This window comes from Lycium ferocissimum, chromosome 4, assembly GCF_029784015.1.
Source record: "Lycium ferocissimum isolate CSIRO_LF1 chromosome 4, AGI_CSIRO_Lferr_CH_V1, whole genome shotgun sequence".
Lineage (NCBI taxonomy): Eukaryota > Viridiplantae > Streptophyta > Magnoliopsida > Solanales > Solanaceae > Lycium > Lycium ferocissimum.
Window position 1 is genome coordinate 21,435,912 of NC_081345.1, and position 72,089 is coordinate 21,508,000.

Consider the following 72,089-nt stretch of genomic DNA (forward strand, 5'->3'; position numbering starts at 1 on the left):
ATATATATTGATCAATAAATATGGTTGATTTTCATTGTTTATCACTAAATATGGGTGAATCAAGTAGTTCCCATCAATTCACTCCCATGATCACCCAGTTTGCAGATCGACTTAGTTGATCATCTATCCCACCCAAAACACCATCAAATTGCTTAAGTATATATATTGATCAATAAATATGGTTTATCTCCATTGTTTATCACTAATATGGTTGAGTTCCATTATTTATCACTAAATATGGCCGATTCCCTTTATTGATCACTAAATATGGGTGAACTAAGTAGCATTCGTTGCAACAAGTGTAGTATCGCTGCAGCTAAAGCGTAGTATCTGTTGGACAACTGTCAGATTCGTTGGAACAATCGTAGTATCCTTTGTAACAACCGTGGTATCGTCATAAAGAATCGTAATATCTGTTCTAAGAATACACTTAGAATTGCCCATCTAAATGAAATTACTATCTAATCCATTAAGGATGTTAGTAGATATGTATATATTCATCACTAAATATCGTTGATTTCATTTGTTTAACACTAGATATGGGTGAATCAAGTAGTTCACATCAATTCACTCTAATAATCACTCGATTTAGTGCATACTGACTTAGTAGATCATCTTTCCTGACTCAAAATACTATCAAATTGATTAAGTATTATATATTGATCACTAAAAATCGTTGATTTCATTTGCTTATCACTAAATATGGGTGAATCAAGTAGTTCACATCAATTCACTCTAATGATCATTGGATTTAGTGCATATTCCTGACTCAAATTACCATCAAATTGATTAAATATTATATATTGATCACTACTTATCATTGATTTTCTTTGTTTATCACTAAATGTCATTGATTCCCTTTGTTGATCACTAAATATGGGTGAATCAAGTAGTATCCGTTGCAACAACCGTAATATCTCGTTGCAACAAGTGTAGTATCCGTTGCAACAATCGTAGTATCCGTTGCAAGAAAAGACATAGTTGTTGAACAAGTCCTTACTCTTGTTGGATAAAACACAAAGAGGTTACCAACTTTCGCAACAAGTCACTCCACTTGTTGGAAAAACCTCAACATGTAACTTAGTCGTAACAAGGCTCACTCGCGCTTGTTGCAAATGCATTGCTTATTTGCGGAAAATCTTTTAGCAGCTTGGATAAAACACAATTAATAGTTGTTGCAACAAGCCTCGTTACTTGTTGGATAAAACCCAACAAGTTACGTAGTCGTTGCAACAGATTCATTGCTTTAAAACTCGTTCAAGAATTTATTAACAACACACACATTTGTGATTTGAACACGATCAACATATCATATAAACCAAGTTCACAAGCACCAAGAACAAAAATTAACATTCTAAAAAAGAATAACATTAAAATGTCATAAAGTTCCAATAAATAATCGTTATTACAACACAAAGGCAATTAACAACTATGGAGCATTTCAGCTTGGACAACAACTACAAATCATGGATATTTTCTACAAATGTAACCAAACAATCAAGCTATATCTAACATATTTGTAGTTGTTGAATAGATTGTCTACTTGTTGCCACAAGTGTAGAACTTGTTGCAACAACTATAAATGTCTGATATCTTCTATAAACATAACCAGATAAATACCAGATAAGAACAAAAAATATCTATTGGATATCTTTTCCTAAACCCTGAACCATACCAGGACAACAACAGAAAAACCATCTATTTCACTACAAACACACTACAACAACAACCTGAATTTTATCCAAACTTTTCTTAAACCAAAAAAAAAAAATCAAAACTTATTTTCAATATTCTTTTTGAGTGGGGGAGGGGGGTGATGCAAAAAAAAAAAAAAAATTCAAAACTTTTTTAAAAAAAGCAATTTAGTGGGGGGGGGGGTGGGTAGGAGAGGGTGGGTCAGAAAAAAAAAAATTAAAATTTTAAAATATTTTTGGGGGGTGGGGGGGGGGGGGGATGGGAAGAGGAGAGGAGATTGGTAAGAAAAATTAAAACTTTTTTAATTTTTTTTTTGGGGGCGTGTTAAAGCGTGGGGGGAGAGTCAGAGGAGGAGGAGGAGGGGGGGGGAGGGTGAAAAAATAAATAAAGAAAATAAAAAAAATTTAATTTTTTTTCGAGGAAAGGGATGAGGGCGGGGGGGAGGGTTGAGTGGAGGGAGGGGTGAAAAAATAAATAAAGAAAATAAAAAAAAATTGGGCTGGGGTGGGGGCGGGGGCGGGGGGGGGGAGGGTTGCGAGGGAGGAGGAGGAGGGGGTGAAAAAACAAATAAAGAAAATTTAAAAAAATTAATTTTTTTTGGGGGGGGGGGGAGTGGGGGTTGGAGGAGGAGGGGGTGAAAAAAAATAAAGAAAATAAAAAAAAAAATTGGCTGGGTGGGGTGGGGGCGGGGGAGGGGGGTGGGGGCATGGGGCCGGGGCGGGGTCCGGACGAGGGTGGGTCAAAGTGTTAAAAATAAAACTTGAGTGCAAAGTGTTAAAAATAAAGTTGAGAGTTAAAGTGTCAAAATAGAAACTTTTGGGCAACTTCAAAACCCCTTAATCACTAATACAAAATTATCACCTCTACCTAATAATTAAAACTTGAGTCACCTATCCTAAAATAAAAAACTAAAGAGTGACTAATAATTAAATGCCCCAAGCAAGAGCTTGAAGTTCTTTATTCAAGATAATAGAGAAAAGGCCATAAATAGTCCCTTATCTATGGGAGTAGGTCTAAAATGGTCCCTTAACTATACACTTACCGGTTTTAGTCCTTTAACTATCCAAAAACTTATCAAATTTGATCTCCATCTATTTTTTTATACAAACAACAGACAAACTCATAAACCTTCGTGAGATTAATCATTAAACCATTACTCGTACCATATTTCTCTCTCCCTCGCTTCTTTTTCCTCAAGTTCATTCTTTAACCTCAACTTTCTTCCTCAAGTACTCTCAAAGCCAGAACCGACGGACCGCATCGGTTAAAAACCGACCTAGTCCGTTGGTTTTGTTAAAAAAAATAAAAAAAATCGACGGTCTCACGTCGTTTTTTTTTTTTTTTTTTTTTTTTTAAATTAAAGAATGAAATGTAGGAACTTGGAATCGAACCCGATATGTTCCTTGGCATTAAAGGGCTTTACCACTAGAACACTGATATTTTTTGTTCATATACTTACATTGATTTAATTTTTACTGTTTTTCGCTCTAAAAATCGACGGAGTCCGTCTCCGTCGGTTTTTTATAAAAAAAAATAAAAAATCGACGGACTCCATTGGTTTATTTTAGAAAATAATTATATTTTTTCGCGCATTTTTGTGCAAAAAATAACAGACACAGTCCGTCGGTTTTCTTAAAAAAAAAAAAAGATTTAAAAAAATTATTGAAAAAACCGACTTAATCCGTCTTTTGCCATATCGGTTTTTACCGCTTTTTAGTAGTGTTTGAGAAGAATGGTTACGTAAATTTTGTGCCCGAGTTTGTCTTTTCGAATTTGAGACTCGAGAGCGACATCGCGCCGAACGCCGCTATTTTTTTTTTTTTTTTTTTTAAACAAGAGGAACTTCGAGGATAAAGAAGTGGGAGAGAGAAATATGGTCCGAAGAATGGTTTAACGATTAATCTTACGAAGGTTTATGAGTTTGTACGTCGTTTGTATAAAAAAATAGACGAAGACCAAATTTGATAAGTTTTTGATAGTTAAAGGACTAAAATCGGTAAAGTCAGAGATAAAGCATGTAATTATTTAGACTTACTCCCATAGATAAGGGACTATTTATGGCCTTTTCTCCAAGATAATATATCATATGAAAAGTTACTTTTTTTAAATTTTATTAAATTTAGACATGCCCAAAAACATCATTATTAAAGCAAAATTTAGATATCCCCCGGGAATATATCCTACTGAAAAAAGCAATTGGAAAAAGAAAAAAAAAACTAAAAAAAAGCAAAAGTTAGATCATCAAAGATCAAGTGAAATAATGATCAATATTCTTCTATTCTTACTAGGTCATGAACATGTGCATTGCACGTGTGTCCCATATGAATTAACATAGATTTTATAAAAGTTATATGATCAGAGATCAAGTGAGATGTATGATTAGTATTCTTATATCCTAATTAGAAACCCAGTTATCTCCAAAGTAAAGTTTCTCAATGCAAAATTAAATTAGTCAAATCTAATTTAATTGAAAAAATTAAATTAGTATCAATTTTTTTTTAAAAAAGAGCGAAAGTTAGGAAAGCAAAGTCGGAGACCACCTCAGCATTCAGCCATTTGATCAATCCTCTTGAAAAGTAAAGCGCCCAATCATAGCATTTACAAGATTAAAAAGCGAGAAAATACGAATTATCATGTAGGACATCCATCAACATGTGCAAACCACATGCGTAATTTTCCACCTTTTCGGTTTTTTCGCTAGGTGGATTGTGTGACCCCTAGAGAGGTAAACATGTAAAAGAGTTCAATTTTATTTTGTAATCTGTTTCTTAATCAGCGTGTGTATAGATATAACATTGAACATTTTGATGGTTTGCATTTTCAGTTAAAGTCCAATTCAAAGCACAAAGAAAATCAAAATTGTATATACAAATTGGGGGAAAATGGAGAATGAGAGTGAGTATAAGAAACCGTCAGTGATGGTCACAAATGACGATGGAATTGATGCTCCGGGCTTGAGATCTCTCGTTCAAGTTCTTGTCTCCTCCAATCTCTTCAATGTCCTTGTTTGTGCTCCCGATTCGTACGTTTCTCTCTCTCTCATTTATTCTTTAATCTACAGTAATTTATCCAGTATTTTAGTGAATTTGAACGTAAGGTCAGCCGCCTGTTGATGATGGTTTAACTATTATCCTTTGGTTGTGGTACAGGTTATCCCCCCATTAATTATCGGGTCCCATCCTCCCACCGAGATTAAAATAACACTACGATTCCGGGACGAATTATAACGTGATTTTATCTCTACCAAATTAGGGATAAGCTTTGATTCCGAAACTAATTATAACTTATCCCTCGTACCAAACGAGCCTTATGTATTGAAATTAGGCCACTTCTGGAATAGTATATTCTGGTTCTCTTATTTTAAACATAGTTTTTTATTTTTTCCCAGTCTATTTTGACTAACGATGTTCATTGTCGGAAGTTTTGTTTTCTTTTAATGTACCTTTGTCAGAAAAGAGAAACGCTGGTTTTTTTTTTTTTTTTTTAAACTACTTTTATTATCTTACTCATGTCCTTGATAAGTTGATCCTACGGCGAAAAACTTTTATTTACTTGGGAAATCGAGGACATAAATAGGCTTGTGGTCATTAGTTTAGTAAACTCTTGCTTTCAACTACTGTTATTTTTTTTTATTTTTTATGGGATGTCTGTGGTGGTGCCTGGTAGGAGTCTAGAGGTAGCAAGCACCTGATGACTTAGTCGATAAGTCGAGGTGCTTGCAAGTTGGACCGGGCATTACCATTATAAAAAAAGAAGAAATGAATCTCCTAGTTATCAAGTATGCTGGAATACCCACTATCATAAACTGTTAAAGCTATGGTGGTGAAAAATTAGTGCCATCAATATCGTGTAAAGTTGGACAAATACATAAATTGGGCTCTGATAAATAAGGGGTCGTTTGGTTGCTGGTTAGAGTTCTACAGGTATTAATAATGCAGGGATTAGTTATGCAAGGTTTAATTATGTAGGGTTTAGTTATTCCATCTACTGCTCTGCATAAAATAATACATTGATTCCCTTATAACTTATACATGTATTAGTTATGCCGGATTGTAAATCGTTAACCAAACACCGTACTTGGTGTGCTGAATTTTATACGTAGCAACTAAAATGCTATCAAACATGGTACTAGTTGTGCTGGTTTTAATGCATGAATAATTAACTTCCTAACCAGTAACCAAAAGAAATGTTTGCTTATATGCATGCTATACTAGTAGTAATGGTGCAAATAGATCTGTTTCTTTCTTTGCAAATAGATCTGTTTCTTTCTTTTATTTTCTTTTTGTTTATTTATTCAGATGGACGGAATCTGATACTATTATGGGTGAAAAATAATTATTTTAAGCTTGATTAGATGTTCTCTACGTGAAGATTCTTTTTATATTTGATACTTTGCTTTTAGGGAGAACTGTAAATGACAAATGTTTGCAGAAGCAGTCTTATATCTCAAAGTATGTGGAGAAAATTGGACTTACCATGTTTTGTTTTCAAAAATTCTGGCATTTGGAGATACGGGATCTATATAAGTTTCTTTGGCTTACCATCTCAGTGGAGCAGGGGCGGAGTTAGAAGCCGACGTTCGGGTTCGGCCGAACCCATTATCTTTAGTTCAAAGTTCAAACCCTGTATTCACATTAAGAAATTCACCAAATATGTACAAAATTAAAATTCAGAACCTAGATACTAACATCTGATGTTCAATAAAGGCTAAATCCAGGCTCCGCCTCTGCAGTGGAGCATGGCATGATATATAGAGTCCTTATTTATATGACAACATTAAAAGCAGCTCCGATAGTTAATTTAGCTAGAAGGTTTAGCTGTGTGGTCACATGTAGATTTATCTAAGTTCTATGGAATTCATAAGCCACTGACAAGTGAGGTTGTTCCTACGACAAGTGCACTCAATTGCAACGAGGAGGATGGGAATTCAAGGCACCAAGGGAGAAAAGTGGACAGGCCGACAGGGTAACTATTGACTCCTAGACAGTAGGGATTTGGAGGTTAGAGTTTACCATATTAAAAAAAAAAAAAAAAAAGGTCACCTCGTCGTTAACATTGTCGGGAAACAATATCTATTTGTTCAAACTTTTATCAGGTTGTTATAGTCTCTTGGTAAGCAATGGACCTTGGGCTAACTCAACCCAAAAAACTAGCTCATGAGGTGAGGATTGCCAAGACCATATAAAATACAAATTGCCACATCCACCACCGATATAGGATTCTAACATTTCTATTTAACACATTCTTATCCCACTATACAACAACAACAACCCAGTGAAATCCCACAACGTGAGGTCCGTAGGTATGTTGTACGCGCACCGACTCCTACCAAGGTAGACACTGCTTCCGAAAGACCCTCGCTCAATAAAGCATAAAAGCATAAAAGCATAACAAGAGGTCGATAAGGCCAAGAGATTCAAAGCAATATGGAAATGCAAATAACTAAAGTCGATTGGTTTTTTTATGAAGTTAGCTTTGTAAAGGAGCAATAGCTATCACGATAAAATAAGATAATCAAAGTACAGATAACAAATAGTAGTATATAAACCAAAGCACAAATGTGACTACTAATATGAAAGGATAAACGTTACTATCTACTAGTCTTCTACCCTAATCCGAGTCCTCCATACCCTCCTATCTAAGGTCATGTCCTCGGTAAGTCAGAATCGCGCTATATCCCGTCTAATCACCTCTCCCCAATACTTCTTCGCCTACCCCTACCTCTCTTCTTCCGAAACCATCCACGGCCAACCTCTCACACCTCCGCACCGGGGCATCCGTGTCTCTCCTCTTCACATGTCCAAACCATCTCGCCCCGTTTCCCGCATCTTGTCTTCCCCCGAGGCCACTCCCACCTTGTCCCGATAGCCTCATTCCTAATCCCGTCACTTTGCGTGCCCACACATCCATCTCAACATTCCATCTCGGCAACTTTCATCTTTTCGAACGTGAGAGATCTTAATCGGCCAACACTCCGCCCCATACAACATGGCCTGCCTAACCACCACTTTGTAGAACTTGCCCTTAAGTCGTGGTGGCACTTTCTTATCACATAGCACTCCGAAGCGAGCCTCCATTTCATCCACTCGCCCTAATACGACGTGTGACATCATCATCAATCTCCCCACCGTTTGTATAATACCCAAGATACTTCGAAACTACTTGTCTTCTCGAACGACTCGGGTACCAAGCCCTCACTTCCACGCCGCCTTCGAGGTGCTTCACCGAACTCGCACTCCAAGTACTCGTCTCGGTCCTACTCGCTTCGAATCCTTTAGACTCCAAAGTTTGACGCCAACCCTCCGCCTTGGCGTCGACTCCGCTACGAGTCTCGTCGATCAAGACTATGTCATCCGCGAAAAGCATACACCATGGCACCTCGCTCGAATATGCCGCGTCAATTCATCCATCGCCAAGGCAAATAAAAACGGACCAAGAGCCGATCTCGACGCAACCCCATCACAACCGGGCGTTCCGAGTCTCCTCCTACCGTCCTTACCCCCGGTCTTGGCTCCCTCTACACATGTCCCGATCACCCAATGTACGCCACATGCACACCTTTAGCCTCCAAGCATCTCCACAGATCTCCTCGAACTTTATCGTAAGCCTTTTCTGGTCGACGAATACCATACGTAAGTCTCTCTTCCTCTCCCTATATCGTCTCCACCGCCTCCTTACAAGACGGATTTTTGTAGTCGAAATCGTCCGCACGAATCCAAACCGGTTCTCCGAAATAGCTACACCTCTTCTCACTCTCATCTCCACCACCCTTTCCCACACTTTCATAGTATGGCTTAGCGGGGCTCGATACCTCTATAGTTGTCGCAACTCGGATATCGCCTTGTTCTTGACAGTAGGATCATTACACTCGACCTCCATTCTTCGGCATCATTGCCGTCTTAAAGATGACATTAAACAACCTAGTCGCCCACTCCAAACCTCGCCGAGCCCGCAAACTTCCAAAATTCTCCAGAATCTCGTCGTGTCCTCGTCGCTCTTCCTCGCGCATCCTACGAACAACACCCTTAACCTCTCAACCTTAATACTCCCCGCAATACCCAAAATCGCGACGCTCTCTCGTAAGTTCTAAATCTCCCAACACAATGTCCGTCCCCTTCTTCATTCAAGAGTTTCAGGAAAATACGACCGCCATCTCCGTCTAACGCGAGCCTCTTCTACCAATACTTTGCCGCTCGTCCTCGATGCACTTCACTTGATCCAAATCACGTGCCCTCCTCTCCCTCGCCTTGGCTAGCCCTCGAACAATTTCTTATCCCCGCCTTTTTCCTCTAGTTCCGCATAAAGGCGTTCAAAAGTCGCCGTTTTTGCCATCGAAACCGCCAACTTCGTCTCCTTCCTCGCCATCTTATAAAGTTCTCTCTCGTTCGTCCACTTCTCCACCTCATCCTCTCTTTCTATAAACTTCGCATACGCCACCTTTCTTGCTTCCACCTTCCTTCGCACTTCTCCATTCCACCACCAATCCCCTCGACGCCCACCCCGACTACCTCGTCGAGACCCCCAAAGACTTCCCTAGCTACTACCCTAATGCAACTAGCCGTTCTATCCACACATCGGTCGCATCCCCACTACTATCCCACGCCCCCACGTCCGCAATTTCTCTCCCATCTCCGTGGCACTAGTCACGGTCAAACTCCCCCATCCGATCCTAGGCCGAACACCCACGACCCTCTTCTTTCTCGTCATTCGATCCCTAAATCCATCACCGCAGCTTATGTCGGGTTGTAAGGTTGTCGCTCGGGACGACCTTACCAGCTTTGGTACGTACCTTGTCATCCTTCCCAAGGAGCAGAAAGTCTATCGAGTCTTAGCCACCGAACTACGAAGGTTACCTGCGTTCCTCCTTCGGGAAACTCAAATTGGCTATCACCAACCCAAAAGCTTTCGCGAAATCCAAAAGTGCGACTCCTCCTCCATTCCTCGTCCCCCGAAGCCAAAACCTCCATGCACATCATCATAACCCCCCGAAATAGACCTGACGTGCCCATTGAAATCACCTCCCACGAATAGCTTCTCAGTTGGTGGTATGCCTCCCACTACCTCGTCCAAATCCTCCCAAAATCGCCTCTTCTCCTCCTCGCCTAAGCCCGCTTCGCGCGCATACGCACTAATGATGTTCAAAGTAAGCCCTTCAACGACCACCTTAATCGACATCATCCTATCAGTGACCCTCCTAACCTCTACCACCTGATCCCTCAAATCACTATCTACTAAAATGCCTACCCCATTCCTATAGTTCGACCTACCAGAGAACCAAAGCTTATACCCATCTACCTCCTTAGCTTTAGGGCCTACCCATTTGGTCTCTTGAACACAAGCTATATTAATCTTCCTCTTCTTAAGAATCTTAACTAGCTCTATGGACTTCCCGTTAACGTCCCAATGTTCCAAGAACCTACTCTCAGCCTAGACGCTCCTCTAACCCACTTACCACTCCCAACCCTCCCCGGACGAGAACATGACCCTAGTCTACCATCAATAACCAAAGCCACAAAAGCTAGTATGAACTAATAAATTATTAAAAGGGCTACAGTCCGCAAAATATAACTACAGGTGTATGGACAAAGAATGGATACGAGCAGCTGGAGGTACCAACTCCAGTTGAACAGAACCTGTTCGCCGTCGAAAAACACTGTTCACCGCCGGAGTTACTGTTCACTGCCGTGGTACTGTTCACCGCCAGAGTAGTGTTCACAAAGACCTGAAAGGGGAGAAGAGAAGAGAAGAGAAGAGAAGAGAGGAGGGGGAAAAGGAAAAAGAAAAAAGAAAATGGAGGGAGAAGGAGGAGAGCGAACTGGCCTGAAAAATGACGCCGGAAAAACTCGCCGGCGTCGGATCAGCGGCGCCAGTAGCAGATAAAAAGGGAAAAAGAAGAGGTATAGAAGAAGAGAAGAAGAAGAAGAGAGAAGAGAGAAGAAAAGTAGATCTGGCCGGAAAAGTGACCGGCGTTACCTGGTGTTGTAGTGGCCGGAAAAGTGGCCGGCGTTACCTGGTCGCCGACGTTAACTGCCGGAACAGTGGCCGGAACAGTGGCCGGAACAGTGGCCGGACCGTACAGTGACCGTTATGTGAGAGAGAGTCACACGGAATTTGAAATATAGAAGTACACTTTATAGAAAACTTTCATTCTTATCCCACTATATGTATCGAATTTGACATTTAGGTTACTTTTATCGGGAAGATCCTAACTAGCCTTTTCATCTTAAGGGTCAGCTGGAGGTAGTTTTCCTTTATGATTCTTAGTAAAAAGCATTTTATGTGATTACTTCAAGAAGCAACTTCTGTATCAAATGTATCCGTTTCAATGTCTATAACATGTCTGTATAAATTCTGCCCAAGTGCTATGTAAATTCTTCAACTAATGATTGCTTACAACCATTATAGTCATCGACTAGAACATTTTGTGACTGTTTATTTATTTGATATTCTCTATTACATCTCTTGATATGAAGTCATGACTGTGTTTGAAACTAAAGATCTGATTTAAATACTTATCGAAAGAAAAAATAAAAAGTAGTAGAGATCTGATATACATCAAAGTTCTGCGCGGCTCATTCTCAGTTAATTTACTTCACTGTGCTCCCCTCATTCTCTCTGGTAGTTTGCTGACGTCTACGACCAAATCTCTTGTTTCTATAAATCTCTATTTGGATCCAAAATGATATTTATTACATTCTTATTCTCAGTGAAAAGTCAGCTGTTAGCCATAGTATCTCATGGCAACGTCCTCTTTCTGTCAAGAAGGTGGACATCAGTGGAGCGACAGCCTTTGCGGTTTCTGGTTAGTCAGGGTCTCTAACAATCTAATTGTCATAATTCGGTTGAATCTTAAATATAGTGTACGACTTTAGTTTTTCTAGGTTTATGGTTCATGCTTCACGAATTAGCTTAGTTAAAGCTTTATCTCATCTTTATCCTTTCTGGTCTTTGTTGAAATTGACTATTAAATGGTTGTTTGATGGGTTATTGCAACGCTTTAAAACAATAGATCGTTTCGTACCTTTTTGTTGTGAACTTGAACCATTGGGTATGGGACTCATGATTCACTTTCCGTCAAAGCCATACTACATAACATGTTCTTATCCGCAAATATATATGAGATTGCTTTGATTTCCTAAATTCTGATACCAAGTTAACTAATTCTGAAGTTTTTCTTCAGTTAATTCTGTTATTTGTTTAAACCCCATTTCCGGGTGGGAATCTGACAATTCTCTTGCTTTACTCTACCAAAAGATGAAAAAAGGAGAAGGGGGATTGGCATCTTTTCTTTTCAACTGGTGTTGGCGGGAGAAATTGACATCTTTCTGGTTTCAGATAAAATTGCTGATTATTCAGAATTATAATTCTTGCTCAGAATAACTTGTTTCGGGATACTTCCGTAACTAGTTGTCATAACTCTCTCTCCCTCTCTCGCTCTTTTTGTTTTTCTTTTGACAGGAACCCCAGCAGACTCCACTTCGATTGGGCTCTCCAAAGTGCTCTTCCCCTCTGTACCTGATCTGGTAGCGTTTGATACACTAATACTTGACAAGTTATTCTGCCTCCCTAGGATGTAGTCATGTAGCGCTTAGCTTCAGTCATTACATATATATGTTCATAGCAAGTTTCTATTCTGACGGAGAAAGTTCATTCAGTTTAATGTTACATTTAGATGAAAAAAAAAAAAAAAACTTTTTGCACGTAAAAAGTTTGTGCTTCCTTCTTTCCTGTAATGACAACTGAAATGTTGCAAGTTCATTGTATCTGCTTTTGTTGGGTTCGCAAAGTTGAAGGATTTGACTTTTAATTACTTTGAATCCATCCGTACTTCTTAAGTTTAAGTCAAACTATTTATCAGTGTGTGTGTCAATTATGGTTCTAGTAGTGATTTTTCCTGTCAATTATGGTTTTAGTAGTGATTTTTCCTTAGAGATAAAGGAAATGGAAGGTAAATTTACTTTTGTAAATAAAGGTGAACCATGAAAAAATCAAAAAAAGCTACCGAACATACAAAATGATGCATCTAATATGTGTAAACTAGCTCCCTACTGGGATGATACTCCTTCAATCTATGAGGAGGAATGGTCCAGTGAGAAAAACAGTGGGAGATCAGAATTTGTGTGCGTCATTTGGTGCTCTTTTAGCTATACAGACCTCTTTCTGATACTTCTTATAGCTGGGTTCATTTGCCGTTAGGGTTTTCTGTTGGACCTCTTTCTCATACTTAGTGTTGTGCCATGCTATAGATGTCCAAATAGTTTGCACTGGAGCTTTTCATGCAGGATACATATGTGCTAACAGCTTAATATACAGCATTGCATTATTACTCTTGTACTCATGTCAATTTATGATTGCAGGTTATCAGCGGAATAAATATGGGTAGCAATTGCGGTTATCACATGTTAGTAAACTTCTGTATCTAGCCTTTAGATGAATCCTTCTGCATGAAGTGGGTCAATTATTGCCTCTTGTTCAGGTTAACAGTATTTTTTATTCAGCTATTATTACTAATTTTAAACCATCTTTCTTCGAACCAAGTTTCATATTTCAAATCATGCACCTCCCGTGGATCCATGAACTATAAAGCACAGTGCCAACAACACTTGGTGATATGGGTTGAAAATGCTAATAAACAAGACCTTCATCTCGAAGGTCTTAGGCGTCTTAGGCCTTGCTTCCTTTCCAATTCTTGGTTTCTAGCTTTCCAAATGTTAACTAAGCTCCCAATGTGCTCCTACTGAAAATTCAGCAGACCTGCCCTTTTGTATTATAGTAAAACAAGTGGCTGCTAAATGTTAATGGATCCATTGTTGGTAATGCAGTGTTTACTCAGGCACAGTGGCTGGTGCACGAGAGGCGTTCTTCAGTGGTGTTCCTTCTGTCTCAGTGTCATATGAATGGTATAGTACATCACATTATCCTGTCTTCAGGTTAATGCGAAGACAAGTTATTTTTTTATTCTTCCTTCTTCAATGTGGTTTGTCAACTCCAGGGTTCGTGGAAAAAGCAAGGTCGATGATTTCGTATTGGCAGCTGAAGCTTGCATGCCAATCATTACAGCTATATCGGCTGAGATCAAGAATAATACTTATCCTCAGAATTGCTTTCTTAACATAGATGTACCAGCCGATGTTGCCAATCGCAAGGTAGACTGAACAATAACTTTTGTACCATTCCCATTAACATAAAGTTTGGAAAGATGAAACAAGAGCTTATTTCAAAATAGCGAAAGGAGTATAAGGACTATAAAAGATCTTATGATTTACCTTGTAAAGAAAAGATCCTTTCGATTTCATCTATTTTTTTATGTAACAAGAAAATACCCATGTATAGAGATGACTGGTAAAGCTTAATAGATGTCTGTGTTTAAGCATTTAAGCTTGTGTTTAATAGTGAAGGTTCGATGATGGAAATATGCAAGTCCGCCTGATCTAGTAATTCTCAGATGGTTGGAGTTCAGTTTTGTCGTTATTGTTGCCAAAGTAGATACGCTATTGACTAGATAAAGATATTGATCGTTATATTAATAGGGTTATCGCCTGACCAAGCAAGGTAAGAGTATTTTCAGAATGGGATGGAGGCAAGTTGTTTCGGAAGCACAAGGAGGGAAAATGTTATCTACAATGACGATGGATTCATCAGCAAGTAAAGAAGCATATGTGGAAGAAAGCACACAACAAGAACACCTATTGTTCAAGAGAGAAGTAATTATCTCTCTCTATCTAGTACTTATTTGCTAAATTTTGATTATCCTATCACAGGAATGCATTTCTTCCCCTGCTCCAATTGTTAGCTTTTCAGATCATTTGTCCTGCTCATGCTACAGGATACCCTTTTCTGGTCTTATTCACAATGTTGGACATCTTATCACCCATGTTATTTTTCAGCATATTCTCTAGGTTTTCTTTTCCCATTCCACTTGTTTTTGGAGGGGAGGGGGCGAGAGGTTTGCAGCAATTTTTCTTTTTTTGGTAGAGGGTCTGTCTACAGTTACTAAATTTATTGTGTCTATCCTTTCCCAGGTCAAGGGAGCCCAAGCGGAGGATGGCGATGATGATTACTCTTTCCTTCGACAAGGATATGTATGTATAAATTGTTTATTCGATGGAAGTTATGTTGCGACTCTCGCTAATGGCTCATCATTAACATGTTACTTGCCCTTAATTACAGATTACTGTTACACCCCTTGGCGCTTTATCTCCTCCACCGATGGATGACGTGGAATTCTTCAAAGGTTGGCTGTCTGGTGTTCATGAGAGTATCTCTTCCTCTGCTTAATAATGCTGTAAGTTTCTCCATTTGCAGAAAGCCTATGTATGTACTAATATTGAGGTTCCCCTTTCATTAATGTGCTCACGTTTGGAGCGTAAGTCCAACCTAATCAATCGTATCTTTTGCTCTATTCACTTAAAAGTCCTACATATGAGTATGATATCCATGGAGCCTAAATGACTGAAATATTTCCTGTGTGTTTCTGGAGCCATTTGTTTTTATCCCATTAGCAAATCAAGATTTACGTGTGTCTGTCAGAAGCAAAAGTTTCCAACTAAAAGAGATTTCCTACCTGTTCCTCCGCTCCATCCCAAATCAGCTGTTTCTACTGGACAATTTGTGGAGATTATTGAGATAACTGGCCTCACTCTTCAGTTCCTGATAATTTTGTTGCTTCTTTCAGCAGAGATGCTCTGCAATTGGATATCAAGGCACTTGCAGCCGATCAGTCCATACATTACAGAAGTTTTGCAAATGCATTACATTTCTTATATCTATCATCCTTCCGCAGTTCAATGTTGGTTGTTGTGCAATTGCATCAATTTCTCCAAATTTATGTGACCAAAATGAACTAGTTAAGTCATTTCTCTTCCTATATGCCATTTGTAGTGTAAGATCAGGCATCTAAAAACTAGCAATGCACTCTCAGATCAAGAAAAGCTGCCTATTATAAAAGCTTCTGCTTTTGATTTTATACTTATCTGATCGTTTTCTTTTAATCTAAAATTAAAATTATTGGATTTTTGTTCCTAAAGTGTTATTCAGGCCATCTGACGATATGGCAGGCAGAACTAACATAACCAACCCAAAAAAAGTGAAGAAAATCTGTAGACGGTAATATCAGCTTTAGTTGGCTTGCTAATTGATAATCGGATGACATTAATCTCTTAATTCTATACTGTAATTTCATATCTAAGATCCGTTGTATATATCAACGAAGCTTAAAGGGGGCCTTCCAACGAGAAGTTTGTGTTGGTTATAGCTGTTTGAAGGTTATGTAATTGTAAACATGATAGCAGATGTTGAGTCAGGATAATCTCCAAATTTGATTTTGTCACGACTCGCAACATGAGAGTTGTGATTCGAACTCAACAAGCTTGGCATTTGCTAAGCAAATTATCTTAAACCTCATCGTATAAACATAAACATAAAACACATAATGGACTTTCAGCAAAATTCGTACCATGGTACACATGCAAATGCGACATGAGTGGTTCCCGGTCTTATGAAAGATGATGGTAATCCTTTTTATGATCCGGAGAGACATAGAAAATTGGTTGGAAAGTTAAACTACCTTACTGTGACTCGTCCGGATATTGCCTTTGCGGTAGTGTAGTTAGTCAGTTCATGTCCGCACCTACGGTCAAACATTGGGAAGCTTTGGAACAAATTCTATGTTACTTGAAAGGAGCTCCGAGACTTGGCATATTGTATAGCAATCATGATCATACTCGTATTGAGTGTTTTGCAGATGCAAATTATGTTGGATCCAAAATTGACAGGAGATCTACTACAGGCTATTGTGTATTTGTTGGAGGAAATCTAGTATCATGGAGAAGTAAGAAGCAAAGTGTTGTATCTCGATCCAGTGCAGAATCCGAATACAAAGCTATGTTTCAGTCCACGTGTGAAATTATGTGGATACTTCATCTTTTAACTAAAATTGGGTTGAAGCGTCATACACCAAAACTGCGGTGTGATAAACTCTTCGTGTTGCCTGATATCGTGAAAGAACTAAATATATTAAGGTTGCCGCCATTTTATTCGTGAGAAGATTCGAAAAACGTGATTTCGTGTTGCCTCAATTTGATCACAAAAGCGTTGAATGGAACTCGTGAAAGAACATAAATATATTAAGGTTAATCATTACAATCATTATTTATAGATGATAGTAGTAGAGATTTATAGGGATTTAAATATTTAGTTACCATAGTTGGGAAAATTCTTTGAGTAATAATATAAGTTATTCTCTCCAATTCCATTCACAAAAAGAAATAGCTTGTGCACTCTCTGGTGGAATAGTTCACGTATTAGTGAGATCTCTTTATAATGTCAGGCTAAATAAGCACTAGAAGTTCTTTATTCAAGACATCATACGAAAAGTTACTTTTTTCACTTTTTATTAAAATTAGACACGCCCAAAAACGCCATTATTAGAGCAAAAGTTAGATTATGAACGTGTTTGGATTGACTTATTTTAGGTGCTTTTAAGTCAAAATAGCTTTTAAGCACATTTTGATACAATAACGGATACGCGAAAATGAGAAATTAAGAAGAAAAGTAAAAGGATAGATATGATAACACAAAATAGTTCTTAATTAATAAGACCTCCTAATTACACATTATTAAGTACCTAATCCCTTAGGATGACCTCAGGGAACAATGTCCCAAGCAACCAATCCCTCAACAATGTGACAAGCACAATCAATGGCTTCAAGCCCTCAAACTCTCATAAGAGTATCAAAATAGTCAGTTATAATGTTTAGCCTACTATTTAGATGATAGCATAGTAGATTTTTAGGGATTTGATTGGTTTTCCTTTGTGAAATGATGGCTTTGCATTTAAGTAATGGCCCCTCTTTGCAAATATTTAGTTACCATAGTTGGCTCTATCTTATCATCCTTTTCATGTATTTATTTCCTTGAAGCAATTGTATTCTTTGAGTAAAATAATATAAGTTATTTTTAAGTCAAAATAACAAAAATCCAATTCCATTCACAAAAAGAAATAGCTTGTGCATCCCCGAGAATATATCCTGCTAAAAAAAGAAGGAATAGTTCACGATCATTAGATAGATGATCTCTTTTAATTAGTTATTCTCCAAAGTAAAATATCTCAATGCAAAACTAATTTAATTGAATCTCACAACATACATCCAAAAAATTTAAATAAAAGAAGCAAAAGTTAGGAAAGCAAAGTAGAAGTTCTTTATCAATCCATTAGAAAAAGACAATCATACGAAAAGTTACTTTTTTAAATTTTTATTTTTATTCCAAAAATTCAGACATCAAGAAAGAATTTTTAGTTCAAAAAGTGTTCACTTATCAAATCGAAAAAACGCTTATTTTTTTCATCTTTATTAGAGCAAAAGTTAGATTATTAACTTTTTGTTTGAATGGTTATTTTTGGATTGACTTATATATTAATGAACACAATGTTTTTGGATTTATTGTTTCTTGTGGTTTAATAATTTTTTTATTATTTGGTTTACTGTATGATATTTTTAAGTTTACATTTAACTAATATAACTATTAAAAATATCAACAATTACTAGGATAATCCCAATTAAAAGACAATAAATAACTGCTTTCATCTCTTTTTCTGGTTCTTTGACTCTATAACCTCGATTATAAGTGTTTGTTCAAATTACTTTCTAAAAAGAAAAAAAATTGTGTGATAAACAGAAAAAAAACTTGCGTGCGCTAGATAAAGCTTTAACGCTTCAAAAAAAGCTTTCATTTCTCTCTGTTTGATCCATGCGTGTGCTGATTTTTTACTGCTCTAACAGTGAGTCTTCATACTTTCTTCTTCTCATTGTTGCCAGCAAAGAGGGATAATCTTGATCTTCCTCCTCATGATTATTAATAATAGAAGAAACACAAAGCTTGAAGGATTTGGAGGCAGAACAGGCTTAAGAAGTTGGAGGCAAAATTAAACATCTAGTTTATATATATTAATAAAACTAAGGTAAAAGATAAAATAGGAATTTAAAAAAATAAGTAATGGTATAACTAACCATGAAAAAATTATTTGTGATTACACATGGTTATATATGGGATGATCCATGAGTTCTGACAATAATCATACCACATAATTTTAAGAGGCGATGAAAATAAACATGGGGACATTAATGAATCACGGGAAACCACCATCCAAACCGGGGATAAGAATTTAGTATTTTCTTAAGGGCGTGCAAATAATTAAGTGGATATTCTATTTGATTCGGAGGGAGTACAAAAGCGAGAATATTCCAATTAAGACGTAGGATATCCATCAATCTGTCTTTTTCGCTAGTGGCTCGTAGGTGGTATAGTGACGTAAACATGAAAAAGACTTCAAATCTTTTTTTTCTTTTTGCATTCTGTCTCTACGATTTCTTGTCTATATATATATATATATATATATATTACATTGAACAGTTTTGATAGTTGTCATTTTCAGTTAAAGTCAACTCAAACTACAGAGCAAATCAATTTCAGATTGGGACCAAAATGGAGAATGGCAGTGAATATAAGCCGTCAGTGATGGTCACAAATGATGATGGAATTGATGCTCCCGGTTTGACATCTCTCGTTCAAGTCCTTGTCTCTTCCAATCTCTTCAATGTCCTTGTTTGTGCACCCGATTCGTACGTTTCTCTCTCTCATTTATTCTTTAAAATATACAGTAATTATCACTGTCTACTTGTATTGTAGTTGAATTTGTACGTAAGATCAGCCATCTGTTGATGGATTGTATATTACTACAACAACAGCATACCCAGTGTAATCCCACGAGGGGATCTGATGAGGGTAGAGTGTATGCAGACCTTACCTCTACCTCTGGCTCAAAGAAAAGCAAACCATGTAAAGTTGGACAAATACATAAAATGAGCTCTGACAATTAAGGGGCCATTTGGTTGCTAGTTAAAGTTATGCAGGGATTAGTTATGTAGGGTTTAATTATTTTTTGGAGTTATTCATGTATTAGTTATTAATTTTTTTAATGACAAGGGAACCCGTAGCCGCTACCCTTCGGCTGCGCACATGCTAAATCCCTCTCCAGTCTAATAGCCCGCAAACCACACAAGAGACGTAAACCGCACTAGGCAAGTCCGTGCGATGAGCTCGACCGAGAAAGCATGTATTAGTTATTCCATCTTCTGCCCTACATAAAATAATATATTGATTCCCTCATAACTTATACATGTGTTAGTTATGCGGGAATGTAAATTGGTAATCAAACACCGTACTTAGTGTGCTAAATTTTATACATAGCATCTAAAATGCTACCAAACATTATACTAGTTATCTTTGGTTTTAATACATGAATAATTCACTGGCTAACCAGCAACCAAACGACCAATGTTTGCTTATATGTATGCCGTACTAGTAGTAATGGTGTATTGGTGTTCCCACAATTATCAATAAAGAATAAAGCGCAAATTGATCTGTTTCTTTCTTTTCATTTTCTTTTGTTTATTTATTCAGATGGGATGGAATCTGATACTATTGTGGTGAAAAAGACTTTAAGCTTGATTTAGATGTTCTCTCCGTGAAGATAAGAGGAAGTAGTTGCATAACTGATGTAGTATCTTTTGGTCTTTCTAGAGCCCTGTACTTCTGTACCGTCTTGGTACCTTTACTAATAATACCTTTACCATTTCAGAAATATGTATTGAATTTGACATTTAGGTTACTTTGATTGGGAAGATCCTAACTAGCCATTTCATCTAAAGGGTCAGCTGGAGGTAGTTTGCCTTGTTAGTTTTGGTGCATTGGGCTTCCCTTTTTGAGTAAAAGACATGTTATGTGATTACTTGAAGAAGCAATTTCTGTATCGAATGTATCCTGTCTCAATGTCTATAACATGTCTATCTAAATTCTGTCCAAGTGCCTATGTAAATTCTTTCATTAATAATTGCTTACAATCATAATGATCAACTAGAACATTTTGTGACTGTTAATTTATTTAATATTCTCTACCACAACTCTTGGTATGAAGTCATGATTGTGTTTAAATATCTGATATGCATAAAAGTTCTGGGCAGCTCATTCTCTTTTAATTTACTTCACTGTGCACCCTTTATTCTCTCTGGTAATTTGTTGACGTCTAAGACTAAATCTCTTGTCCCTATAAATCTCTATTTGGATCCAAAATGATATTTATTACATTCTTATCCCCGTTTTCCCAGTGAAAAGTCAGCTGTTAGCCACAGTATCTCATGGCAACATCCTCTTTCCGTCAAGAAGGTGGACATCAGTGGAGCGACAGCTTTTGCGGTTTCTGGTTAGTCAGGCTCTTAAACAAGTTAATTGTCATAATCTGGTAGAGTCATAAATATAGGGTACAACTTTAGTTTTTCTAGGTTCATGGTTCATGTTTCTAGAATTAGCTTAGTTAAGGCTTTATCTCCTCTTTATCCTGTTTTCTAGTCATTGTTGAACATTGACTATTAAATGGTTGTTTGATGGGTTATCACAATGCTTCAAGACAATAGATCATTTTATGCCGTTTTGTTGTGAATTTGAACCATTGGATAGAAAGATCTGGTACTCATGATTTACTTTCTTTCAAAGCCATACTATATTAACATGTTGTCATCCGCAAGTCTATGTGAGATTGCTTCTGATTTCCCAGTTAGTTTGTTCAGTTAATGCTGACAATTCTCTTGTTTTGGTCTACCAATAGGAGAAAAAATGAGAAGCATTCTTTTTTGTACTGATCTTTAACTTACTGGACTAAACATGGGGGATTGGCATCTTTTCTTTTCAACTGGTGTTAGCGGGAGGAAATTGACATCTTTCTGGTTTCGAATAAAATTGCTGATTATTCAGAATTATACTTCTTGCTCAGTACAACTTGTTTCGGGATACTTCATAACTAGTTTTCATAACTCTCTTTCCCTCTCTCACTCTTTTTGTTTTTTCTTTTGGCAGGAACCCCAGCAGACTCCACTTCCATCGGGCTCTCCAAAGTGCTCTTCCCCTCTGTACCTGATCTGGTAACATTTGATACTAATACTTGACAAGTTATTCTGCCTCCCTATGATGTAGTCATGTAGCACTCAGCTTCAGTCATCACATAAATATGTTGATAGGAAGTTTCTATTTTAACAGAAAAAGTTCATTTAGCTTAATGTTACATTTAAATGAAAAAGTACTTTTTAAACATAAAAAATCTTGCTTCCTTGTTCCCTGTAATGACAACTGAAATGTTGCAAGTTCATTGTATCTGCTTTTGTTGGGTTCACAAGGTTGAAGGATTTAACTTTTAATTGAATCCATCCTTACTATTTGGGTTCAACACTTGCTGCTCAAACTATTTGTCATTGTGTGTGTGTTTTGGTAAATAGATAAACTATATTTGTTTAAAAGAAAAACTGGCTACTTAAACTTCTTTTCCTCATTTACTATCCTAATTTCTCAAAAGATTCACAATAAGTCTCATTGCTTTCCAGCTAAACAAGAGGAAATACTAATTTTTCCTGCAATTATGATTTTACTAGTGAGTTTTCCTTAGAGACAAAAGTAAAAAGGGAAATGGAATGTAAATACTTTTGTAGATAAAGGTGAACCATGAAAAGATCAAAGAAAACTACCAAACATACAATGATGCATCTAATATTTGTGAGCTAGCTCCCTACTGGGATGATACTCCTTCAATCTATCAGGAGGAATGGTCCAGTGAGAAAAACAGTGGGAGATCAGAATTTTTGTACGTCATTTGGTGCTCTTTTAGCTATATAGACCTCTTTCTGATACTTCTTAGAGCTGGCTAACAATTCATTTGTCGTTAGGGTTTTCTGTTGGACCTCTTTCTCATACTTAATGTCATAGAACCAAGCTGCAGATGTCCAAATAATTTTGCACTGGAGCTTTTCATACAGGATACATGTGTGCTAACAGCCTAATGTACAGCATCGCATTATCACTATGTATACTCATGTCATTTATGCTTGCAGGTTGTCAGCGGAATAAATAAGGGTAGCAATTGCGGTTATCACATGTTAGTAAACTTCTGTGTCTAGCCTTTAGATCCTTCTGCATGAAGTGGACAATTATTACCTCTTGTTCTGATTTACAGTATTTTTTATTCAACTTTTATTACTATTTAAACCATCTTTCTTTGAACCAAGTTTTCATATTTCAAATCATGCACCTCCCCATGGATCCATGAAACCATAAAGCACATTACCAACAATACTTGGTGATATGGGTTGCAAATGCTTAACAAGACCTTCATCTCGAAGCTTTTAGGCCTTCCTTCCTTGCCAATTCTTGGTTTCTAGCTTTCCAAATGTTAATTAAGTTCCCAATGTGCTCCTAATAAAAGTCAGCAGACCTGGTCTTTTGTATTATACTAAAACAAGTGGCTGCTAAAACTAATGGATTTATTGTTGGTAATGCAGTGTCTACTCAGGCACAGTGGCTGGTGCACGAGAGGCTTTCTTCAATGGTGTTCCTTCGGTCTCAGTGTCATATGACTGGTATAGTACACCGCATTATCCTGTCTTCACGTTAACGTGAAGACAAGTTATTTTTTTATTCTGCCTTCTTCAATGTGGTTTGTCAACTCCAGGGTTGGTGGAAAAAGCAAGGTCGATGATTTCGTATTGGCAGCTGAAGCTTGCATGCCAATCATTACAGCTATATTGGCTGAGATCAAGAATAAAATTTATCCTCAGAATTGCTTTCTTAACATAGATGTACCAACCGATGTTGCCCATTCCAAGGTAAACTGAACAATAGCTTTTGTAACATTGCCATTAACATGAAGTTTGGAAAGATGAAACAGGAGATTATTTCAAAATAGTGAAAGGAGAGTATAAGGACTATAAAAGATCTTTTGATTTACCTTACCAAAAAAGATCTTTTTATTTTCATCTATTTTTTTATTTAACAAGAAAATATTCATGTATAGAATGACTGGGAAAGCTTAATATATGTCTGTGTTGAAGCCATTTAAGCTTCTGGTTGCTAGTGAAGGTTCGATGATGGAAATATGCTAGTCTGCCTGATCTAGCAATCCTAAGATGGTTGCAGTTAATTTTGTCGTTATTGTTGCCAAAGTAGATATGCTATTGACTACAAAAAGATATTGATTGTTATATTGATAGGGGTATCGCCTGACCAAGCAAGGCAAGACTATTTACAAACAGGGATGGAAGCAAGTTTTTTCGGAAGCACAAGGAGGAAGAATGTTATCCACAATGACAATGGATTCATCAGCAAGTAAAGAAACATATGTGGAAGAGAGCAACTTAAGCACGCAACAAGAACAACTATTGTTCAAGAGAGAAGTAAGTATCTCTCTCTATCTAGTACTTGCTAAAGTTTTGATTATGCTCTCACAGGAATGCATTTCTTCCCCTGCTCCAATTGTTGCCTTTTCAGATCATTTTTCCTGCTCATGCTACAGAGTACCCTTTTCTGGTCTCATTCACAATGTTGGACATCTTACCCTCCATGTGATTTTTCAGCACATTCTCTATGTTTAGTTCTTTTTTAGTTCCATTTGTTTTCGGAGGGAAAGGGGTGAGAGGTTTGAGCAATTTTCTTCGTTCCTTTAATTGAATCAGGTGCAGTGTAGATTATACGTGCCTTTTATATGTCTCTCTCTGAACAAGAGGTCAAGAAGGAAAATTCCTTTTGATGAACAGAATGGGTTGCTAATATACCTAATACATTTGTATAAGGAAAGTTTAGCTTTGATGTTTGTATGTTTTAGGAACTTTTTGGTGTAAATAGTCATAGGTTCCTGTGTCTCATTTAATTTCCATTCAGCTTTACTTCCCATTCCAGTGAGATGGCTGTCTGATCGAGTTCTCTGTTGTTTATTCTTCTTTTGCAACAACAATTGCAACAGTGCGTATTTGCACAAGTGACAGGAAAGTTACATTTCAACTTATTTACTCTAGGACAAAGCATTTTCAGATGGTTCTGGATTCCTTCGTTGTAATTGTCTTTGTATAGATTACTTTTTTTGCTATAGGGTCTGGCTACAGTTACTAAATTTATTGTGTGTCTATTCTTTCCCAGGCCAAGGGATCAGAACTGGATGATGGGGATAATGATTACTCTTTCCTTCGACAAGGATATGTATGTATAAGTCATTTATTCGATGGAAGTTATTTCGCGACTCTCGCTAATGACTCATCATTAACATGTTACTTACACTTAATTACAGATTACTGTTACACCCCTTGGCGCCTTATCTCCTGCAGCGATGGATGACGTGGAATTTTTCAAAGGATGGCTGCCTGGTGTTTGTGAGCGTGTCTCTTCCTCTGCTTAATTTGTGCTGTAAGTTTCCCCATTTGCATAAAACCTGCAGATGTACCAATATTGAGATTCCCTGTTCTTAATGTGCTCCTGTTTGGAGCATAAATCTTGCCTATATCTCAATTGTATCATTTGCTCTATTGACTAAAAAGTCCTATATGTGAGTATGATATGGATGGAGCCTAAATGACTGAAATATTCCCTGTGTGTTCTGGAACCTTTTTTAATCTCATTAGTAAATCAAGATTTATGTGTTCTGTAGAAGCACTGGTTAAAGTATCCAACTAAATTAGCTGTTTCTACTGGACAATTTGTGGAGATTTATTGAGATCACTGGTCTCATTCTTTGGTTCCTGATAATTTTGCTGTTCTTTCAGCGTAAGATCTCTGCAATCGGATATCAAAGCACTTGCTGCCGTTCACTTCATACATCAAGTTGATTCTTGTGCAACTACATCAATTTCTCCAAATTTTTGTGACCATAATGAACTAGTGAAGTCATTTCTCTTCCTAGATGCCATTTGTTGTTTAGGATCATGCATCTATAGAACTGCTCTCTCAGATCAAGGAAAGCTGCCTATTGTAAAAGTTTCTGCTTTGTCTTCTCATATTTATTTGTTTGCTTCTGTTTTTATTTTTAATTTCATTATTGGTTTCTTGTTCCTAAAGGGTTATTTAGGCCATCTAACGATATGGCAGCCTGAACTTATTTGGCTCTCCCCACCCCCTCCTTCACCAACCAAACCAAAGAACAGAGACAAGAGAAAATCCACAGACAGTAATATCAGGTATAGTTTGCTTGCTAATTAGTAATTGGATGACATTAATCTCATAATTCTGTACTGAAATCTCATATCTAAGAGCCGTTGTATCAATGAATCTTAAGGGGGCTTTTCCAACGAGAACTTTGTGTTGGTTATAGGCTTATAGCTGTTTGATGGTCATCTAATTGTAAACATGATAGACGATGTTTAGTCTGGGTTATTTCCAAAATTGATTTTGTCAGAACCCAAAATAGGAAGGGTGTGTGTGATTGGCACCCAACAAGCTTTGGCATTTGCTAAGCGAATTCTTGAACCTCATCGTATAGAAATAAACATAGAACACATCACGGAGTTTCAGCAAAATTCGTACGGTATACACATGCAAATGCGACACGAGTGGTCACACATTGTCATGTATTAACAAACATAAAGCAACTCATAAAGAAAAGAGGCCCGGAGGCATCAACATATCAAAATAGTCTTCTTCAAGAGGCGTCATATATATACATCTAAGAATATGTACATCTTTCCAAGAAGAAAAAGTCACGAAGCTGAGTACAAATACAAAAAACGAAACAGGAGGCAATACGATAAATACTAAGAATCAAAATATGCCACCGTCGATAATCATGAGAGGAGTAGAGTGGTGCTCAAGTCGTGTGATTAGGGGGCAATAGATGTATGTGTAGAACATAAAAGAGATGAACTGAGTATAAAACTGATTCTCATATATAGTCTGCCTCAAAAAGTTGGAACAAAGTCTTTGTAGGGAAAACGTGCATATACAACTTAAATAAATATATAGAAATCTTAAACATTTCATGCATTATAAATAACCTTACTTATGACAACATACTTGTGCAGGAAGGCCTTCAATATAAGTTCGTACGGTACAATATACTACTCGGGGAGATATCCTTCTAAACACCGACCAAAGAATACTTTTGGCCTGTAATAATTTTTCTTTTTTTTATAAATTTATTATGTTAAATCAAATATCATCATATAAAATGTAACGGATGAAGTGGTTACTATGATTTGAATGGGTCAACCAATCACCTGCATACAACTACAAGGGGGACATTTTCTAGAAACAATTGGCATGTGTTAGTTTAGTCGTTTTTTCAACGGTTGCCTTTATCTTCAAATTTTTACACCAAATTGGTGGGTGTGGTTTCTCAGTTTTCTCTCCAAAAAGTCTAATCCAACATAATTGAGTTTTGGTCCTTTGAACGTTTCGAATTTGCTTTTACAACGTTAACAGGCCATGTCAATTTTATCTTTACTTTTGTTATTTTCCCTTTTCTTGTTTTGGAAGTTTTCTTATAATGCATGACAGTCGGGATAACTAAGCAATATTAAACTAATAAAGCTTATTTTAACTGATGACCATATAAAACTTTTCGGATGTAATGATTAGCTGTTACTTTTTACTTCCCTTTCAAAAGGTAAGGAGCAATTTTGTAGTTTGAATATTTACATTTTCTCTATTTTGCAGTTGCCAATTCGTACCATTACCCCAACTTAACTCCAAATTGCAAGTTCTAGTGTTACTTTGAATGGACAAAATCAATTTAGACTATGATATAGACATATAGTGATGATCAGAATGCAGGGGGTAATTGAGCAACAACTATGAAGGGAGAAGGGTGGGAGAATGATATTCAAATTTTGAATATTAGTTGTCTGCTTATTAGGTAGACGAAAAATAAGGATAAATCCATCTTAGAATTGTAAATCATGAATCATGATTCATACTTCTCCTTGCATGAGATAGACAAATAGTTTATCAGACTAATTTTGACTTCATCATTTCGAAATTGGACAAGCGGCTAATTACTTAATTATTTGAGATGGCAGTTTCTTTTTATTACTTCCTCCATTCTATTTTTCTTGTTACGTTTATTAAAGATTATTCTAAAGAATGGATTTTTCTTCTTTCAATTTTAGCCTTACGATAGTAAATGTGGCGAAAGCAAGAAATAATATTAAATTAAAATTAAAAAATAAACAAAGATACTTTAGTCAAATGATCCTCTTAAGTAATATTTATTATTCAAGGAAAAGTGGCATGTAATATAAAACGGAATACTTTATTCTATCGGTACTCTTATATGACACCATCGTTACTTAACGAGTGAAAAAAGAATTCAACAATTTTTTAAGTTTCCATTTAAATTGTAATTTTTATATGTTTTTAAAGATGCAGTCTTAATTTAATAAACTTAAATATCAATATCTGTTTCACACTTTCGCCGTCCTACGTCGTCATTTTTTTGGGAGATCGGGAAAATGCATAATACATTATATGAATAAATTAAATAGCAAAATCATAAATGTCTAATAATTTTGAGAGACATAAATAAGAGTCTAAGAGAGGATTACCAATAACAAGTGATGATACATATCTCGGCTATCAATATTCAGAAGAAATTTTTGAATATGATATTTATCGTCATGAAGTTTTCAATTAGCAAATATGCAATATTATAGCTCGTTATTTGAGTTACATCAAATTTTATGTTTCTATAGATGAATAAACTTACCATTCATTTGTTAATGAATTTTGAGGGTCAATGATGCTAATTAGAAAATTTGACACATGAAGTTACGCAAGAACTGTTAGGCGCATCATTTTTTTCAAGTGTTGGTGGTCTTTAAATTACACGTATTTAGAGCCCACAATCAGATGTTTAAGTTGCAAGTCTTACGAAACTAAGCCTCACATATGACACTCAAGGCGAGTCCCCAAAAAAGCCTTTTAAAACGCTGCTCATCACTTCATTTTGTATTTGAATATACCTTAAAGTAGGTATATACCTATGCTTTTGCTTTATTTAAAGGGAAAATTTCACTTATAAACAATTTATGGGTCAAAATTACATATTCATAGCCCATATTTTAAATTACAAACCTACAGCCCAACATTTCATGTCCCAACTTGAATATTCACCTTTATACAATAATATGCAACTTTATACACCTACTGTAGACAATATATACACCTTGTATAAAAGTGTATAATAATGTATAAGACTAGTATACAATATTATACAAACTTATACAAGTTTATACATAATGTATAAATGGTATTTATACACACTTCTAAACTGTATAATAGTGTATACAAGTGTATAATAGTGTATATGAGGTGTTTAAACACTTACAGCGGGGGAACCACTAGATGCGAAGGGCGTCGGCGATAAAGCGAACCACCGGCGACGTTGAGCATTAGCGATGGCGAAAGTTTAAGTTGCAAGTGCGAGTCAAGGAGTCGCCAACGGCATTTTGTATTTGCAGTCAAAGGCGCTATATACCTATGCTTTTGCTTTATTTAAAGGCCGATCACAACTTCCGATCAGCCCATATTTTAAATTACGGTTCCAACATGAGGAGATCTAGATGACCTCTCCAATCGAGATTCGGTGGAGATCCGGCGCCGGCGTAGCAAATCGGCGACCTAGGATGAAGGAGATGACCGACTAAAGTGAGATCTGGCGCCGGCAAATAATACCGTGGTTCCCTTTGAGACCTCTCCAATCGAGGCCAACTAACGCGCGTAACGAATAAAATTGGGCTTTCAATGACAACAAACTGACTTGGAGCAATAATCAAACCGGTCAACATTGTATCTGGGTGAATTATATGTATCCGCGGGATTAATTTGGAAAAACAGTAGGGATATACAAGAACAAACAATTTTTATCGGAAACATTCCTCTAATGAATTCCCTGGGAACTTCTATAGTCAATGGAATATATAGAATTGTGATCAATCAAATATTGCAAAGTCGCGGTATTTATTACCGGAAATAAGATAAAAGAATAATAAAAAAAAAAAAAACCATAGTAGATCTATGATTAGCCCTCGGTCGGGATGGTCCTGTCGAAGAACTTGATTCATGCAGAGAAAGAAACTTAGGATAAAAGGGGCTAATCCGGATAATAATTTTATCCAAATGGTCATACAGTGTTATTTTCCCTTATTTAAAATCAGCGTCCACAATAGGAGCCTATAAATACGGGTTCTCTATCAGTCTCAATTTTCTCCATACCTAAACTTACTACAATAGAAACTTGCTTTCTCCCTCCAGTTAACACACATATATAAAAACAATACTCACTAGTCTTTTTCTGCTTCTTCTTATCTTTTTTTGGATAAAAAATATTTAGTTAAGATTGAACATCTTGAGAATGGGAAAGAAAGAGCAGAATGTTTCAAAAGAGAAACAAAGAGTTGAAGGTGTCCTTAACCTTCTCAGAAAGCAACAACCTCTCACTGTTAAACAGGTTTTAATTTCTCTTCATTTTCCTTTCCATGATTCGGTCTGGGAAAATACAATTTATGTTGTCTTCTTGTATACTTTACTATATTTGTTAATGAGGATATGAATACGTATTTAGTTTTCTGAGACTTTTAAGTAGACAGAAATAGTAAAACATCCATAGCTTAAATTGAACAAATGTTCTATGTTATGGGTGCAGGAAAAGTTTAGCAACAATGCTTGTATAGAGAGGTTTTTGAAAGCGAAAGGCGACAATGTGAAGAAAGCTACTAAGCAGTTACGAAATTGTCTTGCCTGGAGAGATTCTTTAGCCATTGGTATATATTTCTTACTACTATTTATTTTCTCCCTTATTATTCCCAAAAAACAGAATCAGTTGATTCATCTCAAATGCCTTTTATTTTTATCTCTTTGTTTTTCCCAAAGAAAAAGAATCAGAATCTCTTCCCATTTACTTTATTTTGAATCAGCGGATTAAAGTACTCAAAATTTCTTAAATAGTGCAAAAGCTTGATATCTCTTTATTTATAAAACTTTAATTGTGTTGAGTTTCAGATCATCTAATTGCTGATGAATTCTCGGTTGAGCTAGCTGAAGGGGCAGCTTATGTTTCTGGACATGATGATGAATCAAGGCCTGTCGTGGTAATTTTACTAATTTTAAATCTTTTTTTTTTTCCTACTTTTCTTTTTCAATTTAAACATACGTACCACAACAATGCTTTAATTCCAAATGAATTGTAGCCGGGAATATTCATTGATCAGGTAGTTCTATTCAATTTTAACATACATAATTTGGACCAACATGTAGATTTTCCGGATCAAGCAAGATTATCAGAAGTTACACTCACAGAAACTGTAAGTATATAACTTAGTTAATTCTATTTATCCTTTTTTTTTTTTAATCTCCTCTGTATACCCAGAAAGTCTTCTATTTCTTCTGATTTTTCATTAAGGGCATTCATATTCAAATTTATTAAAAATATGTAGGTTTACTCGGTTGTTGGTGTTTACATTGGAGGTGGCAATTCAAACCATGGTAAAAGGTGTTGAACAATTTGTTATTCTCTTTGATGCAAGTAAGTTCCCTTTCTTCTTATTTTTATGGAAATTAAAATATTACCCTTCTTTAGATCATCTAATTTTGAAAAGGAAGGGTAGATTGGTAGTTTTTATTCACATTAACTTGCTAAGCAGATTAGAACAATAAATAATGTACATTCTATTCTGAAAATATATCTCAAAGACAGCTTTTTCTATAATTTAAACACCCAATTTTAGGTCCTTTTAATTTCCAATGTCACGCCTAATCTCTTATCTAAACAGCAATTAATTAACTTATCAACAATGGTGAATTGGTGATTGTGCCTATTTGGTAGGCAAGATTCTGAAACTTTCTCAGACTTTGCCGGGAGTGTCTTTGAGGTGTTGCTTTCAAGTTTATGAATGTAGGGGTACAACTTGTCATTCTCTTTTATCTAGTTGACAGAGGAAAAAAAAACAAAGAACCTAAGAATTACTCGATAATGTCATGCTAAAGTACCCAGATTTCTACTTTTTATCACCTTGTCAGAACCTAACAAAGCCTGCTACCTACAAGTTTGAATTTTTCTCGGGCTTTTTGCTATAGAGTTTCATTGGATAATGATAAATGATTTATTTTTGGTAGGCATGGTTGACTAAATCATATTGTACTAATTGAAGGGGTTATTGCCAATGCAGGCTTTTTCAGGTCAGCATCAGCTTTTATGAACATGCTGCTGCCTGCATTGAAAATTATCACAGACTATTATCCAGGCCGCCTTCATAAAGCTTTTGTCGTTGATCCACCTTCTCTTTTCACTTATCTTTGGAAGGTATACTTTACTTCAAGACAAATAAGTGAAACTATGTCTATCGTATTGTGTTAAAAATGGGCTCGAGGTTAACTCAATATAAAATCTCATAATATGAAAATTACATAAAATCATATAAAAAGTGACTCCTTCCGGTTAAAAAAGAGTATTCATTCAGCCTTTAGTTTTTGATTAAAAAAGAATATTCATTTATCAAATCAAGAAATGATTAACCTTATTTTTCCTTAGGTAACCAAATTTCAATATCTATTTAATTAGGAATAGTGTAGTCAAATTATTTATTTTTGCCTAGAAGTTAGTATTTTCTTAAGGGGTGTGCAAATGACTATGTGGATACTCTTTTTTATCCAAAGTAGTATCTTTCTCAAGCAATATATGCATTTCGGATTTCAAGAGTCAAACGAGTAGTTTTTTGACAGCGATTTTTTCATATGCCTTTAAATATTTTGAATTGTTAATTATTACTATAACTTATAGTACTTATATGTAGCTTTTTCATTTTAAGAAATTCAAAGATTCTATATCCAAATTCATGATCAAAATAAAGAAATTAAATTTCTTAAAAAAATCGGAACGTGCATAACATAAATTGAGTACGCGCGAGAAATCTTATATAATATATACGCCAGATAAAAATTGGCTTGGACAACTTCTCTTATACCTTGAACCATACGTTTAGAGTTGGACAATTGACGCATGAATAGCATAACAGAACCAACATTGATGAACTAGGTCCTGAATTTTTTATTGGTTGGTTATTATACAGGGAGTGAAGGCATTTGTTGATCTAGCACCACTTACCATGACAGTATCATCACTTGACTTTGATGAATCTTTGGAGTTCAATGACTTCAGTGCATATCCAAGAACACCATCCCTCAGATTCAACCCTTCTTCAACTCCTACCAAGATTGGCTCATGCTCCTCATCAAGATTTGCCTTCACAGTCTCCCATACCTTTGACTCCATCAAACCATGGTCACTCACTTTAACTGACACGTCATCCACAAAAGTAGGCCCCACTACCCTACTGGGTCCAGCCATCTCACCACTCAATGCTCGATCCTACTCGTTTGCATCACCTATAGCCAGGACTCCACGTGGCAGCATCGGAGCCGTTAAAAAAGGGTTCTTCCCTTCCACACCATTGCCACGAAAAACACAAGAGTTAGATCCAAGCAGCAAGAATCATCCAAGGACTATGAAGCCATCATTTTTTCAATCACCAGCTATGTTCTTCAAGAAGGATTGCCACGTAAGCAAGGCTGAAAAGTTTCGAGAGTTATTTGTACCGTTGCTGAAGTTTTATCGTCGACCGTACGATGAGATGACTTACAGGGCAAAGATGAGACCTCCACTAGGTGGCCTAGTCTCCATTGTCTCGCCGCACATCAAACGCCATCATATTTCACTCTCTCAACGGTTCTGATAACAACTTACAGTACATTATTATATTATTACTGACTGTAAACCTTCCTCACCAACTAATAATTGATCAATTATTTCTCAAAATTTTCTTTTGTTTGTTTTGTTATGTTGCCCAAATTCCAATAGTGGTCATATATAGCAGATTGAATTTGTTTGGCACAGCACATGATTAATTTTTTGTTGTTAAAAAAACGAGAAAAAGTAGACTACGTACTAGGGGGGTTGTGAAATATGTACCCCCTCCGTCCCAGAATATGTCACTTTACTTTTACTAGAGGTAATTTGATTCATTTTTTAAGTTAAATTGTATTAGATTAGTTTAATATTTTAAAATTAAAATTTACTCCCTCTGTCCCAAAATAGGGGTAGCATAAGACAATTGTTCCAAAAATAATATTCACTTTAGGAATCCAAGAAAAATTTATGTACGTACATGATGCAGCACAACATGATGCAAGGCTGCAATTTGATGATATGGCTAGTCATCCATGTGATGAAGATCAAGTGAAGCTGCTAAGTGAACTTGATAAGTAGAAGATAGGAAGATCTAGTACAAAGTTTTACAGTTTGATTAAGTCTAGTATAGATATAGATTTATCTTTTGTACGCATATACCTAATGTAATTCCACTGGTGGGGTCTAGGGAGGGTAGTGTGTACGCACATCTTACCAGGGACGGACCTACATGGAGTCAAGCGGGTTCATATGAACCCACTTCACCGAAAAATTACACTGTATATATATGTATATTTAATCCGTCTTTGAAAGAATACAAGGTAAATACTAAATTTTGACTCCACTTGAACTAAAGGCAGCGCCCAGCCCACTGGCAAAGTGGGTTCAAACTTTTGAACGGATCCCAAGTACGAGCCTGCCCTACAACAAATGAGCTTTCTTTTTCTTTTAAGTATTTAACCACTGCAAACAAAGACTAACAGTTTTGTTAGCTTCTCTCTGCGTATTTTTTTTTATATATTGAACCCGCTTGGTGAAAATCTTGAGTCCGCCCACTGCATCTTACCCTTGCCTTGTGAAGGTAGAGAGATGTTTCTGATAGATCTCGGCTCAAAGAAAGAAAAAGAAAGATTTTCAAAGCAGATATTATTTGTTCATTCTCCAAGTTAAACAAATAGAGTCCTATCAAACTGGGCTTCAGTCCATGTCAAATTGTCAATTCCTCCCATGGACTCCCCTCTGATATGGCAGTCGTTCTCTCCACTCTCATGACTATTGCATTGTTTCCTAAATCTGTTGTTCTTGTTCAAACTGTTTCGTGCTTTCAATCACAATGTTTGTCAGGGTGAAACAAGATTCGACCACTAATTCACCAAAGCAATAACAGAAAGAAAAAGTTCCTCAGAAAGAGAAATTATGCCTTTTAAAAATCTGTTGAAGACAACAATTTATGTCCTCTAGCTTGAACTTTGAAAAACAATATACTACAACCTAGTAATAACTTCTGTTTCATGTAAATATTGACAGAACAAAAAGGAGGAATAGTTTTAAAAGGCTCCACACAATACAAGCAAATACGATTAGAGATTCATAGATATTCAATATCTTGTTCTACATATGACAAAACGGACTTGCAAAAAAAAAAAAAAAAAAAAAAAAAAAAAAATCAACTAGTTAAATGTTCTGGTGGAAAATGGAAAAGAGCTGAACACTTACAAGTTATCAACAACATGATTTTCAGTCTTCATGGTTATCACGTCCAACAAGGGGATTAACAAGGTTTTCAACAAAGATTTTTGGTGTAAAACACCACTTAAGTTCAGTAACTTCTAGTTGTCTGATTGAATCATCCTTTGGATTGTATATCATGAAAACTGAGCGATACAAAAGTAAAATTTCACCCTTATATGACTGGCAAAACAACGGGAAAAATGACATGGAATAGGGTGGATAATAGTCATAATTCCCAGGATTATCGGGACAATTGATGGTGAACATCTTTTCCCATGATACTTTTATCTCCATAATTCTTCATAACCCACACATCAGAATAACTTTCCTCATAGTTACAAAGTACGACAAGATCACTTCCCATAACTCCTAACATCAAATCAAATTTCCCTTTTCCATAATCGGGTTGGTCCACCGTATCCCATGTCTCATTTGCTAAATCAAAAGAAATGATACTTAAAGATGTAGTCCAATAAAGCTTCCCCTTGACAAACTTAGCTGAACAATTTATCAAAGAGCCTCCCTAAAAACCCCGGACTGTTCTCCAAGAATCGTTCTTCAAACTGTAAATTTTGATTTTTGTCTTTTACGAAGGATTATCATCAAACATATTGAAAATAGCGACTAATTTATAATCATCATGTAATTCATCATATCCAAAACCATATCTGAAAGAGCGATAGCAGATATACCGCAATTTAACTCCGGATTCTGGCAATTTCTTCGACTTTCTAATCGTTGGGTTCCAAATATACATCATATTAACGCCTGAACTAGGCCATTTATCCGTAACCCTAATAGCTCTGTCAAATTTTTCGGTACCAGCCAAACAAATCAATCCATTAGAAGAATCACACCACCTGATATTGAAGTTTTTCATGGGATAATCCATTTCACACGCCTTAGTAGTTGGGTTGTAAAGTATGGAACGTAGAGAACAATCCTTGAGATTGCATATCAAGTTCAAAATAACCCTATGGTGGTTGTATTCTTTGTCATTAACTGATGCATGGAGATGGATTTTTATGAATTCAGGGCTAGAGATTAGAGCAAGCCAAGATTTTGAAACACACGTGAATTGCAAAAGTGACTTTACGGGCAGTTTCGAGAGTATCTCCACATTGATTTCTTGGGGAAGGGAAGGAATTATTGAGGTTGAAGTTGACGGAAATTGGACATGGCTTTTGGGTTTTCGTTTTCTCCTCTTTGAAGCTCAAGTTTCCATTGCAACTGCAGATTTTGCATATGGAAGACGACAGAGAAGAAACGAACTTGACTGTTGGTTCTCTTTTAGGGTTTTAGTGAAGGGATATGTCATAAATGTCGCGCAAGTCTTTTGAGAAGTTTGTTTTGACTTTCAATGAATGCAATGTTGTACACTCTTTTTTTTTTTTTTTAACTTATAACTCCCTCCGTCTCAATTTATTTGTTTAAGAAAAAATTTAGAAAAAAGGAAAGACTTTTAAATTTATAGTTTAAAACAACCCTTAGACATTTGTGTAGCTACAAAAAAAAAATTAAGAATAAAAGATAAATTTTAAACTTAAGTTTTTTCCAATTATAAAATTGTGACATTCTTTAATTTTGATACCGATTAAAAAAAAAATGTGTTACATAAATTGTAGATAGGTTACGTGAAGTAATTAAAACAAGAAAGAGTAGTCTGAGTAGTCAATCGTGAAACACTCATTTGTCATTGGATAAACCCATATCTATTTTCAACAATCTATAATTCGTGCTTATTTTTAATGCATGAGCTTCAATACCAACTTTCAACCAATATATCTCTTTGAAAATCCCACAAATTTTCATTGATGAAAACTATTAGATTTCAAGGAGGAGAAATATTAAGTGTTCAAAATCAAATGACATATAATTAAGATAGGATGTTAAAAGTTTTATAATAATTACTTTAATTCTACTTTGAATTTACATTAATGGTAAATAATTATTTTCTTCTTAAATTTAGGAATATGGTATAAACTATTACTTTTTCTTTTACGTTTAGGATCTACATTAGTTGTGTAATATTTATTTCCTTTTAGGTTAGGATCTATAAAAAAAAAATCATTTAATAGCTTTTTTAGTTGTTATAAATAGTGTTTTATATTTTAATTCAATACAAATATTTTCAATGAATAATACAATGAGTGTGTCATTACTCTCTATGGTTTTCTCTCTAGTTTCTCTGATTTCATAATATTTCTATTATTATATCTAATAAATTTCTATCCAATTTTTTTTTCATTTTACAACTTAGATACACTCCCTGATAAGAATGGAATGACATGTTTAAGATCACATAATTCATAACATATTTTAATATGTTAGACTTTAGTTTAAGATCACAATATTTAAGAATACCTTTATATTCTTCAACTTCTGACTAACTAGTCAAATTAAGATTTAAACACGTAAAATGAAACAAGGAGTAATTCTACAGGCTAAAGTCTGTACTCTGTACTCTGTACTCTGTACTCGTTTGAGATTGAACCTTCCCTGTCCTTTGTCTCCCAACAAAAAAAAAAAAGACTCATAACAGCTAAAACAAAGCACCATACTACAACAGAACAAAAAAAAAAAAAAAAAAAAAAAAAAAAAAAAAAAAAAGGCAAATAATTAACACAAGAGAAATAATTAATAGGATCCATCATTGTATTTGTAGTGGCAAATTAAAATTACAAAATCACAAAATCATTAACAATTACATAAAAGGGCACAAAATAACCATTCATCATCACCTTACAAGTCATACGGTTGTTTGCCAGTAAACTTGACTTCAATTGGGCTGACATTCTTACCAATGGATCTAAAGTTCTGGCCCACTCCTTGACGACCAGCATTCACTTTTTCAGGGTACACACCATCTTTAGGATGCAAATATTGCACCTCACCATTAGGGAACACCCTGTAAAACTGGTAGTTAATCTTGAACTTAGACCTCAACCTAGTACCAAGTGCTAAACACTGTTCCTTCCTTGCCAATTTAAGCAAGTTTGGGCCTTCTCTCATGATAGCAGCACCACCAGTTGGCATCTCGAATATCTGTTCTTTAGGGGATTCCCATGTGATGACATAGAATTCCTCAACTTGGGCTTTGCGGAGAAGCCCACCAGTGCTGCCACCAAAGATAGGGGAAGGCGTGTTTGGGTCCAGTTGTGGTGGGGTAAAGCCCGCAGGAGCGGGCTTTTCTTCTTTAGTCGTGGCCGCAGGTGCGGCCGCGGCTTCCTCGGCCATGGCCCGGATGGGTCGTGTCACTGCAACAGTGGATTTGAGTTGCTTAGGGGAGAAGGAGGCGAGTGATTGTTTCCATGGGGCAGAGAGAGCTGGAGTGAAGAGGGAAGCTTGAGTTGCCATGGCCATTGAAGAATTTGGATTTGGAAATGTTGGGGGATGATGGACAAGTATTTGTGCAGAATAAAGTGTGGGTGAGAAGAGAGTCCCATTTCTTGTGGTGGAGATAAGGATATTGGATAAGGGGTATTCAGATACAGACCAATTAGAAGGTCTGATTTTGATACGCATTCTAACCAAAGTCAGCAAACCTGAGCCCTCTGTTTTCTGTTGCCATGTGTCGTTTGGAACTTTGGGTGAAATATCTCAAGTTAACTGGACTTTGTTTAGTGGAAAATAAAAGGAAGAGTCTTATCCCAAAATAAAATAAAATATGTATTACTCCCTCCATTTCAATTTATGTGTCTTAGTTACTATTAGAAGGCGGAAACATATTTTCTTTGATCATGACTTTTTAAAATATTTTGAGTTGTTAACGATTGTAACTTATAACACTTTTTATATAATTTTTAAGTATGAAAAATTTTATTTAAAAAAAATAAAAATACTATATCCGAATTTACATCAAACATTAGTTAGTTTAATCCTCGTATTTTGAATCACGCCATATGAGTGAAATCATGGGAAGTAGATAGTTTTTGAAGAAAATTAGCCATAGAACCTAGTCACCTACTATCAATAACGAAAAATGGGTCCTCAAAAATTTGGGACCTAATGCCTTTGCGTTATTGGCGTTGGCCTTGAGTCGGCACCGAATGGATCCTTTTAAGCTAAAAAGTTTGATGAATAAGTCGTAACGAGATTCATCGAAGGTATCAAGAGGCAAAAATCGCAGTGATCTTTTAAAACTCGAAAGATATGTTTTCAAATGTTACCAATGTACCAAAAATAACATATCTCAATTGTAATTTTAAGATATAATACATAAATATGCTCTTATTTATTTTGAATTCCAGTTGCACACTCAGACTTTATTGGAATTATCAAAAAATTTAAATAAAAAATAGATCAAAATTTATCCTTTTTTTTTTTTCTTGAAAAAATAAAATCTACAAAATTGTTAAATAATTCTTTTATTATGAATGGACAAATTAGTTAAATCACAATTTTTTATACTACTAATAATTAGGTTAAAATAATTGCATAGGTTAAAAGAATTGCTACAAAGAAAATTAAATAATAAAAGTAAGCATAATATTATAAACCAAAAAGGAAGTAAATGTTACAAAGTCAAGTTATCTCTTTGCAACAAAAAATCAAAATCAAATACTTGGAATTATTATAAAGGGAAAAATCATAGAAGCTAGCACTCTTCAAAGGTAACCAGATGAACCAAAAATAAAGTTCATCCAATCGACTTGATTTGAGCACTAAACCCCGATACATAGAGAATAATCGGGAACAAATTTACAAAGGATAGGAGGATAGTTTGTAGGCAACAGTTGCCAGAAACTTATGCGCGCTAATCAATCACGAAGCAAATACTTGCAAAACCAATTTAAACATAGGAGGGTATAGGATATAGGGATACATCACATGTTAATCATATTATATAGTAGACCTTGAAAATTGTATAATTAATTCATTTGGTAACCCTTTGACTCATTCATTCTTGAAGAGTTTCTTCCACACTGGATGCTGCTTCCAGACCTGATCGACCATTGAATCAATAGGGACTCCCTTAGTTTCTGGCAAGAGGAAGATAACGAACAGTCCCATAACGACGATCCAACCGGAGAAGAAGAAGAAAATGTATGCTTGCATTTTGCAGAGCATTGTCAAGAATGCCTGAGCAATAAGTGAGGTGAAGAGCATGTTTGTGCTGACGGCGAATGCGAAACCGGCAGTTCTTGTCTCCATTGGGAATGTCTCACTGGGAATCAACCATCCTAGAGGTCCCCATGACCATGCAAATGACATAACATATGTGCACACAAGAACCACCACCACTGCTGCTAGTGTCCTGTCCAATGTTCCTGTCTCCTTCAAATTTACTGCCAAAATAGATCCAATTGCCAACTGCAAAATAAAAAACAAATTAATTCGTCAGAAATACATAACAGTCAGAAGACTAATCAATTTATGATGAATCCCGCAATCCAAAATATTTATTAAATTTTAGTCATGTTAGTACATTCATAGTAGGTTCGATACTTTTAGAGTGTTTTAGTTAGTAATGTAAGACATTTCGTACCTGAGAGATTAACATTTGGCAACAAGCTTGGAGGAGCAATTTTCTCCTTCCAACCTTGTCAACGGCATAGATGGAAACAAAGGTGGAGCCAACATTAACAAGTCCAGTTATGACAGCGGACAAAAGTGCACCATCGGACTTGAATCCCATAGTCTGGAACAGGACAGGTGCGTAGAACATAATGGCGTTAATTCCAGTAAATTGCTGGAAGACCTGCAATAGTATAGCGATAACAAGTGGTGGAACACTGGCAGCTTTCATGAGATTCCTGAACGGATGTTTCACCGCCATGGCTTCATCACGAGCAGCAATTATTTCCTTGTATTCAACTTCAACATCATCAACTCCCCTGACTTTCTTTAGTGCAGCTTTGCCTTGCTCGTCCTTGCCACGTTCGATTAGACTGGCTGGAGTATCAGTGATAACGAAGCAACCGACGAGCAGAAGAAACGCTGGAACAGCTGCAAGGCCGAGTGACCATCTCCATCCATTGGGGTGCATTGTGGATGTTGCGTAATTCACAAGATTCGCGATGAATATTCCTATGGTTACGAAAAGTTGGAACATAATATTCACAGCTCCTCTGAGTTGGATTGGTGCTACCTCTGTCAAAAACAAAGGAACAGTCTGCAACAACCAAATTAACCATTAGCCTCTCTATTTTTTTGTAATCCACTTTTAAAAGCATCAAATTCACCAATTAGCTAACACCCTAAGACTTACTCCTAATAATGCATTTTAAAGTTGTCCGAACCTAAACCCAAAATAAGATAATATCACTAGTGGATTAGACCGTTATAAATTAAGATGTCCTTGTACATAAAACGTAGAAACTTGGTAACAACATAAAAAGTAATGGTAGTGTTCGGAGTAACATGATCATTGATACTTATATTAAGAGATTATATATTAATAATTAATAACAAAATGTAAATGTTATCGCGGTTAAGGGAAGAGATTTTGAACTTCCAAATTTGGAAAGACCTTTTTTTTAATTATTAAAAAACTAATGTTTTGAGATGCGTAAGGTTTGAGTACCTCATTTCCAAAGCCAACACCAACACCAAACAAAATTCTACCAACAATGAGCATCCATCTGTGTTCAGAGGCAGCGCTTAAAATAGCCCCAGCAATGAAAAAAAGTGCAGCCATGAAAATGGTGGGCCTACGGCCCAAAGCTGAACAGGCCTTGGAAGCAAAGAAGCTAGCAACCAAAGCTGATAGGTACAAGGAAGATGTGAATAGTTGGAGAAGTTGATCATCATATTTACAATAGTTGTTCTCCTTTGCGTGAAGCTTTCTGTCATATACATTTGGGAAGAATTTTATCAAGAAATCATCCATACCCGATACTCCACCTGAATTTATCACAAAAAAATGTTATAACAAATCAAATATCAATCATTCGGAGATCAAAATTGACTGATTCGACTAATTTAGGGCCCGTCTGGCCATGGATAATTTTCGCTTTTTTTCCAGAGTTGTATTCCGAAATCGTGTTTGGACATAGAGTTGTTCTACAATTTTTTGGAATTCAACTAGAATATTTTGAAATCCGAAAATGCCATGGATAATTTACACTTTATTTCGAAATTGTATTCTGGAATCATGTCTGGACATAGAGTTGTTACAATTTTCCGGAATTCAACTAGAATATTTTGGAATTCGAAAAACTCCAACCATCTGTTTTTTCACCCCAAATTGCTCACAAAATTCAACATTTTTCAAGTTGTACTCATGCCCAAACACAACCCCAATTTTCAAATATCGTTTTTTTTCTTTTCCAAATACTACTTTTTAAAAAGTTTCACATTTTTTATGTCCAAATGCTCACTTAAATTTGCATGAATATTTTGATGCCTTTATCAAAGAGGACTCCATTTTCAGGTTTGAATAACAAATTAAATAATGAAAAGAAAAATTTACATACCTGAAATACCAATATCGTAACCAAACATAAGCCCTCCAAAGGCAGCAAAGATCCAACATGATACCACATAGACTGTGATCTTGGAGTTGTTTGATTGAGCTGTCGTCATTTTTGCTTTTTCTATGTTTTTTGTTTTTGTAGTTATAAAATACCCTCCAAGATAAAACTGGTTTTATTTACGTAGATCGAGTCTTTGCTCTATTTTTTTGTCCTTTTTTTCAATAGAGATAGACCAGCATAGACTACATATATGGGAGAGGAGAGACAAAGAGCTGAGTATTTATCTTTGCCTCGGACTCTCCAGTTGATTTATTTTGCTGGAATGATGTTATTGTCATCGAAGTTAATGCCTTTTTATAGTGTGAGATTTCACACTTTCTGTTACTTTATTTTAGCATAATTTGTGGACACATTATAATCTTTCCTAATTTCCCAATAAAATAGGATCAACCTACCATAAATCTTTGTTCAAAACTATAACAGGCTTTTCTGATTTTGAGGAAATTTGTGAAAACAAGCATAATCCAAGGGAGATTATGAAAATATTGAGTTTGACTTGATCCATATGGTCAAGGAAATTAAAGGCCATTCATTAATTAGGGGGCAATATTCATGCATTTTCACTCAAAAGTTTAAGGATCACATATCCATTCTAGGAAAAGAATGACTAACCAAATCTTATCCATTGTTTAGAAACTTTATGGGGGGATTCTTGTGAAAATATTGGATGACATTTAATAAGTTACTATATTAATTGGACAGATCAGAGATATATATATATTTATATAAAGTAAAAAGACAGAGAAGAACTGTGATTTTCTTATTATTATAAAGTGGTTTTTAGTTTCTCTTTTTTAAAACTTTTTTTTTTCAGGAATTTTTTTGGGCAGTTAAAAGTTAAAACCGTATTCCTCTCATATCTCCTTAAAACAAGTACTCCTTGTCTATATTTTATTTGCAGAAAGGTATTTCTATTACACAATTTGGCCACAATGGCCCAAATGAGATTAGGAAGGTAAATTGCAGTCAGTTATATTAATTTAATGATATTGCTACCCTTCCCTCCAAATTTCATTTTAATTTAAAAGTTGCATGAACTCTCTCTCATCAATTCAATTTTAGTTTTTTTTCCAATACGTGGAGATTCTCAAATAATTAATATTGATATCTTTTCCCATAAATAATTAACGTTGATATTTTTCCCTCCATCTTTTCATATGGTGATGATCGGTGATAAACAATGGTTATCTATTTTAGATAGCTAAACGACTGTGTCTTTTATTTTGGCTAATTGAATGTAAAGTGTGTTATGAATATCTATTGCAAAATTACTTTGAAACAGTAACTTTCTGTATTGCAAAATTACTTTGAAACAGTAACTTAGAAAAATTTCTGAAACATAAAACAGGAAAAGCAAAACAGAAAAATCCAGAAATTGGAAAAATCAAAACCAGTATTTGAAAAATATTTTTAAGGAAGAAAATTGAGCTGACTGAATGCACAGTGTCTCCTTAAGGAAATTATTTCCCTCAAGCACTTGAGGTTAATGGAATATATCCTCCCAGAATAGAACGATCTTACTCACCGGTGTATCGGTACCTAAAACCACGGTGTCGGACGAACATTCGGCGGCGATAAATTACACTAGAATTTATTTGTGCAAAAGAAGAAGAAGTTTTGAAGTTCAGAAAATTCGTAAGGAAAAATCTGAGGAATCAAACGAATTTATAGCCATGGAAGTACAGTTTCTAAAAGTTTGCAACCCTTCAGAATAGTCACTTTAAAAACGGGCGGAATTTTAAATAAAATTCGGGAAAGAAACGGGTTGCGGGTCAGACACGCGGATCCGGGTCACTAACGAGTCAGGATCTGGATAATTTAATTAATTAAATAAATAAATAAATAATAATTAATTAAATAATTAAAATTAAAGAAAATTTGGTCCAAAAAGATTATCAATCAATCAGGTCATTTGACGGAGAAGCGAAGTCAGCGAAGCGACGACGACGGCGCGGCTCTGCTTAACCACACAGCAACAGAAGGAGTGTTTTTATTTTTAAGTAGGAGAGCTTTTCATTCCACTGCAATGAGGGACAAATGCTTATTTTATAAAGCAAGAGGGAACTCATTTTTCCCTCCACTCCTCCGTTTCCCATTCAACTATCAATTAAACCCGACAATCCCCGTGAATGGGGAATGTCTATAAGATAAAGGAATGCACGGACAAGTGTGTAATTTACAAGCAAGGATTAATTGCATCTGGATAAGTAGGTTTCCCTTTGAACTTTCCGTAGTGAACATATGTCGGATATACTCGGTCAATCGGTAGATTTGATATCTTTGAACTGTCGAGCTTTGGTGTATACCTAGACAACCACATGTCACAAAATCAACCCTTTACCGTCTATGGTTCTTACGGTTGTGTTTGTTTCAGCCATGAACACCTCCTGGTTTCATGAGTGTATAGAGAATGGTCTTTTTACAATCATCCTCTTTGAAGCAACTTACACTTCACACTCACATAGGTGATTCCTAAACGTGTTATAGCGTGGATACACTATTTGGTCAAACCTGCCAAACCTAGAAACCATTAAAAACCTAAGCTTTATTAACTCATTAAAAAGCCTTAATGTTTTATCCTTGTTCCTGAACATTGTCTTCATCACAAGAATGAATTGAGTTATTTGACAATGTCGAACCATCAGTAATAACTTTGTTTGATTTCCTTGAACCTAGCTCTTGGGATCTCCAGTCTGCTAGGTCGAGTTACCGCCATGATGACTTATCCTAAGTCTTAAACCCATTCCCTTAGATGATCTTTCAACCGGCTCTCTAGTTAGGCCTTTTGTAAGTGGATCCGAAACATTATCTCTAGACTTTACATAGTCAATAGTGATAATTCCACTAGAGAGTAGTTGTCTCACGGTATTATGTCTCCTTCAGATATGATGAGATTTTCTGTTGTACATAATGCTCTCCCCCTACCTATTGCTGCTTGACTATCACAATGTATGCATATAGGTCCCAGAGGATTGGGCCAGAATGGAATATCTTCTAAGAAATTCCGGAGCCATTCAGCTTCTTCACCAGCCTTGTCTAAAGCTATAAATTCAGATTCCATCGTAGAACGGGCAGTGCACATCTGTTTGGATGATTTCCAAGATACTGCTCCACCCCCAATTGTGAAAACATATCCACTCATGGATTTAACTTCAGATAATCCGGTGATCCAATTTGCATCACTATATCCCTCAATCACGGTGGGATATTTGTTATAATGCAAAGCATCCAGTGAGTTTGATTGGTATTACTTATGAATCGATTCAGTTTGCTAATAGCACATGCTATATCTGGTCGCGTACAATTCATGATATACATCAAACTTCCCAACACTCTTGCATAATCCAATTGTGAGTCACTTTCACCTTCATTCTTCTGAAATGTATAGCTCATGTCAATGGTAATCTTGGCAACATTGAAATCCAAATACTTAAACTTATCAAGTACTCTTTCAATGTAATGAGACTGCGATAATGCTAGACCTTGTGGAGTTTTATGAATTCTGATTCCTAAGATCAAATCAGCAACTCCTAAGTCCTTCATATCAAATTTGCTAGCCAGCATGCGCTTAGTAGCATTTATATCGGCAATATCTTTACTCATTATCAACATGTCATCAACATATAAACAAACAATGACTTCATGATTTGGAGTGTTTTTAATGTAAACACATTTGTCACACTCGTTAATCTTAAATCCATTTGCTAATATTGTTTGGTCAAATTTAGCATGCCATTGTTTGGGTGCTTGTTTTAGTCCATAAAGCGACTTAACAAGTTTGCACACTTTCCTTTCTTTACCAGGAACCACAAATACCTCAGGTTGTTCTATGTAAATTTCTTGCTCTAACTTTTCATTTAAGAAAGCTGTCTTAACATCCATTTGATGGATTTCAAGACCATGTACAGCCGCCAGTGCCACTAACACCCGAATAGATGTGTCACGACCCAACCCCGTAGGCCGTGACTAGTGCCCGAGCTGGGCACTCGTACACACCTATTACCCATAATCAACATACTAATAACTTAAGCATATGCAAAGGTAAGACGTCGTCTCCATAATCGGTCCACAGCAAGCATAACAAGAACTTATATATACAGAAAAGTAAATCGTCGCCCCAAAGCTGTCACATATGCATATATACATAACGGGCATAAGCCGGTAAGGCTGTCATAATGTAGGGGACGCCCGAACACAAACCACACAAACATAATCGTACACTAACTACCCACAACCCACACATATGTCCGTTGACCTTTAAGAGTCATAACGAGAATCATATGACGGGACGGACCCCCGTACCCCGAATATATATATAAATACACAACAAAGTGTACGTACCCCCACGAATATAGGCCCCAAGGGAGCGCTCCAAAGCAAGGGAGCGCTCCAAAATAGCGAGTAGATACCCTAGGGCCGACGAACCACCAGAACGAACGTCGTACTGCGGGCATGAAACGCGACCCGAAGAAAGGGGGTCGGTACGGAAATATGTACCGAGCATGTAAAGCGTGGGATACGATAAAACGAGGATCATAACCAACCGGGAATTACGAAACGGGTCTAATAACGAGAAAATCAACGAGACTTGCCTTTGAAACACATATCATGCATGTCAATATCATGTCATCATATCATCATATACATATATATATATACCACGAGGGGACTCGGTGAATAGAATCATCATATCATCATGCCATCATGTCATATATATATATATATACCGTACCCCGGCCCTACAGTGAGGGACTCGGTGAATGATCATATATATATCATATCAGTGAGGACTCGGTGAACGAGATCATGTTCCATCATGCATATCATACTTGGCCCATCGTTGGCCGTATATATATATATATATACGTACCCGGCCCTCTAGTGAGGGACTCGGTGAACTCGTACGATGAAGCGTGCACGAATACATACCCGGCCCGAGACTCGGTGAAAGATGTAACAACAGTATGCACGAGCAGAGTAGTGAGAAACCATATGCACATAAATTATCTTTTAGGACTCAATAGGCAAATAGACAAGTCAACGCTCGAGTATTCAAATAATAGTCACACTTAGGACTCTTGAAATATCATTACGAAGTATGTCACATAACATCTCAGGGATCATAAACATGTATCAAGTCAATTCGGGCCCGCCTATGAAAGTTACGGGCGTTATTCATTATAGACCACTTTACGAACATTTCATAGCAATCCGAGACCATACATGAAAGTTAGGGACATTATACGCTATAGAACCTTCTACGAACGTATCGAAGCGATCCGGTTCCGTCTATGAAAGTTACGGCCATTATTAGACATAGAATCCTTTAAGAACAAAAATTCTTTTTGCAACATTGAAATCCAATCATACAACAGACATAAAGACCATAGCTCGACTATATTAAGAATGCGAAAGTCAAGAAGTGAATAAGAATCGTAGACATGCTCGGATCGCAAGAATGGAGTTACCTCGAGGCTTGTATCATAGCTTACTTACAACTAAGACATGCCAAAAGAAAGAAAGGATAAGCTTTACATACCTCGTCCGCTTCCTAAGCTAATCCAAACTTAATCCTCGGGCTGTCCAAGCTCTACGACAACATCATTTGCTACCAAACATTAGCTATAGATACTTAGGAATTCAATCCCAAGCTATCACTTTATTTATAGAAATTTGGGCAGCATTTCCCTTGTAAATTCAACAACCCCGAGAATTCAACTCGGCCAAATCATCAACAACAATACCAACAATCATACTAGCAACATCAACGAGTAATTCAAAACGCATTCTAACATTAGTAATTCTTTTCCATATAATTCGGCGGCATTTCATTTATATTCAAATCAACCGCATACAATCAAACCAACACCAATGGTCACACATTCAAGTACTAATCCGAAATCATTCAAACAACATTCAAGAACATTTCAAACAATCCGCACAATGATCAAAACAACCCAACCAATATACAAGGCCACCCGAAACCTTCCAACTTCCATAGGAACTACAACAACACATTTCTTTCTTCCAAATTCACAAACTACACCAACAAACCACACTTTAACAACATCATTTTCATAAATTCAAGAAACTATATTAAAATCACATTATCTTCCAAATCAGCCCACACGATTATAACTTCTACTTGGATCATTAAACCTTCTTTTTACATCATAGAATCCACAACAACAACAACCAAAATACTACATAAAATTAGTTCATTCCTTCTACACCAAAACAACCCACTCACGGCTACAACATTAACATCCAAAATTTCATGAATTTCATCCATTTCCACATACTACAACATGCACAAATCATCCATAACACATGTAAAAGGAGATTTAACCTTACCTTTTCCACTTAGTTCTTCTACTTGGCTATGGTTTGCACCTTGAACTAACACTTGTTCTTGCTACTCCAACGACCCCTCCATGTTGTTATACACCTTCTAAGGAGTTAAAATTCTTGAAGAAAATATTTTTTTTGATCAAGTTTTCCTTGCTCTTGCTCGGCTTGGCTATGGCCCCTTCTTTTTTTTTCTCCAAGTTTCTAGAGTTTCTAAGGTGAAAATGATGAATATGATCAATTAATCACCTTTCATATACTTATATTATGCATCCATGTGGCCCATGGCCCACACTAATTCACACAGCCACATGGCCTTTTTTTTTCATGAATTGTCAACTTTCCAAAATTAACTTTTAACCCCAAATTTTTCTTAATATTCCATACCAATAAAATCATAAGCAATTTGTGCCTTAAAACAAAATCGAAGGTCAAAAGTCTCAACCTCGTATCCCGGAATAGTCTTGTCCTTAACTGATCACAACTAGCTCGGAACATCCCAATGTACAAAATGCGGGATATAACAAGATGTTATCCTTGTTACCGGCGAGTATGTGTCAAAGTAATTAAGGCCTTCTTTTTATAACCTTTGACCACAAGTCTTGCCTTATATTTGTCAATAGTGCCATCAGCTTTCATTTTCCTTTTAAAGATCCATTTTGATCCGAAGGGTTTATTTTCAGGAGAAAGATCAACCAATTCCCATGTATGGTTGTTCAAAATTAATTCAATCTCACTATTGACTGCCTCTTTCCAAAATGCTGAATCAGAAGAAGACAACGCTGCTTTAAATGTTTGAGGCTTATTTTCAAGCAAGAATGTTACAAATTTGGTCCAAAGGAAGTAGATGTCCTTTGACGCTTGCTACGCCTTGGATCCTCTTCACTTGGTGTACTTTCCTTTGGTTCTTCCCGCGGTCTTTTAGATCTTTCACTTGACGACTCACATTCAGTTTTATACGGATTTCAAAGAATTCAGCATTATCTGATTCAATTACCGTATTAACATGAATTTCGGGATTGTCGGATTTGTGAACCAAAAACCGACAAACATTGCTATTTGTAGCATATCCAATAAAAATACAATCCATAGTTTTTGGTCTGATTTTTACCCTTTTGGGTAAAGGAACTTGTACCTTTGCTAAACACCTCCACACTTTGAAATATTTCAAGTTGGGTTTTCTTCCTTTCCATAGTTCATATGGAATAGATTGTGTTTTGCTGTGGGGAACCTTGTTGAGTATTCGGTTAGCTATAAGGATAGCTTCCCTCCACAAGCTCTGTGATAAATCGGAACTTATTAATAAAGCATTAATCATTTCCTTTAATGTTCAGTTTCTCCTTTATGCAATTCCATTTGATTGTGGTGTGTTGGGGGCAGTAGTTTGATGAATAATTCCATATTCTAAACATATCTCTGCAAAAGGAGATTCGTATTTTCCACCCCTATTACTTCTAATCATTTTTATCTTTTTATTCAATTGATTTTCCACTTCGTTCTTGTATTGCTTAAATGCGTCAATTGGTTCATCCTTACTACTAAGCAAATACATATAACAATATCGAGTGCAATCGTCAATAAAAGTAATAAAATACTTTTTCCTCGCGAGATGGTATTGACTTCATATCACATATATCTGTGTGGATTAAGTCTAAAGGATCTGAACTCCTATGAATAGACTTATATGGATGTTTAACAAACTTAGATTGAACACAAATTTCACATTTTGATTTATTACACTGGAATTTAGGGAATACTTCTAAATTAATCAATTTTCGCAAGGTTTTATAGTTGACATGTCCTAAATGAGCATGCCATAAATCATTTAGCTCCAATAAGTAAGACGAAGCTGAATTCTTATTAATACTGTCAACAACCATTACATTTAGTTTGAAAAGGCCCTCGGTGAGGTAGGACTTTCCTATGAACATCTCATTCTTACTTATTACAACTTTCTCACTAACAAGCACGCACTGAAACTCGTTTTTAACGAGTAGTGCAGCTGAAACTAAATTTTTCCTAATTGTAGGAACGTGCAGAACGTTGTTGAGAGTCAGCACCTTGCCAGAAGTCATCTTCAGAAGTATCTTCCCATATCCTTCAACCTTGGCTGTTACAGTATTTCCCATAAAAAGCTCATCTTCGAGTCTAGCGGGAGCGTAGGTTACAAATACTTCTTTTACAGAGCAAACATGTTGAGTGGCCCCAGAATCAAGCCACAATCCTTTGGATTTCCAACCAAATTGCACTCCGATAGCATTACACACAGATCATCAATGTCATATTTCTTCTCCACCATGATGGCTTGTCCCTTTTTCTTGTCCTTTTTCGGGAGACGACAATCTGGGGTTTTTTGGCCAGCTTTCCCACAATTATAGCAGTTTCCCTTGAATTTTTTCTTGGCTTGCTCCTTGTTTTGGCCGGTGGACTTCTTACTTTTCTTACTTTTTGGGGCAGCCTCTTTAACGATATTCGCTCCCATAACCGTTGAATTTCCACACAACTTCTTCTCGGCTATTTTGTTGTCTTCCTCAATCTTGAGACGAATCACAAGATCTTCCAACTTCATTTCTTTGCGCTTGTGCTTTAGATAATTTTTGAAATCTCTCCACGAACGAGGCAACTTTTCAATCATTGCAGCTACTTAAAATGCTTCATTAACCACCATACCTTTAGTAATAAGGTCATGAAAAATAAGTTGAAGCTCTTGAACTTGGGTTCCAATGGTTCTGCTGTCTATCATTTTATAGTCTAGAAACTTGGCAACCATAAATTTTTTCAAGCATGCGTCTTCAGTCTTATACTTTTTCTTAAGTGCATTCCACAATTCTTTCAAAGTTTTCATAGCACTGCAGACATTGTAAAATCATCCTCCAAGGTACTTAGAATGTAGCCCTTATATAGAAAATCTGCCTGTTTCCACGCCTCAGCAATCATAAATTTTTCATTGTCTGGCATATCGGCGGCAGGCACTGGAGTGTTTTCGTTGTTGAACTTCTGCATACCAAGAGTGGTAAGCCAAAAGAACACCCTTTGTTTCCATCCTTTGAAGTTGCTCCCGAAAATTTCCCTGATTTTTCCGCCGGTGGCACTGCAGTTCGGCTTGTTGCCACAGCAGTCGCAGAAGTAGTAGCGCTTTCAATTGCCATTTCTTTTCACTGTCAAAATTAACAAACTGTTTTAATAATCAGAATAACAAACTTTTCACAACATCAACGACGAAGTTTTTATGTTCTTCAAATCGCTGTACAAGTATGAACTTTAATATTCCAACGAAGTTTTTATATCTTCAAGTCAGAACACGAAATTTCACACGGAGTAGCAACCACACAGGTTTTAGTCTCCAAAACAGAGTACAGATTAATGTATAAAATTTAATTTCCTTAATATTGTTATGAATCTGTATTGCAAAACTACTTTGAAACAGTAACTTAGAAAAATTTCTGAAGCAGCAAATAGGAAAAACAAAACAGAAAAAACCAGAAACTAGAAAAATCAAAACCAGTATGTGAAAAATATATTTAAGGAAGAAAAATCAAGCCCACTGAATGCACAGTGTGTCCTTAAGGAAATTATTCCCCTCAAGTACCAGAGGTTAATAGAATATATCCTCTCAGGATAGAACGATCTTACTCACTGGTGTATCGGTACCTAAAAGCACGGTGTCAACGAACCACTCAAAGGCAGTAAATTATACTAGCATTTATTTGTGAAGAAGAAGAAGAAGTTTTGAAGTTCAGAAAATTCGTAAGGAAAAATCTGAGGAATCAAACGAATTTATAACCATGGAAGTACTATTTCTGAAAGTTTGCAACCCTTCAGAACAGACAATTTAAAAACGGGCGGGGATTTTAAATAAAATTCGGGAAAGAAACGGATCGCGGATCCGGGTCACTAACCGGTCAGGATCTGGATAATTTAATTAATATATATATATATATATATATATATATATATATATATATATATATATATATATATATATATATAAAATTAAAGAAAATTTGGTCCAAAAAGATTATCAATCAATCATTTGACCGAAGCCGAAGCCGAAGCCGAAGCTGAAGTCGGGCCGAGCGATGACGACGGCACAAGGGGAGACCCTTTTCTTAACCCTTTAGCAATAAGAAGGAGTGCTTCTACTTTTAAGTAGGAGAACTTTTCTTTCCACTACTAATGAGGGACAAATGCTTATTTCATAAAACAAGAGGGAACAACTCATTTTTTCCTCCACTTCTTTTCCCTCCATATCCTGTTCAACCTATCAATTAAACCCAACAAAGTGTGAGATAAAAAGGCAAGAAATAAACGAAAGTGGAAGGGGAAAAAAAAGAAGCTTCCTCTGTATAAATGTATTAGGAGTACTTACGGTACCTAAGATTAAACTCCACTACAATGATGAAACAAAGTAGCTGGACTAGTAAAAAATTTAAGAGTTTCAGTTTCGTCCTATTTTATACCTAGTTCCGCGCATTGTTCCCTTCACGAACGACAATAGCCGATATATTGTCCACGGAGAAATAACACTTCTTGATCCTTCAGTTTATTTTTTGGTCCTTGTGATTTGAAAAAGAAGGGAGAACTTACTGCGTTTGCTTTTCAGCAAAAAATAATGAAACTTTTTTTTTTTTTTTTGGTCAAAAAACAAATACCTTGTTGAGAAAATTAAGTATTTGTACTTTTAACAACAATAAAATTAGTAAAATTTCTATATTGGATAAATGTAACAAAAACTTCTATATTGATAAATGTTACTATTATAAGTGAATTTTTCTTGGAATCATTTTTTCATATTAAAATTTTCTTTTCTATAATAGCGTTCTACTTATAACCTATGTTACTCGGACTCTTCAAAAATGGACACGAGTGCGTGTCGGATCCTCCAAAAGTAGTGCATTTTTGAAGGATCCAACACGGGTGCGGCATCATTTTTGGAGAGTCCGAGCAACATAGCTTATAACTACAAATCTACAATGCTCGTTACTATAGTGGTACCACTTTTTATAAATTACCTCGATCATATAATAGCCAAAAAATATCTGAACAAGTAATGTCATTATAAAGAGGCTTGACTGTATATTTTTTTAAAATTTAAATTATCTCAAACAAAATGACAAATTTTTCTTACATGTACACAATTATAAAATTTAAAAATATATCTCTTGTAACCGTCGCCCTCCTGATGTGTAGTTGTTACCTCTACATAGGCTTAGAATCGCTATGTGCAAAATCGTTATCATAAGTTCCAAATGAGAAAAATCGTCATACCAAACGAGTTCAATGCCAAAAGGACAACTAGAGCTAGAGCTATCAAAACGGCCGAGGCGAAAAGTTAAAATGAATATTCATAATTCTTTTAATTTAAATTCTAATTTAAAAATGATAACATAAAATTTTATAAGACAATAGCACATTGTGCTACTGCTTGCTAACTACTGAACTGAACTAAATGTTGGAAATAACTATGCGGAATATAGCCGATAAACGTGATGAGCTACTGAAAAGTCTACTGAATAATCATAAATACGAAATACGGAGATAAGTCTGGCAGTATATAGATGTAGCCAACGATTGTAACTCAAAAATCTACTAAACACTGATTGACTACCACTCTAGTCTATGAAGCCTCTAAAGAATACTGAAATACTAATTGTTAACCGGGACAAGGCCCCTGGCATACCTGCCTATCTAATATAAATAAATGACTGATAGATAGATAACGCCCCGAAGGAAAACTGGGGGCTAGTGGCTTACTCGGGCCGAGCTAAAACGCCTCGTTCTTAACAGTACGCTCTTTGTAAATTTGACCACAATGGCCCCCATAGGTTAGTACGGTAAATTGCAATCATTTATGCTAATTTAATGACATTAGTTTTTAAAAAATTGAGAGGACAGCCCACCTTTTAAAAAAATTATTTTTCATAATTCTTTTAGTAAAATAACAATAATAAGAAATAAATTTGATGTTAATGAATTTAATTTAAAATCTATATTAAGACAATCGTATGTATAACATTACGCTCCTTGTAAAATTACCTCTGCCCCTCCAACCCACCCCCCCTCCCCCAATAACAACTATTTTTTTTTGATAATATAATAATTAATTATCTTTATAAAAATAGAATATCTATGATTACCAACAATAACTGTAGAGATTTTAATCAAATATTTAATTTGATACTTTAATAAGGAGTGCAAAATCCTATTCTTTGCTGAAAGTTTGGATGCAAATCTTCATCAATTCAAGTGTTATATCACCATTAAAATATTGGAATCTACAAAACGAGCTACACTTATAAATCTCAATCAATCTTGAAAGAACTTAATTTTCAAATAGATTTAAAATGTGTGCCTTAGAGCTTAAAATTTTATACATTTATATTAAAATTGTATTAACTTTATTGAATGTTTAGTTACTGAAGTATGTATATCTTTGAGATTTAAAATTTAAATAATTTTATCATTTTTTATAACATTTAAAATAAAAAATATACATTTTATGCATTTTTTTTGTCTATATAACAGTCAACTATTATTTAAACAAAATATATGGAAAAGATAAACAAAGCATATTGCAACTGGTTTCAAATCGAGCATCACAGTTAGGGGAAGCACTTAGCGAGGTGCTCAACCAGAACATCCATCAGTTTTTTTGTGTTTCAAGGGGCACGGTAAATATTTAACATTTTCGTCTTAGGTGAGAGAAAAGACAATTACCTCTTATGTCCTGTTTCTCAGGCGCAAAAACAAGAATGCACCGTCGTTTTTAACCGTCGTATACCTTCGAATATTTTTGTGATGAAATGAATCATTTTTTTTCTTCTTATCTTTTAAAAGATTACCAGGTTATTTGTTTTAATTTTAAACCCAAGAATTTCTGGGACAAAGAAAAAATACATTTTTGTTACTTCTGTTGGCAATGGTGTATTAAGTTATATGACATACATAATTGCTTTTGTTAGGGAGCAATTGACAAGCATGAGCTACTTGTTTGCAGGGGCGGATGTACATAGAGCTGAGGGGGTTCGTTTGAATTCATGCATGTGTAGTAGACGCAAAGGGTATAATTTCATGTAGAGACTTTCATCTTCATATGTGTGAACATGGATCAATTTTAGTTACTCAGGGTGTTTTGAGAATTGAAATAGATTATCAACCGAAATTAATTCTAACAAATATCTAAATTCGAAATAAAAAAAATAAATAATAGACTAAGATTCTAAATAAAGGATAATAAATAAACGGGGTCTTCTTTTATTCGAAATGTCTCGTGATCTTCAACCAATTATGCGCTTCAATATAATTATCGGGAGTAAGCGCTATAGCCTGTTTCCAATATAATGTTACTAAATTACTGGAATTGGAATTGGAATCTTAGTTATTAACTATTCAATATTATATTGAATATTCTAGAACATAAGGATTAATATAGCGATATAGAATTTCGATTTATCACAATAGGACAAATTCGCCTGTTTGTGCCTCATAATAACCCTTGGTAGGTTGATGCATCATTACCTTGATGATATAACAAAATAAAAGCTTCCCCTATCTCGCATGATAGCCCAGGCACAACGACGCAATTATCAGGGGCGCGCTCTACCACTGAGCTAATAGCCCGTCGTGCGAGCCTCCCACCGGGGGCCGCTATGCCAAAAGCGAGAGAAACCCCATCCCTCTCTTTCCTTTTTTCGCCCCCATGTCGCCACACGGGGGGAACATGGGGACATAAAAAAGGGGGTCCTATCAACAAGTGGGCTATTTCTTTGCAAAACTGTGCTCAATTTCATATGTGGCAATTCCGCCAAGATCTCTTCGTTAGTTAGGGGAGGGGACATTGCAAAATCAGATTAAGGGTTATGGTAGTCTTTTTACAAGTGTGGCCACATTTAGGCCAAATTTGAGACAGATCTTAAAGAGCAATAAATAAAATGACAGTTTACTATACAATCCCTAATTATTATAAAGCATCTAAATAATTAAAATCAATCAAATATACTTTAAAAGTTGTGCAACTACTAATTCTTAAAGTTTGCAACCAATAATTAATAGGAAGGGTAAAATAGATATGAAATGACAGCTTATCTCTTTAATTTGATTTTCTAAACTAAACAAACTAAACAAGTAAAAGTGGACATTTATTTTTGAAAAAAGTCAAATATTTCCCTCTACTTTATTTTATTAGCTAATTTTATCCTCCGTTAGTGATTGTGGATAAATATACCCCCGCTGTCTACAAAGTTTAAACGTGCGCCCCTATTTGCATGAAAAGCCCCAAATCAACATAAATTACTCATTTTCTAAAATTAACCCACACCCTTCGTTGACCCGCCCTAACCCATCAAACCAGTTGTCTTCTTCCATGTACCCAACTTCTTTCTGAGTTCGGAACCAAAGTGACCCCAAAAAAGTGATTTTGAACTAAAATACCCCAACAAAAAAAAGAAGAAGTTACAAAACTACTTTTAGCGCAGTAAATTACTGCGCTGAAGGGTACCTTTTTTTTTTTTTCCTTTTGGTTAACCCCTCTTTCTTTACACTTTTTAACGTACTTTGATCATAGATTATCATGCTTCGGGACCCCAAAACTTTAATATTTTATATAGAACCCTACTTATTTTTGTGCGATTAATAGGGTAGGCTCAATACATCGAGGATAAGAAAAACTTCGGATTGCCGTTTTAGTGGTTGAAAAGTGCTCGAACTCCATTTTTGTTTGAAGACTTGGTGTCATTAGCTTTAAGTTCTTTATGAAAATACTTAAATTTGTTCATTAATAATAAATCGAAAGTAGTAAAAATACAATCATCAAAAAATGAAAAAACTTAAAACACATTCATCAATTCATGCTCTTGAGTTGATGAAAAACTAAACATACTAATATTCTTCAAAATAACAACATCATCATAAAATAAACTTAAAACTAAAATCACAACATTCTTAATAATCATCAGAATAGAAGTCCTCAATATCGTCCTCAAAAAAATATTGGCAGTTTCTTAAGACACATCTTTTTTCAGTAGATGTTAGTTCTCTACCGGTTGATGATGCTTGTTCTTTAGCCAACTTTAGCATATAAAATCTATATCGTCTTGCCAGCATTTTGTTGTTTTCTTTTCTAATCCTTTGTACGGCAAGCTCGCAAGTTTCTGGACCTACTCGAGGCATGGTTATTGAATACTTTGTTGGGATTTGAGCATTGAGATTTTTCAAGTCATGAACAAGACGTTCTGATTCAACAAGCCGATGTGACCATTCTCAGCATAAACCGCAATAATATTCTCGCAGATCTAAATATTTCACACTGCAGAAATCATCATTACGCTCTATAAGAAGGTGGGGATTTAGCTCGTCTAGTTTGAAATCACTGGTATCACTCGAAAAATTGCTATGATTTGAACTCTCATCATCGCTGCTATTTGGTTCTTTTGGAAGGAGTAAAGACCAAGCTGAATGTTACACCTCGTGAATATTTGTGTCGTTGTAAGTAAACTAACGTAAGTCCAGAGAGGCTATGATTCCCCTAAAAGGTTAATGAAGACTTTTAATAAGGGTTAGACAAGTATTTAAAGGTTTCGGGATCAAGCGAATCGAAGAAATTAGGTTCGTTGAAAATTTGGAAAAACTTGGCAGAATTTTGGACAGAATTTTTGGTCCAACTTCAAAGAGGCATATTTCCTAGAATATGGGGAGTTATGAAATCCATTACCTATGTAAATTGAAGTTCACCAAGTCTTCTTTCCAATGCAAATGACAGATCGCATTTCTGTGAAGTACTAAGGAAAGTACGGCCAGTACAATAATGTACGTCCCGCACTTTTTGGGCGTACTTTACCAAAATTTTCAGAAAGTTGAAAATTTTTGCCTCCAAATTACAGGATGAAAAGTAGCACATACTTCGAAGTATGGGATGAACAGTAACCCGTACTTTGCCCGAGATTTTCAGAAATTTGAGGCGGTGGGAATTATTTCCTTGCTATAAATAGGAGGGGCCATGATTTGGGGCTCATTGTTCATCAAAAATTAGATCCCTAGTAACCCTATAAGCTCTCTCAAACAGCCTAAACCCTTCTAAACTATTTTAAGAGAAGATCAAGCTCCAATACCCTCAACTAGTTCATAAAAAGTATTTAACATGGAGTAGTGGTGAACTTAGTCTTGGAACAAGTTGTGTAAGTTGAAGTTCTTCAAATAAAAGGTATGTTCTTCACCCTATTTGTATGGTTGAGTTGATGTAAAGTTTAATACCCCTTAGAAAGGAAAAGAATTAAGGTAGAGAAGCTACAAATGTTGTAGTGAAGAAGGTGACTATGAGGTGAACTCGAAAAGGGGATTTGGTTAAATTTGAGACTAATTTGAATGTAACTTCTTGATTATGATATTATGGATATTGTTATTGTTGTTTGGGGGCTGTTTCACAATATGGTGGAAGTCGATAAAATAGGGGAAGTCTTTGCCCAAATTTCGTTAGTTCGTAATTATGTTAGTTTGAACTTAAGAATGTTTCAAGACTTAACCTTAGTGTAAATCCTCTTGAATGTAGATTTCGTGAACGTTGGAGGAGAACGTTAAGTAAATAGAAGTCATAAAGGTATGTAAGGCTAACCCTTTTCCTTCTAAAGGCATGATTCCATAATTGTGAAACCCCTCATGACATTACCAATATTCCTATTTCTAGAAACACTAGAAGCCCATAACTTTCATGATTCCTAAAATATAGTTTATGACGTTCTCTATGATGATAATGATGATGATGATGATTCTATTCTAGAGATTCCAAAGCTTATGGTTTGTTGCTATTATGAGATTATTGAGCTTACTTCATGATTTTTCTTACCTTCACTCATTGTTGTTGATCTCACCTTATGTTACTTGTATCTTTGAGGTGAGATATAGCGAGGATGATTGTTCCATAATGTAAATCGGAGGTCACTGACCTTATGCCACTCCAATAGAGTTGTAGCTTTTAATTGGGCTCTCATGCATGCTCTCTCTCTATATATATATATATGTATGATAACACCGTACCTACATGGCCGGGCAGACACCACTACGGCAGGCGGCTTATGGATAATGATAATAACACCGTGCCTATATGGTTAGGCAGACACCACTAGTGGGTGGAATGAGATGATTCCTCCCGACGCAGGAGGCCCGGACGCGGGCTAATAATGATAACACTGTACCTATATGGTCGAGTAGTTTATATACATAATTATGATGTTGTTTTAAAAGTAAACGTTAGCATGCATGGTATGCGCCTGAAGAGGCAATCATATGTACAGATTATCTCTTTATCTTATGTTTCTTTATCTCTTTATTATGTCATCATTCATGCCTTACATACTCAGTACATTGTTCGTACTGACGTCCTTTCTTTTTGTGGCCACTGTGTTTATGCCCGCAGGTAGACAGAGAGACGGATCTGATCCCTAGGAGCTTTGTCAGCAGAGATTCAGGAGCACTCCACTACTTCGGAGTCGCAGTTCATTGGTATATTTCTCTTGTGTATATATTGGGCATGGCGGGGTCCTGTCCCGTCCTTTGTGATTCCCAGTACTCCAGATAGAGGCTCGTAGACATGTGTGGGTAGTAGATGTTTCATGACCTCACTAGTGCATATTTTGTATATCATTTTTGTAGCCTTGTGGGCTCGTATATATATGTATATATATATATATATATATATATATATATATATATATATATATATATATATATATATGAACGTTGTCTTACAATGAGTTTTACCTTAAGAATTATATTCATTTCGGTTGTGTCAATTGAGAGTTAGATATATAGTCCTCCGAGATAGATTGGAAGAAATGTGTTACGTGGTGCTTGGTAGGCTAGCTCCGGGTACCCGTCATGGCCCTCTGGTTGGGTCGTGACCTTTGAGTTTCTACTATTCGACATTGAATACGTTGTAGTCTAATAATAAAAGAAAATGCTACTTATGTAGTTGCAAATCCCTATGTACCCCTAGTTGGGGGGGGGGGGGGTCTTTATGACCCTACCTTCTTACTTTATATAAAAAAATATTAATCTTCATCGGACATCTCACAGTTCAAATCCCACTTGGATCTAAATCTTTTGCTACCATGTACACCATATTCTACCCTAAGGTAACGTATTTGCATCCGATTGTTCTTTTCGCGAAAACGGTTAAGAGCAACATTAAACTCTTGTGGAGTTTCACGAGGCATTGACATAGCACGTTTTTTGGGCGTTTAAGCCCTACTGGCGCTAACTTTTACTCCAGTGGTGCTGCCTCCCTAACACACCAATTCCACTCCTCTGTCATCATATTGTTGTAACGTTGGTTGTATCTCTCGTTCAGGTTGTTCGAGTATTCAAAATCTTCACCCAATTCCCATGTCCTACCCATTGAGTCGAATATGTCTCCTGGAGAGAACGATATAACATGACTAATATCTCTAAATTGGTCAAAAAATGACATAGTCACTCAATTTTGTGTGGTTGGTTGTTATTCGTCAAATTATGTTATATAACACTTGCTGCATGAAACCCAAAGTTTGATTCGAATTATGACGTTTTTCTATATGACAGCTGAGGGTGACAACATAGTGCAGTGATATAACGCAATAAATTACTGCTCTATTCTGACATAACGTCGTATTTTACTGCGCCATTCTACCACCCACTGACATAACACGATTAATTCATGTGTTATGCAGCACTCCGTACTTAATTTAATTTGACGTAACACTGTAAGACACACTATTTGCATACATGCCTTGGTTGAATATTCAAACTTCAAATCTTATTAATACAGATTTCGAATGAAAGAAAAAATTCTAAGTTTCATCCAATTTTTAACACAAATTCTAAGTTTCATCCAACTTTTACATTTTGTACTCCTTCTAAATTAGTCAAAAAATGGAAGATGTTCCAAAAATTTGAGTTTCTTTATTCTGGGACGGACAAATTATATTTGAGAAAAATAATTTGACCTATGATTCTCCCCCAAAATACTATGTTAAGTTTCCCCTTGACTTAAAATTCTCAAAACTACTCCAACCGTTGTATAATAGACTATAGGTTAGTAGGAGTGATTTTGATTTAAATATAATTGGAAGATATCCAATGTCATTTATGCCGCAAGGTGCAACTAGTTATGGACAGTGGTACATTCAAGACGATGATTCTTTGACGGATTATTTGAAGGCACCTTATGATTATAGGGAATGCATATCTTTAGACGTCCTTGAAATGTACATAGAGAAGGTCCCCATTAATCGACTTGAATTCATGGCTAGGGCTCCTCGGGAAGCCCGAAATAGACCTCGTCGGGAAGCCTCGTCTAGAATTCAGGCTGAAGTCACTCAAGAGGAACCTACTTATGAGCACAATTACCCTGACATGAGTACTTATGAAGGAATTTTGACGAGCCAAATGCCTCTGGATAGTTTAAGTCAGCAATTTGATGGGCAGTGGTAAATATTCATTTTTATTATTATGTGTAGTGACACTTGAATACTATTAATGATGTTGATTATATTATTTAGAGTTATACACCTGATATGGATCATATCGGACAGTCCTCTCAATCGGGATGGATAAATTAGGTTGGAACATCCTCAGCCTATCCAACTACTCAAAACGATGGTCCTTCCTCAAGTTTCGATGTTGTTGATTACTATCGGTACGTCTATTTTTTTAACATCAATAGTATTATTTGATATGTAGTAGTTAAAATAATCTACTTTCTTATGTAGGGAGAATGTGGTGGTTCCACCAAATTATAGGTAAAGACCCGCTATGGATAGTCCGGATTATCCGAACTATATATTGATATCATCAAGTGATAGTGAGGAAATACCTAATGCGGAGGAAAGTGAAGATGAAGAAAGTGAGGATGATGTTCAGGTTGGAACTAATCCTCAATGTCAACTAGAATTGTTGCAAGACATGATGAACAGTCTGCCACACCAGGAAGAACTGAATTCACAACACCCATTTCAACAGCAAGAGTCGGCCCCAATTTAGCCGCAAAGCCAATTTCAACAGTAAGAGTCGGCCCCAGTTCAGAGGCATTCTGATGAGATCCCTTATCTTGATCATCTTCAAGATCACCCAAATGCCTTTGTCTTTACCAGGGATGATGATCATATTCGGTGAAGTTTGTAGAAAGAGCCAGTGGATCTTATAAAAAAAAAGGCTCGTATTGAAAAAAGCATGATTTTCAACTCGAAAAAATCATTGCAAAGGGCTATTAATTACATCCAAGGGATGAGGGAGATCAAAGGTGACGATTCCAAACGAAAACTTTGGCGATTGGTCTGCAAGCGAAAATATCAAGGTTGCGAATGGATGCTCCATGGTAAGGAGACTGCTAAAAAGATGTGGACTATTTTAAAGTTCTACACAAAGCACACTTGTGATATGAGTGACCTCGAAGATGATCATTGCAATCTAGATACCAATATGATTGCTCACGTGTTAGTTGGCGACATTGAAAAAAGCCTGAGGTATCCCCTTCGCCTAAGTTTATTTTTAATGACATTTTAATACGATGTTCCTCGTTGCTATATGCTGATATTTCAACTTATTCAAGTTCCCTATTAAAGATCGTATTACAGCCGTCCTGAAAGTATATCGCAAAACCATTAGTAGGTGGAAGGCGTATCTTGGGCGTAGGCGTGCACATGAGATAGTCTACGGTAATTGGAAGAGCTCTTTCACGAAGTTGTTGAGATACATGACGGCTCGACAACACTTCAATCCTGGTCTTTGCTATTGAATGGAAGCTCAAATCGAAGCCTGGTGTGCCCGATAATATTTTCGAGTTTGTGTTTTGGGCATTCAAACCATGCATTGATGGTTTTGCTCATTGTCAGCTTGTAATATCAATAGATGGAACACATGTGTACAGAGTATATGACATAAAGCTGTTAATTGCAGTTCGAATGGGGATGCAAATGGAGCTATATTCCCTCTAGCTTTTGCAATTGCAGCTAATGCGAACATTAGTACGTGGGTTATGTTTTTGGACAAATTGAGGCAATACGTTATTAAGGATCGCATGAGAATATGTGTTATATCAGACAGAAATGCTGGCATATTGCACAATATGTTTAATTTGCAGGGGTGACAGCCGCCCTTTGCCTACCATCGTTATTGTTTAAGGCCTTTGAAGGCAAACTTCCAAAAGGTATATCGAAGCCCAACACTTTTCAATTGGATATGGACGGCTGCAACAGAGCATCAGGAGAAGAAGTTCCACCTGCAAGTGGAGATTATTAGGCAAGCGGATGAGGAAGCCTTTCCTTTGGTTGAATGTAATTGATAAAGACAAATGGGCATTACACCAGGATGAAGGTAGGCGATGGGGTATGCTGACAATAAATAGCCCCGAGTCATTTAATGGCTTGTTAAAATTTGCACGGGGACTACCCGGCACCGCAATGGTAAGAATGACTTTTAAGCAGGTTGTGGAGTGGTTCGTCAATAGATCAAAAGAGGCCAAAGCATTTGCGGCAAAAGGTCTAAGATGGATGCCAAAATAGTCAAAAGTGGTCGAGTACCACAAATTTGGGGCTCAGCAACATGACTGGATGGAGTACAACTATGCAGAGCGCATATTTGAACTCACAACAAGTGTGCACCAAGGTAAAGGAGGTAACGTCCACACAATTTATAAGATTCCAAGAACATGCACATGTGACAAGTGGCAATCATATCACATGCCGTGTTCTTATGCCTTCAAGTGTTTTATAGCAATGGGAAAGAACTCCTCCCCGTACATGGATGAGGAATATACAGTTCAAAATTATGCAAAAACGTATGCTAGAAGGTTCTACCCACTTGGTAGCGAGAGTTATTAGCTACCGGATCCATTTTCCATGATTCCAAATAAAGCATTTATCCGTAAATTCAAAAAGAAAGCATACTTCTGTATTCCTAATGAAATGGATGTTCCACCAAGGAGATACCCTCGAAAATGCTCTTTTTGCAATTATATTGGTCATGATAAGCGCAAGTGTCCCTTACGGCATGGTGGTTAAACTACATCTCATGGTGGAAGTACCTCTCGTGATGGAGGAAACTTTCGTGGTGGTGGCAGATCTAGTGGTGGTGACACATCTTGCGGTGGTGGGGGAAGATCAATTCAAGGGCATTAATTGATGAATGTTTTTTAAGTTTTTTTCTTTCTTTGATGATTGTATTTTAAAAAGTTTGGGTTTGTTATTAATGAACAAGTTTAAGTATTTTTATATTGTTATGTATGATGCAATTTAATTATTTTGAGATTGGTATGAATGCTGCAATTTTGACTAAAAAATAATACACTTAAATCTAAACCCTAAATCATAAAGAACTTAAAGCTAATGACACCAAGTCTTCAAACAAAAATGGAGTTCGAGCACTTTTCAACCACTAAAACGGCAATCCGAATTTTTTGTTATTAATCGTACAAAAATAAGTAGGGTTCTATATAAAATATTGAAGTTTCGGGGTCCCAAGGATGATTAATCTATGGTCAAAGTACGTTAAAAAGTGTAAAGAAAGAGGGTTTAACCAAAAAAAAAAAAAGAGGTACCTTTTAGCGCAATAATTTGCTACGCTAAAGGAGTTAACATCGCCGTTATAGTTAAGCGCTAAAGATAGTTTTGTAACTTTTTTTTGTTGGGATATTTTGGTTCAAAAGGACTTTTTTGGGGTCATTTTGATTCCGGACTCACTTCTTTCTCTCTTCTGCGTTGCCCAAATTTCTTCAATTCTTCAAAAACTTGCAGCAATTTCCTACACTGACTCTTATCTTCCAATATCACCACAAAAATTCCACTTCCCCCCACAAATAATCATCTTTAGATGAATATAATTGACAAATTCTGAGAATAAAACGGAGGGAGTAAGAATAAATTCCAGAATTAAAAAAACAAGAATAAATAAGAATGGTTTAGAATAAATTCCAGAATTAAAAAAAAAAACAAGAATAAATAAGAATGGTTTGTTCTGGGATTATTGAACCATTGGGTTCAATTTGCAGGGAGAAGAGGCGGTGAAAGGGATGGGAACATAGCCGGCCATATTTGTGACATGCCGATCAAAGTAGAAACTCCTCCCATGACCCTTGACTTGGTTCAAGACATTGCCACATCTGGTTGGTAAATTTAAGGTTTCTCTCGGCCAGGGGCGGCTCAACATAATATGTGGCCTAAAGCCAAACCATAATAAGAGGCCTTTAAGTTTATTAATAAACTAACTTTTTCCTTAATAATTGTGTACTTTAAATTAAAACAATCAGTTCTAAAAATAAATAAAAAATACTACAAAAGGCTATTTTCATTTTTTTTTATCAATATCGTCATCAAATTAGTCATTTTTGTATATACATGTTTGTTATGAAATTTGAATTATTCATCTTAAAACCCTCTACCACATTTTTTAAAAATTTAATATCTTTTATTAATAGTGTCTTTTATGATATATAATCATATATAAAACAATAATTTTGGGGCCCTCAATTTTGGGGGCCCTAAGGCGATAGCCTTAGTTGCCTCCCCATTGAGCCGGCACTGCTCTCGGCATTACTGATTAAAGAAATTTAGCTCGCCCATTTTTTAGAAGATATAAACTCTCTGTACTTCTCATATTATATTATGTTTGTTTTAGCTAAATAGATCTTTGAGATAAGTCCTAGAAGGTGAAATAATAAAAAATCATTCAGTCTTGTAAACCATAATTTCAACCTTACATCTTGCTCGAAAGCTGTTATACTTGTACTCATCAAAAAGCTTACGTTCGATTCAGTATTTTCATTCTTTCTCCACTTATTTCCTTTCAGACTAATGTGATCCCATGACCACCTTAAATTACCCTAAAATTTAGCAGGTTGTGATGATAGGCGGCGGGATAACTCTTGATTTTCCAAATCCCGTTACTATTCCTCTTGATTTATACACTGTTGATGCTGCTGTTATCAAACCTGTGTCCAAAATCAGAAAACAAAAACTAACAAAATCAGAAAACAAAAACTAACAACTGGAAATGAAAAAATCAGAAACTGGGAAAAACGCAAAAAACTTGAAACTGAAAAAATAATGCAGAAAGTAAGAAAATATCCAAGACCACAGAATTCACTGTGTGTCCTTAAGGAATTTAATCCCCTCACTGTACCCGAGGTTATGGATTACTTCCTCCCAGGATAAAATGGATATACCTATGGCAGAAGTGGCGGTACCTCAAACGCCTACGACTTCGACGAACTCAAATTTGGCAACGAAACATACTAAGACTCGATAGTTTTATTTCTGGAAAAAGAATGCAGAATTTGCAATGCAGGGAAAAATTTTTAGTAGTCGAAAAATGAGGCATTGCCTCAGTTTATATAGCCTCGAAAATGCCTGTTCGGAATAGGCAGGTTGGTGACTGTTCGGAAAGGCCCTTGCCTTTTCAGAAAAAATAATAACGTTAGGAGTTTTAATTTATTCCGCGAAATTTAATTAATTACCAATTAATATTTTTCGGCGAAAATAAACAAAATAATTTCAGAAAATGAAGATTGAAGTTAAATAAATTTGGTCCAAAAAGATTATCAATCAATCAGATCATTTGACCAAATCCAAATCCAAAGCCGAAGCCGAGCTGAGCGACCACGATGGCACGAGGGGAGTCCCTCTTCTCAGCCCTTTAAGAGCTAGAGGAAGTGCTTTCTAATATAAGCACATAACTTTCCCTTTCTACCACCAATGTGGTACAAAGCTCTTTTTCAAAGGAACTTTGCTTTGAACTTCATTTTCCTTCCATTGTCTTTTTTTTTCCTCCATTTCTCATTCACACCAACTTGGCTAGCTTCAATCATTAACTAGCTTTAACAATCCCCCACATTAATGGGGAATGGCTATATGATGAAAAACATGCATGACAAAAAACTGTGTGATTCGTAAGCAAGGATTAATCGCATCTGGATAAGTAGATTTCTCTTTGAACTTTCCGTAGTGAACATATGTCGGATATACTCGGTCAATCGGTAGATTTGATATCTTTGAACCGTCGAGCTTTGGTGTATACCTAGACAACCACATGTCACACAATTAACCCTTTAACCATCTTTGGTTCTCATTGTTTTGTTTGTTTCAGCCATGAACACTGCCTGGTTCATAAGTGCATAGAGAATTGGCCTTACAGAATTCTCCTTGAAGAGGCTTACGCTTCACACTTACATAGGTGATTCCTAAATGTGTCATCCCATAGATACACTATTTGATATACCCCGTTTCAAACTTAGAAACCATTAAAAAGCCTTAATGCTTTATCACGTTGAAATCTTGAACATTGTCTCATCACGAGAATGGACCAAAAAGTTATTGTGACAATGTTGAACCGTCATCAATGACTTTGTTTGATCTCTTTGAACCTAGATCTTAGGATCTCCAGTCTTCTAGGTAGAGTTACCACCACGATGACTTGTTCTCAGCCATAGTCCCATTTCCCTCGATGATCTTTCAACCACCTCTCTAGTTAGGCCTTTAGTTAGTGGATCCGACACATTATCTCTTAACTTAACATAGTCAATTGTAATAATTCCACTAGAGAGTAGTTGTCTAACGGTATTATGTCTTCGTCGTATGTGACGAGACTTTCCGTTGTACATAACGCTCCCGGCTCTTCCTATTGCCGCTTGGCTATCGCAATGTATGCATATAGGAGCCAACAGTTTAGGCCAAAATGGAATGTCTTCTAAGAAATTCCGGAGTCATTCAGCTTCTTCACCGGCTTTGTCTGGAGCTATGAACTCGGACTCCATTGTAGAGCGAGCGATACATGTCTGCATTTGGATGACTTCAAGACATTGTTCCTCCACCTATGGTAAAAACGTATCCATTGTGGATTTAGTTTCAGTTGAACCGGTGATCCAATTTGCATCTTGTATCCTTTAATAACTGCAGGATACCTGTTATAATGCAAAGCAAAGTTTTGAGTATGTTTCAAATACCCCAAAACTCGTTTCATTGCCACCAATGATTTTGGTCGGGATTACTAGTGTAGCGACTTAGTTTACTTATAGCACACGCAATATATGGTCGCATATGATTCATGATATACATCAAACTTCCCAATACTCTGGCATAATCCAATTGAGAATGACTTTCACCTTTATTCTTTGCAAGAGCAAGGTTCATATCAATTGGCGTCTTTGCAACTTTAAAGTTCAAATACTTAAACTTTTCAAGTACCTTTTCAATATAATGAGATTGAGACAATGCTAGACCTTGAGGAGTCTTATGGATTTTAATTCCCAGAATTAAATCGGCAACTCCTAAGTCTTTCATATCAAACTTACTAGCAAGCATGCGCTTAGTAGCATTTATGTTAGCAATGTCGTTACTCATTATCAACATATCATCCACGTACAAACAAACAATGACAATGTGGTTCGGAGTGTTCTTAATGTAGACACATTTATCACACTCATTTATCTTGAATCCATTTAATGACATCGTATGGTCAAATTTTGCATGCCTGTTTGTTTGGGTGCTTGTTTTAGTCCGAAAAGATACTTAACAAGTCGACACACCTTCTTCTCTTTCCCTGGAACTATAAACCCTTCGGGTTGTTCCATGTAAATTTCTTCCTCCAACTCTCCATTTAAGAATGTTGTTTTCACATCCATTTGATGGATTTCAAGACCGTACACGGTGGTTAATGCTACTAACACCCGAATAGATGTAATCCTCGTTACCGGTGAGTATGTATCAAAGTAATCAAGACCTTCTCGTTGTCTAAACCCTTTAACAACTAGTCTTGCCTTATATTTATCAATGGTACCATTAGCTCTCATTTTTCGCTTGAAAATCCATGGAACCTAAAGGTTTGTTCCCTGGAGGAAGATCAACCAATTCCCAAGTATGGTTGTTCAATATGGATTCTATCTCACTATTGATTGCCTCTTTCCAAAATTGAGCTTCCGATGAAGACATAACTTCGTTGAAAGTTCGAGGCTCATTGTCCAACAAAAATGTTAGAAATTCTGGTCCAAAGGAAGTAGACGTCCTTTGACGTTTGCTGCGTCTTGGATTTTCCTCATCAGGAACATTTTCCTTTATTTCTTCCCGAGGTCATTTAGATTCTTTTCTAGACGACTCACATTCCTTTTTATACAGATATATGGTTTCAAAGAAGTCAGCATTATCTAATTCAATTACCGTATTCACCTGAATGTCGGGATTTTCTGATTTCTGAACCAGAAGTTGATATGCCTTACTATTTGTGGAATATCCTATGAAAACACAATTAACGGTTTTAGGACCTATTTTTACCCTTTTGGGTTTAGGAACTTGCACCTTGGCCAAACACCCCCACACTTTGAAGTATTCCAAATTGGGCTTCCTCCTTTTCCACTTTTCGTATGGAATAGATTTTGTTTTGCTATGGGGCACTCGATTGAGTATTCGGCTAGCTGTTAGAATAGCTTCCCCCCACAAGTTCTGGGGTAAACCAGAACTTAGTAACAGGGCATTCATCATTTCTTTCAGTGTTCTATTTTTCCTTTCCGCAATTCCGTTTGATTGTGGCGAGTAAGGGGCAGTTGTTTGATGAATAATGCCATATTCCAAAAATATTTGTTCAAAAGGAGATTCATATTCACCGCCCCTATCACTCCTTATCATTTTAATCTTTTTGTTAAGTTGAGTCTCAACTTCAGTTTTGTACTGCCTAAATGCTTCAATTGCTTCATCTTTACTATTAAGTAAATAAACGTAGCAATACCGCGTCCTATCGTCAATAAAAGTAATGAAATACTTCTTTCTACCGCGAGATGGGATTAACTTTATGTCACAAATATCTGTATGGATTAAGTCTAAAGGACTTGAATTCCTTTCAACTGACTTATAAGGATGTTTAACATACTTAGATTCACCACAGATTTGACATTTTTATTGATTGCATTCAAACTTAGGCAATACTTCCAAACTAATCATTTTTCGCAAGGTTCTATAATTGACATGTCCTAAACGTGAATGCCATAAATCATTTGACTCAAGCAAGTAAGACGAAGCAGAAACTTTATTATTATTAGCAACGCCCATTACATTCAGTTTGAAAAGGCCCTCTGTGAGGTAACCTTTTCCTATGTACATCTCGTTCTTACTTATTAAAACCTTGTCAGAAACATAAACACACTTAAAACCGTTCTTCAGTAGAAGTCCGGTAGATACTAGATTTTTCCTAATTTCAGGAAATGACAGACGTTGTTGAGAGTCACCACCTTGCCAGAGGTCATCTTCAGCAGTATCTTTCCATAACCTTCAATCTTGGCCGTTGCAGAATTTCCCATATATATGGTCTCGTCGGGCCCGGCGGGAGCATATGAAGCAAAGGCTTCTCTAACAGCACAAATGTGGCGAGTGGCGCCAGAGTCAATCCACCACTCTTTCGGATTTCCCACTAGGTTGCACTTAGACAACATAGCGCACAAGTCATCAACCTCCTCGTTTGTTTCAACCATATTAGCGACCCTTCTTCTTTTCCTTTTTCGAGCACGACGGTCTATGACTTTGTGTCCGATTTTTCCACAATTGTGGCAGTTTCCCTTGAATTTCTTCTTATTGGGATAGTTCCTTGGTCCCGATGCCTTTTTCCTTTTTTTTTTCAGATTAGTTGAGGCAATTTCAACAATATGCGCTCCCCCTATGGTTGATCTTCCATTTGCCTTCTTCTCCGCTGCCTTGTTATCTTCCTCGATTCTCAACCGAACGATGAGATCTTCCAGTGTCATCTCCTTTCTCTTGTGTTTCAAGTAATTTTGGAAGTCCTTCCGTGAAGGAGGCAACTTCTCTATCATTGCCGCAACTTGAAACGCCCCACTAATCACCAAACCTACAACAAACAATATGTAAGTAATAGCGCACTGAATACTTTCGACAAAGGTATTAATTAGATTTATACCTTCAGCGAGGAGATCGTGGATGATAACCTGCAACTCTTGAACTTGAGTAACAACAGACTTGCCATCTACCATTTTGTAGTCTAGAAACTTGGCAGATATATAAACTTCTTTAATCCAGCATCTTCTGTTTTATATTTCTTTTTCAACGCATCCCATAGTTCTTTTGATGTTCCCACATTACTATAGACGTTGTAAAGATCATCCTCCAGTCCGCTAAGAATATAATTCTTGCACAAAAAAATCGAGTGCTTCCACGCCTCAGTTACAACAAAACGTTCATTCTCAGGTGTTGATTCCGGCAAAACCGAAACGACCTCCTTAATAAACTTTTGGAGGCTTAAAGTAGTTAAATAGAAGAACATCTTTTGTTGCCATT

The 72,089-nt window shown here is 36.2% G+C and overlaps 4 protein-coding genes across 7 annotated transcripts; 2 read left to right on the top strand and 2 right to left on the bottom strand.

Moving 5' to 3' along the window:
- The first annotated feature begins 4,470 nt into the window (after positions 1-4,470).
- On the top strand, positions 4,471-25,613 carry LOC132051811 (uncharacterized). Of its 4 annotated transcripts, none has more exons than XM_059443037.1 (10): positions 4,471-4,717; positions 20,862-20,956; positions 21,607-21,671; positions 22,632-22,675; positions 23,079-23,156; positions 23,249-23,402; positions 23,787-23,969; positions 24,709-24,768; positions 24,857-24,972; positions 25,329-25,613. In XM_059443037.1, the coding sequence occupies exons 1-9, from the start codon at positions 4,578-4,580 to the stop codon at positions 24,962-24,964; spliced, it is 927 nt and encodes a 308-aa protein (XP_059299020.1). In that variant the 5' UTR covers positions 4,471-4,577; the 3' UTR covers positions 24,965-24,972; positions 25,329-25,613. The 4 variants fall into 4 exon arrangements, 3 of the variants coding, with proteins under 3 accessions (XP_059299020.1, XP_059299022.1, XP_059299021.1); XR_009413888.1 differs by lacking the exons at positions 20,862-20,956; positions 21,607-21,671; positions 22,632-22,675; ... (4 more) ...; positions 24,857-24,972; positions 25,329-25,613 and adding exons at positions 11,403-11,497; positions 12,154-12,218; positions 13,053-13,096; ... (4 more) ...; positions 14,866-14,980; positions 15,371-15,659 and having other exon boundaries at positions 4,478-4,717; XM_059443039.1 differs by lacking the exons at positions 20,862-20,956; positions 21,607-21,671; positions 22,632-22,675; ... (4 more) ...; positions 24,857-24,972; positions 25,329-25,613 and adding exons at positions 11,403-11,497; positions 12,154-12,218; positions 13,053-13,096; ... (4 more) ...; positions 14,866-14,980; positions 15,371-15,659 and having other exon boundaries at positions 4,481-4,717.
- A 4,170-nt stretch (positions 25,614-29,783) lies between these two features.
- On the top strand, positions 29,784-33,372 carry LOC132051813 (SEC14 cytosolic factor-like). The gene is made up of 7 exons (XM_059443043.1): positions 29,784-30,004; positions 30,200-30,317; positions 30,556-30,644; positions 30,811-30,857; positions 30,990-31,078; positions 31,722-31,855; positions 32,622-33,372. Exons 1-7 carry the CDS (start codon positions 29,909-29,911, stop codon positions 33,282-33,284), a joined length of 1,236 nt encoding a protein of 411 aa, XP_059299026.1. The 5' UTR covers positions 29,784-29,908; the 3' UTR covers positions 33,285-33,372.
- A 4,216-nt stretch (positions 33,373-37,588) lies between these two features.
- LOC132051815 (photosystem I reaction center subunit II, chloroplastic) lies at positions 37,589-38,509 on the bottom strand. The gene has a single exon (XM_059443044.1). It carries the CDS (start codon positions 38,492-38,494, stop codon positions 37,712-37,714), a length of 783 nt encoding a protein of 260 aa, XP_059299027.1. The 5' UTR covers positions 38,495-38,509; the 3' UTR covers positions 37,589-37,711.
- Positions 38,510-39,435: 926 nt separating this feature from the next.
- LOC132051816 (sugar transport protein 8-like) lies at positions 39,436-42,715 on the bottom strand. Its single transcript, XM_059443045.1, has 4 exons — positions 42,388-42,715; positions 41,496-41,815; positions 40,458-41,084; positions 39,436-40,282 (listed from the first exon to the last, which is right to left on the bottom strand). Exons 1-4 carry the CDS (start codon positions 42,494-42,496, stop codon positions 39,866-39,868), a joined length of 1,473 nt encoding a protein of 490 aa, XP_059299028.1. The 5' UTR covers positions 42,497-42,715; the 3' UTR covers positions 39,436-39,865.
- Positions 42,716-72,089: the final 29,374 nt, after the last annotated feature.

Excerpts from the sequence above, each read along its gene's own strand:
- LOC132051811 (XM_059443037.1), top strand. The coding sequence starts at position 4,578 with ATGGAGAATGAGAGTGAGTATAAGAAACCGTCAGTGATGGTCACAAAT. Across the intron at positions 22,676-23,078 it reads AGCAATTGCGGTTATCACAT|TGTCTACTCAGGCACAGTGG; the intron begins GTTAGTAAACTT and ends TTGGTAATGCAG. Across the intron at positions 24,769-24,856 it reads CTTTCCTTCGACAAGGATAT|ATTACTGTTACACCCCTTGG; the intron begins GTATGTATAAGT and ends ACTTAATTACAG.
- LOC132051813 (XM_059443043.1), top strand. The coding sequence starts at position 29,909 with ATGGGAAAGAAAGAGCAGAATGTTTCAAAAGAGAAACAAAGAGTTGAA. Across the intron at positions 31,079-31,721 it reads TGTTATTCTCTTTGATGCAA|GCTTTTTCAGGTCAGCATCA; the intron begins GTAAGTTCCCTT and ends TTGCCAATGCAG. Across the intron at positions 31,856-32,621 it reads TTTTCACTTATCTTTGGAAG|GGAGTGAAGGCATTTGTTGA; the intron begins GTATACTTTACT and ends GTTATTATACAG.
- LOC132051815 (XM_059443044.1), bottom strand. The coding sequence starts at position 38,494 with ATGCGTATCAAAATCAGACCTTCTAATTGGTCTGTATCTGAATACCCC.
- LOC132051816 (XM_059443045.1), bottom strand. The coding sequence starts at position 42,496 with ATGACGACAGCTCAATCAAACAACTCCAAGATCACAGTCTATGTGGTA. Across the intron at positions 41,085-41,495 it reads GTGTTGGCTTTGGAAATGAG|ACTGTTCCTTTGTTTTTGAC; the intron begins GTACTCAAACCT and ends TGGTTGTTGCAG. Across the intron at positions 40,283-40,457 it reads GCCAAATGTTAATCTCTCAG|TTGGCAATTGGATCTATTTT; the intron begins GTACGAAATGTC and ends TTTATTTTGCAG.